The 72089-nt window shown below is 32.4% G+C and overlaps 1 protein-coding gene across 1 annotated transcript; it reads left to right on the plus strand.

Moving 5' to 3' along the window:
• The first annotated feature begins 27624 nt into the window (after nucleotides 1-27624).
• On the plus strand, nucleotides 27625-40811 carry LOC143076925 (uncharacterized). The gene is made up of 6 exons (XM_076252822.1): nucleotides 27625-27930; nucleotides 34701-34751; nucleotides 35710-35784; nucleotides 37504-39065; nucleotides 39231-40246; nucleotides 40523-40811. Exons 1-6 carry the CDS (start codon nucleotides 27630-27632, stop codon nucleotides 40809-40811), a joined length of 3294 nt encoding a protein of 1097 aa, XP_076108937.1. The 5' UTR covers nucleotides 27625-27629.
• The last annotated feature ends 31278 nt before the right edge of the window (nucleotides 40812-72089 follow it).

The following is a 72089-nucleotide window of genomic DNA, read 5'->3' on the forward strand; positions in this document are numbered from 1 at the left end:
CAAAATGAAAAACATTTGAATTTTACAATATTACCAGGTAAGTTTAAAAAAAATATAATGGTTATTAACTTTAAAGAGTCACAGTCCAACGGGTCACCATAGCTTGGGTGGCTTAGACTTGTCTTCGTGTGTGTCTTCGTCGGTACTACGTACTGTGGTAAACATCGTCTGCGGGTGTGGATTTAGAGATGAAAGATTACTGTCATGGTAATACTTGGAGAGGCATTGGATTGAAATTGAAAATAGAATTACGCGACATCGAATCATTAGGATATACTAGTATAGGATTATACGAAGACTGTATGGAAACTGTATGCTGGTCAAACAAGTTTTCCTTCATTGACCATTTGAAATTAATTCTTTCAATGTTTTAGATGGACCTTCCAATGGATTTCATCTCATTGAATTTTGTTTGTTGCTTTACATAAATTAGATCGATTAAGAAATTATTGCCTACGTCACTGTTTTTATAGCCAATTGTGGCTTCAATCGCAGTAGGTTTGACGAAAATACCTTTAGATTAATTTGGGACACCGTCACGTAGATTTATTATATCAACCTCCATATCATCCAGACCTGAATACATGGGAAGTATGTTTTCAAATTATGAAAGGATATTTGCATAGTCATACAATTTACGCAGGTAAATTGACTGAGATGGCTTTATGTGACGGTCGCTTAGATCTATATTTCGTGGATGTGGTTTACATGGTTTATAAGTGAAAACACTTGCTTAGTATATGATATATATCCTTATAATTAATTCAATTGAATTTGTTCATGGACTTATTTTATGTTAACAAGGCTAGAAGTGAGATTTGTCAAGGTTATTGTAAATTTGGTGTAAAATTTGCAAATGTATCATGAACAAAGATCAATGTCAAATGAAACCTGTCAGTCGGACATATACACTGCATAATCGATTCACATACGGAATACAGTTGAACGGTGACTTATATTAACTGGCATACGGACTTGACAAATAAAGCTTAACCTTGATCACTGAACAATGTACAGAAATCGAAATCAGTTAAACCTAATTTGATTAACATGTAGACCTTGCACAGAACATTTACACCAACTATAGTTTTCTAATTACTGATAACAATTAAGAAATTCACAAGACAAACTAATTGTACTTTTTGCTGTACATTTAAAATGAGGTCATACACAACGGACATAAAGCAGACGAAAACTTCGTTAAATAAGATATCCGCATACCAGGTATGACGCATTTAAGACTGTAACGTTTGTGGGTCATCGTAAATTCCCCTTTTTCTATTTTTAGATACTATATATAACTATAGTTGTCCGGTCACTTTTTCGCGGGGATCGTTTATCTCGTGCTTGAACTCAATGTCCAGACTTTGATATTTAAACCTCGTCAGGGCAGTATTTCTTTAGATTCGGGAAAACTTTCGTACTGGTAAGTTGTACTTTAAATTTCAATTTATTTTGTATTTCGATGTTTGACTTAAATATTTATTTCTTTACATTTGATATATTCTTTTCGGTCTCGTAGTCAAACAGTTCTAAAATGTCAAATTTACGTTTCCTTTCCAGAATAAATAGAGGGAATTGTACACTAGCTTGATATTTTATGATTTCGGGTTTATAAAGAGATTGGTTTCATTTTGATAGCGATATTTAGACCGAGGGTTAATCCGAGGGATATTTGGAGTAACGGTCGTCAATCTACGGGATTGTTCGTGCCTAATTACTCTGAAATAGAATTTTGTATCATCGCATGTTTTGGTTTTGGATCTTGAACTGGTCAATTTTACTGAAAAACGTTTTTCAGACATTGCTCTGGTTGTATTGAAAACTAAACGGGAAATGCGATGGGTTTTTTTACTGGATCGATTTTTGTTCCCTAGTCATAGAATAATGAGATTCATGTTCTAGTCTAACAAAGTCGGTGGGAACCAGTGGGTATAATTATTTTGTCTCGGAAGGTTGACGTCACAGCTTGATTGATTGGATTATAATTTAGTTAAAAACGAATAGTGTACAGCTCTCAATATTTTAAGTAAACGGACACTTCAAATTCTAGTATCATTTTATTTTATTCAATTAGATAGCACTAAGGCCAAACGCTTCTTTGAAATGGTTAACTTGTATGGGTATTTTTCACCGCATTGTTTGTCCAAAACGGGGAAGTTCGAAAGTGTATTGAAATTCTAATTGATATTTTTGCCCTGGAGATACCGCGATATGATTTATGTATTTATGTTGTCTTTGTTTATTAAATATGAAACTGGTTTATGAATTTTTGTCATTTGTTCTATGAGCAAATACATTGCTTGGCAAATCGTCATCACTGGTCATTTTTAGGTTTCTTATACCTGTCATTTATTGAATTTACTGTTTCGTTGTATTGTCAGTATGCTGTCAGAAGTCCTGGAGCGAAAGCACAGGCCGAACCCTCTCTACCAGTAACGTAAATGGCTGAGCTAGCAGGGTTTAATGTCATGAGACAGATTATGAATGAAAATACGTTTACACACGAAAATCCATTTACGTTGCATTGGCGCCCACGTAGGGACCCAGCTTTACTAGAGTCCCCCCGATTTGCTAGCTTTAGGACCTTTCATTTCATTTTCGAACTTCCGCACCTCATTACTTTGATTTTATTTTAATCTCGAGAAAATTGGTAGCGACAGTGGAAGGCTGAGCTTGTAATATAAATTTTATAGCTTGTCAGATTTTTCACCGGCTGTGTAACATAATGTTGTTATCATTCATTTCATGTTCATAAAAAGAAAATAAAAAAAAAAAAAAGTTTATTTCGTAATGTTTTGTTTTTTTTACCTTGCCGACAGTGTATGTATTTGTCGTGCCTCCTTATCTGCGAAGTATAACTATAGTCGAACGATTATATTGGTGGATTTATTTCTATGAACAATCTGTATGTTGAAAGTTTGATTCTGACTCCTGACCCAGGTCAGAACCTACGCTTGTGAATAATATTCTTGACTGCAGCAAGGATGCGTTATGCTGAAGAACTATTTTATATATGTGCGGAATAACGGAATTTGGACTATTTACAGTCATTGTGTGTCATGAACTGATACTTTGTTAAGATAGGGGGTACGAAACCTTTGTTTCTGAATGTTGGCAAATTTGAATATTTGCATAGATTGTTTTAATAAAAGGTCATATTCATTGAAAGGTTGATATATGTTGTAAACTACGTATGAGTGATTTTTTTTACAAGTCCATGCATAGACTTGTTGTGAATAAGGAATTGTTTTCTACACAGCCGGTGCCTTCATACTTGAATATACTATTATATATCATATATATTAAGGGGTTTATTATACGGTTTTTTTTTTCGGAGTTATTCTATTTATTCAGATGTTCATTTATTTATGAATTGACTTCAGATTTGCGTCTTGCGTGAATGGTCAATTTTGCCTGCGTAAGGACGTTAATCTTAGTTAAAAGTATTTATTGGGAGGAATTTGAATTTAACGAAGAGATTTGGAAAGGTGGTAACTGGATATGTTTTTTTTTTCTTTCCATGTAAAAATTATTGAAAGTTTAGTGATGAAAGTTGGCCTTCCACTGGTGCTCTTTTTTAATAATGATAATAGATTTACGGTGTCTTGTGATGGAATATGTTTATTTGTACATGGTTAAAAGATTATTGCAGTGTAGATTGCATGTGATGATGATATATAAAAAAAAAGTGTGCTGAACCCAATTTTAGAGGTGCATAAAAAAAAATACACGAATACATTATTTTTTAATCTTATTCATGTAAATCGTATACATGACAGTAAATACATGATTTTATGATTCACCCATGCACATGACCAGTTGAACATTAGTATACAGTTGAAACTGCCTGGATATAATAGACACATAGAAAGCTTTACTCTGGCCATACATCGCTACCATAAGCTTTGGTGGTGCAGTGGTTTAGGCTGAATATGGTAGATTTATGAATAATATTGATACGTGAACTAAGATTCACAGTGTGGCAGTATACATATAGATATATATAGAGTCATGGGTGGAAAAAAAATGCACTCTGAAATGAAAGAATAGCATTTGCACGTGATTGTTATCTTTCTTATGTTTTAATAGTTTGCTTACTGTACTTCTGAAGTTGGGTTTAGTACACACATCATACACACTTATTTAACTTCATTGCATTTGATATATTGATTTATAGTATATTTTATATTGGGGATACTATTTAATTTTATGATTGTTTTGTTCTGGAAGCACAATCATGTAATCGGTACTGATTTTCTCGAAAATAATTGCTTGGCCTTAGTTCATTTCAGATTACATGTATCCAAAATTACGTTAATTTAGTATTTTTACCTTCCCCAATCTCCGTGCTCTGCACGTAAAATGTTAATATATGTGGTTGTCAGTATCTCCAAAAGCATAAAGATTTTTTTAATTTTTTTTATATTTGATTTGATTCTATTTTTTGTCAGTTATTTTTTTCAGTGTTTGTGCATTGTTGGAATAAAAGAATATTAAAGACGTATATGGATTCAATTCTTAATTCGCATGGAAATATCTGTTGAACGTTTATGATGAAATTGCCTTTAACAATGGAAATGTTTGGACCTTCGTCACCATTTGAACCTTCATCACTATTTGGACCTTCGTCACCATTTGGACCTTCATCACCATTTGGACCTTCGTCACCATTTGTACCTTCATCACTATTTGGACCTTCGTCACCATTTAGACCTTCATCACTGTTTGGACCTTCTTGGACATTTATCATCATTTAGACTTATATTTTAAATTATATACAATACAATGCACATTTTCAACTGTTTAAAGACAACCGTGTCTTGTCCTTTAAATTGTCTTACTATGTTGTCAAATCGCGGACGATTTGTTTTTCTGGGTAGGGGGTATTGTAACGTTTGTGGGTCATCGTAAATTCCCCTTTTTCTATTTTTAGATACTATATATAACTATAGTTGTCCGGTCACTTTTTCGCGGGGATCGTTTATCTCGTGCTTGAACTCAATGTCCAGACTTGGATATTTAAACCTCGTCAGGGCAGTATTTCTTTAGATTGGGGAAAACTTTCGTACTGGTAAGTTGTACTTTAAATTTCAATTTATTTTGTATTTCGATGTTTGACTTAAATATTTATTTCTTTACATTTGATATATTCTTTTCGGTCTCGTAGTCAAACAGTTCTAAAATGTCAAATTTACGTTTCCTTTCCAGAATAAATAGAGGGAATTGTACACTAGCTTGATATTTTATGATTTCGGGTTTATAAAGAGATTGGTTTCATTTTGATAGCGATATTTAGACCGAGGGTTAATCCGAGGGATATTTGGAGTAACGGTCGTCAATCTACGGGATTGTTCGTGCCTAATTACTCTGAAATAGAATTTTGTATCATCGCATGTTTTGGTTTTGGATCTTGAACTGGTCAATTTTACTGAAAAACGTTTTTCAGACATTGCTCTGGTTGGATTGAAAACTAAACGGGAAATGCGATGGGTTTTTTTACTGGATCGATTTTTGTTCCCTAGTCATAGAATAATGAGATTCATGTTCTAGTCTAACAAAGTCGGTGGGAACCAGTGGGTATAATTATTTTGTCTCGGAAGGTTGACGTCACAGCTTGATTGATTGGATTATAATTTAGTTAAAAACGAATAGTGTACAGCTCTCAATATTTTAAGTAAACGGACACTTCAAATTCTAGTATCATTTTATTTTATTCAATTAGATAGCACTAAGGCCAAACGCTTCTTTGAAATGGTTAACTTGTATGGGTATTTTTCACCGCATTGTTTGTCCAAAAAGGGGAAGTTCGAAAGTGTATTGAAATTCTAAATTGATATTTTTGCCCTGGAGATACCGCGATATGATTTATGTATTTATGTTGTCTTTGTTTATTAAATATGAAACTGGTTTATGAATTTTTGTCATTTGTTCTATGAGCAAATACATTGCTTGGCAAATCGTCATCACTGGTCATTTTTAGGTTTCTTATACCTGTCATTTATTGAATTTACTGTTTCGTTGTATTGTCAGTATGCTGTCAGAAGTCCTGGAGCGAAAGCACAGGCCGAACCCTCTCTACCAGTAACGTAAATGGCTGAGCTAGCAGGGTTTAATGTCATGAGACAGATTATGAATGAAAATACGTTTACACACGAAAACCCATATACGTTGCAAGACTTCAGTCAAAAGAAGTAAAACGCTTTGTAACAAACGTTTACGCAATCGCCAGTGCCTCCGTCAACTCTATCGGATTGTTATCCTTATGTCTCCTTTTCTATATTTTTGTCGCACAAGAAATAAATAGTCCGATGTTCTGATTCAAATTTGTTGATTTTTTTTTATAGATTTAGCACAAACAGAGTGTTTACCTACATATCAATAGTTTAAAGAAATTACAGTCCCACCACCTAGATGCAAAAAGTTTGACTTTAGAGTAGTCTAGCTGTTACGAATATTTAGTAGTACAATGTATATCCTTTTTGGTCGGCTAGATCCTCACATACGTTGTTCTTACGCAACCTTGTCTATCACATGTTTGGGTTATAGCTTTCCTCATGAAGGAAATTCAGGAAAAATGCTCCAAACACTCGAAACAAGATACTGCCACGTACAAATTGAATAATTGAAATGATTTATTGGATTGATATCAAGTGACGTAGAATTGTTAATCGTTTGGAAACTTCTATATATGCAGACGCTGCTGGAATGCTTAAATGGAAATTTTACAATGGCGACAATCCAGTCATGAACAAATAAGGCAGCAAAACTTTATTTATATTTGGGAAGAGGTTCTTTCGAAAATATATACATTGTTTCAATTTCAATTATGTCATTAAACTTAAGTTATTAAAATGTTACTTTTCTAAAACATATTTAGCTTGAACATCAGAAACATACTTAATCGTGTGTGGCTAATTTTTTTTAGATGAATGCGATGTCATTATGCTATCTAATGCAGAAGATGAGAAATTCAAAGAAGTAATGGAAAATGTTGGAATGGTCAAGAAACCGTTGCATGTTCGTCAATTCAGAAACAGCCTACTTGAATGGATGAAAGATCCAGGTATAACTCTGTGTATATTTTACCATGTTTTCAGAAATAATGGCTTCAATGTGTTTTTGTGTGTGATCCAAATTTTGGACCTGAGGTACCGTATATATATGTTATTTTCATTTTTTATCATACATTATTCCACTGCTTTATTTCTTATTATGGTTTACAACCTACAATGTACAAAACTACTGGACGCGAACATCAATTGCAAACAACCTTTCTACGAACGACTTGAAAATAAGATTTGATTGTGGTTGAGTATCAAAGTAAATCCAGCCTCAACATGAACGGTACAGATTTTGATGCATCCTAAATACATTTTAACAATGAACGTTTACAGGAAGCACCAACAGTTAAGTAAAGCGATCTAAACTTAAATTGATTATCGGTGTGGCAGTTAAAACGAAAATCGCCAACTAGTCAAAGCATCATTTTTTTTTTTATTTTTTTTTTTTATTTTTTTTTATAAAGATGTCCTTTTTAAAAACTGTTATAATTTAAAACACCGTCATAATAATTGCAAAAAAAATCTGTGTTAAACACAGTCAAAAGAAGATTATATCATGAAACCTGCTTTTGGTTCGTTTTACTCTCTGTGAAAACCTACAACTCTGTTTCATATATAAATTACTTGAATAATTATGATCTTCCTTATTCTAATGTTAACCCTATAGATTCCTGGCATTGTGATCAGTACTTGGTGAATGACACATGTTTGTGTAATATAAACTGCCAGCATATTGAATAACGATATTAAGCCTTTCTTAGAAAATATCATAGTAGATTAACAAACAAATAAAACAGGACATCTTACGATGTTCGATTGATCAAAGGGAAACCACCAAAAATGTCTGTCTGATTGAAAAGCATGAGGTGACATAGAACATGTAGAAGCTTTGTTAGGAAAATTAAGTTTATTTTATTTAGACATTTAAATAAATCTGCTTTATCACTATGTTACTATTACGTATTGTCTCTAAATTTTAATGTTTCTGTACTTAAATTGTTAAAGCTCATTACTTTTTTTTTCTTTTCATCTTCACTGACCGGAATGTGACAATGTTTACTTTTATCAACAACTTTTAAACATTGATTGGTTATGGTAACCTAATTTTAAAAACAAATGTTCATTATCAGGTGGGAAAAGCTACCAACATGTTTGCATTTTTAAGCTATTTATTATATTAACATGTAGTAGAAGATACAGCCGAATCTGTTTTATAGCATTTAGTGTTTCAAATATAATCTGATTTAATCCATTAATCCTTAAAATTGCTGTACGAGTACTTTCCCAAATGTTTAGATGATATGAATAAAATAAAATGTAACTTGATAGAGAAAAATTTCATTTATTTCTTACACGTTATTTTTTGGCACTTTTTTCATGTTTGTTCAATTTGAATGATTTAATATGCCTGTATCTTTATATCTGACATATTGTGAGCTACATTTTACATATCATTTTGTTAGGAGGAAATGAGCATCTTCCTAGCTATATAAAGAAGGCTGATGATACGTCACTGTCTCCGGTTGAAGTAAGCTTGAAGTCTAATGTTGCAACTGATGATTATTCTGAGGAACCACTATTGCAAAGAGACATACATTTGAAACAAACAAAAGGAAGAAGAGCACTTACAGTTCATGTACGGCTTATGTATTGATATATATACCTGCAAATCATATATACATATGTTTAACATGTGTGGTTCCGGAAAATATATACAAATTATAATGAACAGCACATATTTGACGTTATTTGAATCAATACGTCTCAGTCTGATTATCATATGTATACCAACTAGCCATCAACAGTCATGGACATGAAGTTAACATTTTTTTTTAATTATCTTTATATAGACAAACTTAGGTAATTGAAAAAGAAACTTTACACGATAATTTAAAAAAAAAATTGACAGAATTAACTTGTTTAAGTAATGCTGCGAACTTATAAATATTTCAAAACAAATATAGTGAGTAACATTTAACACATTTAACTGCAAGTTATACATGATTTACAGTTAACATATACATGTAATGCAAATGTAATTTCTTATTTAAATACAGCTGTGTATTTTTGAAAACCACATTTTTCTTTGGAACCAAAGTTTAGAAACTCTAAACTTCAGACGATCTTGTGTTCAATAATCCAAGTTTCATTCTAGATGTCTTTTGACTATACATGATTTGAAGTAAAAGTATTCGTGATGTATAAACCTTCGTATCTTTTCAATATAATCATGTTCAATTTTTTTTTTCTTTTTTCGGTAACTTCTTATCATAACTTGAATAAGATCGTAAGTTTTCTGGCTTAAATTATTTTATCTTTGTCACTTTGGTGTTTTTTTCTTTCTGTCTATGGGATATGTGTTAAGTTCATTGTTGACGGTCGTACGGTGACTTTTAGTTGCCAATGTCAGTGTAATTTAGGCTCATGTTGAAAGTGGTCTCATTAGCAATTTATATATACCTCATTTTCTTATTCTTATATCAAACTTTATTTAAACCTGCTCTACAATATCCTGGTTTTTAACTGTTATCATATCATTAATGAATAATAGCAAATACTTTAGCTTTTAATCCTTTGGTTACTGTCGTATTGATATCTTTTTAGCATCGTTGTTTAATTCAATCCTTCATAGTACATATTATACTTTTACAAAATCTTCCATTTTTAATAATAAAAAAAAGATATTCAATCACAACTTTATAACAGAAATTATATGTTGTCTACATATATTCATGAATTCTGTTTGTAATGACCCCACATAGTATTGTATTCGTTGTTTTAGGTGTAAACAGTATTAATATGTTGATTAGTAAACAATGCTGTATTAAAATCCAAATAACTTTGAATTTCGCAATTTTGTCATGTGAAAACGATTGAATCATTCATAAAACATTTTTGACAGCTTCTAAAATAAAGGTAATAACTGGGTCAATATGTCATAAGTCATTTCAGATACGCGGTAAAATTATTGATATGCAGATATCGTAAACTTGGTTGCGTCAAAGATGAAATATTGACACAGTCAAATTTTAGAGGGTACAATGTTAGTTTTATTTATTTCTGGAATTTTTCACACACCAAAATGCTTTTGTGATACGGCCTCTTGTGGTACATGTAACTAATTTCTTTGTTCACACAATATAAGTGGTTTCTTTTCAATTCTTGTTTTATATTTAAAACAAATGTTATTCTCTCTGGTATCTTTCGTCCCTCTTTTATTGTCGTCTGTATCTCAAATATGCACCAATGGTTGAGCTCAGTCACATACATTTAACTCGTCAATTATCACTACGCAAATATTTTTTCGTCATGCACTTATTTTGAATTCAATTTAAATCATTAATTTGGTCAACTGCTTAAAGGAGTGTTAGCACTTGATTGAACATTTCTTCCAATTTGTGTGGGTTTTTTTTCATAGAGTATATACAATATAGTTTAAGTTTCAATAGTAAAAATCCATCTGTAAAAAATATCTTGAAATAATCAATATTGCAAAATCTTCAAATGATACCTTATAGCATTTCAGGTGTAATGGCCCTAAAATAAAGATTTAAGCTGTATTTGTTTGTATTTACTTGTATCTTTTTCTATTTTATTCTATAAATAAATATAGTTAACTTGTATAGAGAGATAAACTGAAAAAGAACAAACATGCAACACAACACGGTTTTTCTATCAGTCAATTCGGCTACATTTGACATCTGGTGCACCATTGTTCCAGTTGATAACTAAAATGACAAAGCATTAATTACCTATTACGAGCTTTCAGTTCGAAATAATCTGTTCAGCTTAAGATTTTTTCTGTTGTGGGAATTGAATAAATTGAATAAATTGTTAGATTTGTAAATAATTGGCATATAGATATATTGCTTTTAGGATTCAGAGAAGAAAGAATTTCAACCGCAACAAAAAGATAAGTTAAAACCACCACAACGTCTTGTCAAAGGTACTATTTTTATTGTTATAATCTCGATTTGTTTACCATGTACTTCTGACATGTCTGTTCGTTCTCATGTTGGTTTGTCAAAACATAATGATCATCATCTTTGACGCAAGTACGACTGAACATATATAGTGACGTCATATACTGTCAGCAGTTGTACAAAGACGAGTTGTAATGTGTCAGAAATTTCTTTGTATTGTTTATATAATAACATTTTCAATACTTGAACTATATGTTCATTTTTGCTGTAGGCTTCATATTTGATGAGCTTTTTTACAGTGTAAAATATGATCTGATTTAAAATCATCAAAAGGTAAAACAAAAATGATTTATAACAACGATACCAAGGTGTGTGTTAAGAAGGAAATGACCAATCATTTCCTCATTAATTATATTATTCTTTACAAAACTGGAGAATTAACTTTATACAATATGATATTCTAATATATACTGCAGCTGTGCTATTTGAGCAGTCAAATTGCATTGACCGTATATTCATATGTGATATACAGTCACTGACCGTATATCACTTTGTTTTTGACGTTGACAATCTGTTTCCGTAGAGTTTTATTTATGACGTCAATAAAACATACAGGTTCGCGGAAATTTTACGTCTTCCGTTGAAAATTAAGAATTGATGTTTTTTACCCTAAATCCTTCATTTAGAACAGTTATAAGAGTTGCAGTATATAAAGAATAACCATACATTGTCTCGAAATATCAATCTGTTAGTTGTACTCGGCTCGAAACAGAAAGAAATGCTCGGCACAGCCTCGCTTTCTACCTGTTTCTTAGCCTTGTACAAATAACATTGATATTTCGAGACAATGTATGGTTATTCTATATTTACATGAATCTGATTCATGTGATGTCTGTATAACTACAACCAGTTAAAAATGGCCTATATGTGTAATCGACTGTACTGATTTTTACTCAACTAGTCTGAATTTGTCTGAAATTTACTTGATAATACACGACTGTAGTCTGAACCATACTTAACAGTCTGAACTTGTACTTGACCAGTACTTAACAATTTTATACTTGTCTGAAGCATGCTCGACCTAGTCTGAACTTTAATCGACCTAGTCTGAACCATACTCTACTAAGTCTGAACCATACTCTACTAAGCCTGAACCATACTCGACCTAGTCTGAACCATACTCTACTAAGTCTGAACCATACTCGACCTAGTCTGAACTATACTCTACTAAGTCTGAACCATACTCGACCTAGTCTGAACCATACTCTACTAAGTCTGAATCATACTCGACCTAGTCTGAACCATACTCTACTAAGTCTGAACCATACTCGACCTAGTCTGAACCATACTCTACCATGTCTACTAAGTCTGAACCATACTCAACTTAATTTTATCAAATGGGGAAATGTTTTGTTTTTTTTAAATGAAATTTAAACAACTACTTAAAATTTAAAATGTATTCAATATAGTGTTGAAATTAACATTTTCATATAATCAATCATAATATAATTAAGTTCAACACAATATTCATCAACACTTATATTATTATATATATCAACTTTAAAATATAAATAAAAGAAGCTGAATAGATAATTTCAAAAATGAATTGTGACTAATATTTTAAATGTTATTCAAAATATTTTGAATGTTTCAAAAGTAGTTTAAGGTAACTGGACTATTTTCACCATTAACTTAATTCTAGTATAGATTGATGGTGTCAGTTGAGTTTAAAAAACAATGCAGTAATGTTTTTATTGATATACATATAAAATATGAAGCAACTTCATACATTCTAAAAAATGAGAACTTTGTTTTATTTTGTTAAACCTAAAATTGTATATAAACATGATAATAGAATTAGCATAGCAATCCTTAATAACTTTTAAAAAAAAGGAAATGTATGCCTAAGTAGCAGTAATCATTTATTTCATTTAAGTATTTTTTTGTCAAATTAAAAACATGGCATACAAAAAGCACTTTAACATTGTTTAATTACCTCAGTTTGCAGTGTATGTGTGTTTTACAGGTGAAAAGATAGCCCTTTTATTTTACACTCGTGTATCACTTTTCTAGTATATTCGAAATGCCTAATTATTTAAAAGTTAAACAGGTTATTGCAATTTTCAATTGATGTTTTTTTCGAATTTATTACCTCTAAGCAGATGTGATCTTATTAATGAGTTTAACCAAGTAGTGGTAATACGTTATACTTTACCACTAATTAGAAGAACAATTTTATTAATTGCTTTATGTTTTTCCTTTCTGATATAAATTATATATAATATAAAAAAAAAATCAGCCCAAATTATAATAATATATATTATATAAGATTAAACATTTAATTGATTGTGTTGGCTGTTGTTATATATGTCAGTTAAAAAGAAATTTATTTTAACAGTTAAAGAAAGTAGAGGTTATTTGGTCCAGTATGGTTCAGACTGGTCGAGTTTTGTTCAGATCTTTGGTTAAGTATGGTTTAAGCTAGGTTCACACTGCCGATCAAATCAACTCGATCAAACCCGATCAAGACAAATTACGTGATCCGGAGACTGGTCTGACTCAATCAACAAGCATGCTTGGGATAGTCTACCTTGCTCTTTATCGATCTGGCTTTCTACCCGAGAGTTTTTGACATGCCAAAAGCATTCAAGTAAGGATCGAGAAGCAATTAACTCGAGAGGAGATCGAGAATTCGTCGGATAACGGTCGAATTGATCGGGAAAGGATCGTGTAGAGATCAAGTTTGGTCGGAATACAAATATTTTACCGATCAGTACTCGATCATTTCGACCTTTGCTCGACTAATGTCCGTTCATTTCGACCTTTGCTCGACTAATGTCCGATCATTTCCAGATTAACCCGACCAATGCCCGATCGCTTCCATATCACTGCGACTTCTATATTTATTTTATCCCAGACCAATTCGACAAATATCCGATCCATTCGCGACCACATTCGACAACTCTTCGATCTCTACTCGGCCATACACTAGAACACATGACTGCTTAACGATTCGTTAAAGTGTGTGTAGATCTGAATAACTCTCATAACTCTGCTTCTGCAAAAATATATCGGCAACATTTTTGAACTGTACACAAATTCCTCTATCAACAGTACGAAACTTGTAACTTTTGCAAGTAGAGGTAATATTTTAAATAAAGGCAACAGTAGTATACCGCAGTTCAAAACTCATAAATTCATGGACAAAAAACAAAATCGGGGTAAAAGAGAGGCAAAAGACACCAAAGGACCAATCAAACTCAAAGGTCTAAAACAAACCGACACAGCCATAGCGAAAAACGAAAACAGACGAGAAGACAAACAGCAGTCCACATGCATAACATAGAAAACTTAAAACTTCGCAAAACGTAAACCAACAAAACCTGTGAAGAACTCAGGTGTTCCTGGAGGGAAGAAAATCCTGCAATTTTGGCACCAGCGAATTTTTCAATAATGAAAGTAATTGTACAATAAAATTTATTATTAGACTACTGGTGAGTAAGTTATCATTCAAAGTTGGTTTATTAGAACATCAGAATTATATTTTACCTGTTTTATGGACTAGTTTCTGTTTTGTCTGTCCGTATTTTCCGTTTGTCCAGAAATTGCTGTAGTATTAAAAAAAAGGAGACTAGTGTGGTACAATGACCTATGATACAGCTCGTCACCTAACACCAAATAACACAGAAATTATTAATAACAACTATAGGTCACATTGCAGTAATAAAAATAATTCATTAGGACTTTTTGACGAAATTTCACACAAAAATGCGACGAAAGCAAACTATACACTCGCTGCAAATGCATCTACAGTTTGTCATTCGTCGTATGTTAGTTGAAACGATGCATTTCTTTCTAACTTCAACATTAAATCAATTATCTAAACGTGTTCTCACTTGTAATAATTCAAAACAATGTCTAGAATTACTCAAATTTAGGTATCATCCTCCTTTCTTTCATCAAAATAACAGCTACGAAAGAAAATTGGGGTAATTTAAATTTAAAAAAAGGCTTTATCATCACTATCTTCATGCAGTCATCTGATTAAGATAAAGAACTGCCAATAAAATAAATATGCATAGAGGAGCGATGTCCTCTGTGTCTATTTATACGGAGTCTATTTCCCCGCGTAATAAGTTCAAATAACAACAAAATGTGCATGCGTGTTTGACAGTTCAAACAGGGTCAGCAAAGTCTGATTAAACGATGCATTTGTTTCTACTTCTGTAACGCGTAACAAACTCTAACAAACGGCAAACAACGTTTACCGAACTTTGGTTAGAAAGAAATGCACTCTTGATCTCTTGATAGTTATGTATAAAGTTGTAAACAGTTTCAGAAAAGGTACCACTCCAGGAGATCAAAATTCTACTTTTGGTAAAATATTGGGGAAATATGTGACATCCTTGCCCTCTCTTGCAATATTGTTTAGCAAATACATGCAGGTTGTTGCCATACGGTAAAGAGAAAATAAATATCTTTAACCCTTTAACTACTGGATATCAAATCTATAAAAAAAACACTTATCACATACTTGCGGCACAATATATGACACATATGATATTTGTAAGTTAACTAGGACAAGGGGGTGGTAAAGCTGTCTATGATAAGTACTTATCCAGAGACAAATCTCATTTTGTGGTGTCATTTCCAAAAAAAAGAGCGATAATACTACCATTACATATCTGTGTCCACTATGAGGAAGTTTTTATAAGCATTGGGTTCGCAGCTACATTAAGGACGCAATTTTGTAAATTTGACGAAAAAAGGGGGGTGGAAACGGAATTGTCAGAATCGGCTTAATGTCAAATATTTCATAGTCGTACATGGATTATAACGAAAGGCCGTCTGATTTCTCATCACTGAACATAAAATTATGACCCCATGACCCTAACACTGTCACGTGACATGCCATTTTCATATGTTAAAACTGTCGTCTGTATTTGGCTCGAGCACAACCTTTTACCCTTCACCATTCTCATCCAAATTTTAACAGTAGGTTGAGCAACTACCAGTGTCACTTAAAAGTGCTGGGGGTTTGAAAAGTTTGTTAAAAAATGTTTATTTAGAATGATTTTACGTCTTTGAAGGTCAAATTCCGTGATTTTGTCAACTTTGCTTACCTCGTATGAATCTCAGAAATAAAATTGGAGAAACCCCCAGCAAAATTCATGATCGTATTTCAATTCTTAAAATAATTTTCTTCAGTTTCTGGCATTTGTTTGAGATTAAAAGGTTGTGCTAGGCCAAAATATTGAAAATTAAACGAAAATTCTATTGTCGGCAATATTTTGAAGCGCAACAAAGATCGCGATTTTGAATCGGTACCGGGGAAAGCGAGGGTTGTTTCCGCGTTTAACGAGAGATGATATAATACGTTTTTAAGTATAAAAGCCGGTGTTTTTAACATTTATAATATTAGTTATCTTGGTGTAATCAGGGGTGTACAGAATTTTACACCGTTGTTGAAAATTCATACACCCTGAGGCGCAGCCGAACGGGTGTATGAATTTTCAACAACGGTGTAAAATTCCGTACACCCCTGATTACACCAAGATAACGAATTTATTTCTTATGAACAATTCCTTTACTCATTTTGAAACCAGGACGTAAAATTGTAAAAATGGTAATGAAAAACTTCCAGCGTAATATTATTTCAATGTCCATGTTGCTGCACATTGTCAAATACTTTTTACTTTATTTTTGGAAAAATTCTGAAAATTTTTGTGTTCTTTTGAGTTTACAAAAAAAAAAAAAATATTTTTAAAAAATTTTTTTTTTTTTAGCATTTTCTTCTTATTATTTTTTTTCTAAATTTTAATTTTTTTTCTATATTTTTTGAAAATTTAATTTTTTTATTTTTTTTGGCAAAATTTATTTTTTTTTTTAAATTTTGGCAAAATTTTATTTATCCCCGGGTGAACAAGGGTGGGGTGCTATTTACACCGGGGTAGTCAACCAATCAGATTGCAGTATTTTTGCTGCATAAGAAATAAGAATATTTACACTTTGAGTGAGTGAATAAAAGTACTCAAGATACATACGATGTGTCCGTTTTTATTTATGGGACTTTACTTAAATCATTTCATTTATTTTATATCTGCAGGACACTTAAATAATGGAAGATTAACTATAAAAGATATTGATTTACTAAAAAACGGTATAAAAGCTTTCAATCTACATGTATCTGCAATGATGTTAAATACAAGTTTATCAACATGTGACTTTTCATTTCAAAAGGACCTATAATCTTTAAATTTTTACCAAATACATTTAAGTGTACATACCATGTATACTCTGATATATCTGAAAAAAATTGCAAGCGTACTATTTCAACAGAAATTAAGGAAGAACTCTACATTTTTAATGAACTTAGACAAAGAATAAATTTTACTTTTACAAACTTATGAGTTTTCAGTCTGTGATAATACATCTTACAAATCTAACAATGCAATAACAAAATCTCCAAATTTCAGTAGTAATATAACCCTCTTTTTGCAACCCCATTTATACATGTACCAGTAATCAGTGTCAGATATGCAAGAATAAATTTACAGAAATTCTATTTGATAAATTGTGACCGCAAAATCAACAATTGACATATTTGCAACATAAAAATACTACACAAAATATAGAAATAAATATATCTTTAACATCTCCTTAATGTTATTAATTTTAATTTTATTTTTTATTAATTTTGCACCCATTAATTGTATATTTGATTATTTTAAAATCTCACATGGTCAGATTGTATTCCAAGAATTTAAACAATTAATTTATGAAATAATATTGTCACAAATTTATGCTTTAGCACAAATTTAACTATCTTTTAAATCACAATGTATCTTTGATATACTGGTATAGGGGATCAAAGCAATATGTTTTTTCAAGTTTGGATATAAAAAAAAACTATCATGGTTCTATAATTTGGTTTATCATATGTTTAGTAGTAAATACTGTAGTTTTGCATATGTGATAAATAGCCTGCTGTTTAATCCATATCGCGCAACTTTGATGCACACCCTTTATCGCATACCCTTTATCACACCTCTACCCTTTATCACACCCCTTTTTTTTTTATTTTTTTTTAACATGAAGTTAGTTTTTATTTATGTACAAGCTTAAGAAAATTTTTCCTCAAAATAGGTCATTCAGGAGTGGCGTAATTTATTGAATGATGTCATTGTTTGGTATGTGACATCACGAACGTCAAGTTTTCATAGTTTTCATATTTTTTGGCACACTAAATGCAATTATAAAATTACAATAATAAACAAAATATTTTTAAAACAACAGCACGCAAATTGTAAGGTATAAACCCAGGTGCTTCGGATAAGTTCTTTTTATGCTTTTGAAGGAAGACAAAAGTAGAACTGAAGGTAACCCAGTGCTATGGATCAGAAAATAGTTCATATAATATAATACTCTCCTGTTGAAATATATGATAAAGCGTATAAAACATGGCAAAATCCGTATCACATGCCGTATCACCCTCGACCAATATCATCCCTCGGGCCTAAAGGCCCTTGGGCTGATATTGGTGTCTCGGGATGATACGACATATGATACGGATTTTGCCATGTATTATTCTCTATTTAAATTAAAACGATATGAACTTACAAGTATCTCAATTGTAACAGTTATCATTAACATATAAAAAATTAATGTACAAATGTATTAAATTCATTATCTGTTACCCTTACTTTAAAATGCAAACAGCGTGAGTCACCTAGGGAATATTGTGTTTTGTCATATTAAATAACTGTCCTTAATTTTTTATTGTCAGCAATAAGAGTATTAAGAACAAATAATTTTCATTCCTCACATATATTTTCTTCAGTTTAATTTTAATTTTGAATGTTACTGGTCTGTAGTACAATGTATGATGCTTTCTACGATTGAATACATTTATTACAGTGCTTACAATGAATTACCATGGTTTCCAAGTGATATAAAATTAATGCGTTGTTCGGTCACTTGTTGACTATTTTTCTCTATTTAAATTTTTCCATAAGATTTTTTTTTAGCTTTTGATCATACACAACCTTCTGTCCAAGTTTCGTACAAATCCAGGATAGTTTAAGAAAGTTATTAAAATTTTAAACTTTAGCTGCCACAGAGAAAATGAAATATTTACTAAGAATAAAAACCCTATTTATAAGTAAAATAGTACAAAACTTTAACCGCAGAGTGAATATTTGTGGAAGCCACTGCCAATGCAATGTAGAATCGTGATGTCTCCCTTCTATGACAAAAGTCGGAGACTCAACAAAAATGAGATGTGGTATGATTGCCACACATGATCAGACACAAAATGAAGTGGCGATAAGCAATGATATGACTTCATACATTCTTAAATAAGTTAGTGCTAATAATATAAGTAAAACAGCATATTCCAGATAATAAAACTTACAAGTAAATGGTCAGTATGGACTTCTTTTACATCAACAATTGAAATAGGCAATGACCCAAGGAACTCATCATTTCGGTTTCATTTTTTCATGCCTCGTCTTCTTTATCGCTGCCATGTTCTTAATGCTGAGATATTTTAACCTACCCAGCAACTGTAAAGTGCTACAATTTCAATGTAAATAGCACATAAACAGTTACCAGCCAGGTAATATGGCATAATGCCAAGAGGTACCCTGCCTGATCTTCTAGGAAGCTATATATAAAAGTAAAAATAGCATGTGCATGTTGAATAAAAAAGTTTACATCAGCAAATACCATTAAATTACTAAATAACATAATGAATATAAACAAAAGTGGAAAAACTATATAATGCCTATGTACCAGACCGTATGAGTAATTGGACCGTACACGTTTCAGTCCGTACTTTTTTTAAAATACTCATATGGTCGACCGTACGCGAACGATCTGTCAGACTCATATTAAGAAGTTAGTCAAGTTTATTGGATACAAATGCATATAACAGATCGACATAACTTTACTCTCAAATTAATATAAAAAATTCAATTGTAATTGAAATAAGAAGTTTATATTCAAACTATTTAAAAAAAGTCATGCTTATTAAATCTGTTAATCTCTTATATTTAGCATGTCCATCAGTAATTCATTACTTGAATTATGGCCACTGAAATTGAAGTTATTTAAAGTAAATATAATGTGGGAGGGCAATTGTTTTATAATATTAAGCAACTTTACAAAAAGTGCAAATGCTTAGGATCATGCATGAACTGCAACATGTTAATATAAAAAAAATATTACGTTACTTGTGGTAGCAAGTGTTACCTTGGGCGAGATAACCAAAATAGCATTCAGATTTAAAATTAATAAAATATTTAATTTCAATTGTTCGCTTGTTCACTTTATCCATTTAATTGTTATAATTTCAACTTTTAAAACTTAAAATAAAGACTTTGATAAATCTTTATTTCAATTTAACTCAAATGCGGGGTAAAGCAACTAACAATCAATCAATCAATCAATCAATTTAACCCATATGATTCAAATACATGTATAGTCAGGTCCATATACTCATGTGGTCTGGAACACTGATATGGTTTTATAGCTGACTATGAGGTAAAGGCTTTGTTCATTGTTGAAGGCAGTAAAATGACCTATATAGATAGCTGTTAATTTCTGTTACATTTGGTCTCTTGTGGAGTGTTGTCCCAATGACAATCATATCACAGCTTCTTTTTTTGTATATAAAATCTTGCTTAAATAACTAGATCATTTTAGTAAGTTGGTAGTCATCCAGAACCCGCTTCAAATATATTATATTCAAGATGTACATGTATAATGTAGGTTTCATGTTGGTACAAATGTACGTACATGTACAATGAATTTATTTAACTCAAAGCTGACATGTCAACAAAGCTGGCTAACTTAGCATACATTTGAATTTTAATATTCATTTCTCACTTGCCTTCCTTTCTGGCATGCAATTTCTCGATATATATAGTAAAATTGTACCCAGTTATAGTGAAAGGACTGAAGCATTCATGGAGTCACTCTAATAGTGACATCATGACATGACAATCAGAGATCTATTGAAGTTTTTTAACATAGATGACGGGAAATGTTTATGTATATACAGTGTAGCTGGCACAGGACTTCTTTTCTGACATATATGTGCCTATGTATAGTATATTGATTTTTTTTGTCCTGTATGAAAATGAAACGCATTAAAAAATGATGATATGAAAAGCAAAATGTCCATAGGGTTTTATGTGATAATTATTACTCAAACTTACTATATAGATATAGAGATCAATACATGATCTTTTCCATATCAGCCTGGGTATCATCTCGAGACCCCCATATCATGTGAATAAACTGGAAGTGTACTGCAGTCACGTTACGATATTGAAGATCTAAACACACTGCAGACACATCGGTATGGTTCGAGACCTTGTTATCACTGCACGCAGTTGCAAAGAATGCTAGTTTAATTGTCACTTACAAGCAAAAGATGTAAATGAAAAGATTCGTGCACAACCAAGACATGCAAATGCAAAAAAGCTATGATATAAACGTGTGGAAGTAAATGCCATCATAAACATACATGCAAAAATAAAATTAGAGATGAAAACTTAGATCAGCTGACTGTGGTATCTATGTTCAATGTATATGTGTAGCCTTTGATTTATAAAAATAATACATTTAAAATGTAACAAAGTTTATTGTATTATTGAAATGTTTCTAATGCATATTTAAAAAAAATACCTGTACTAAATGGTCAAAATACTCATATGGTCCGGCCCGTTCATACCCAAACGAGTATATATACTCATACAATGTATGGTCCAGAACATATTTTATATATATATAGAATGTGTTTACCAATCTGTCTAGTATAATATTTGAACCATGGTAACAGTATTACATGTCAACAAGGCTGAGCACAAGCATAGTGTGTTCACAAATCAGTCGTAGGAAAGTGTCATCTTATTACATGTATGTAAAAATAACATCATTCATGTATCTCAAATATCAGTATTATTATTATTTGGAGTACTGTACAGCTTAACTAAGCTGACAAGGTCATGTTTACAATTAGTTGAAGATAAAGTCCACGTAAAATATTACACATAACTACGGTACATGTATATGTCACGTGTTACATTTTTAAAACAACGCTGATCAAAGAGTGTTTACAAATCAGTTGAAGAAATGTATCAAACAGACATGACAGACAAAAGTGAAAATAACATGTACATGTATCTCAAATATCATTATCGTTAGAAACTACTGACTCAATACTGTACAGGTTTTAAATATATGCCTCAGTAACTAAACTAATTCATGTAATTATTGAGTCTATTCCATACGGTCATAAGAAAGTGCAAATAACTTATTTTAACCGAGAGAATGCATAAATTAGGCTTGTTAGACACCCAACTCTGTCGGAGGCACAAAATCGCAAGTCAGAGGCCTGATATTTGCAGACTACTCCGTTTAAACGTACCGTTTCCATTTTTTGTGATGTTGTTGGGTTAATTCTTACTAAATATCTATCTAGATTAACACAAATTCCACATTTCTGTCCAGATTTCCTCTTTTTCGTCACATTACAGGTGCTCGAGAAAAATGTTGATGCAAGCTTCTAAATGAAGCCGGTATTTTTTGATTGGCTAAATATTCGTAGAAGGCGGGGCTTAATACTCGACAGAAAATCGCCTAAATCATATAATTTATCCATGACTTTTTATAATTTTTCAATAATTACCCTGACTTGGACCATTCCTCATCCTAAGGCAACGATTGCTGCAACGTTGTTCCATCAAAAACTGGTGAACTGGACATTTTTGTCTCCATCATGGCGTCGCATGTACAACGACGCATGAATATTTAATGAGATTGAACGGAGTTATCTGCCCTTGTCGAAAGTAGTGGAATGGTCCAAGTCAGGGTAATTATTGAAAAATTATAAAAAGTCTACTGTCCTTTATCTGTTTGTGATACCCGTATGTTACAAAGGAGAGGACCAGTCTACTCTTTGTTGAGTTAGTGCAAGTCTCGCATACTGCCCACACATGCAGCAGTCATCGTGTCAGCCACTGCCTCACCTAGATTTCTCGTCTCCCGTTGCTGTCTACACCATCTTCTATGCCCTCTTCAATCTCCGTCTTTACTATTTACCTGTCTCTCTGAGATCTTACCACCTTGCCCACAAATCCAACTGCTTTATTTCTATGTAGATATTTTAAATGTATGATTTTACTCGGACCTTCTACTGAATATAACCAAATTAACGGATAATGTGTCCAGCTAGCATATATATCATTATAAAGGGTCATTACGCAAGAACGGCCACCCAAATTCGCATTTGATCTGTGTTTTATGGTAATAGGCATGTTGTATACGGCGTTTCATAAAATTTTGTTGAAGCAAAATAAAATTAGAGAACGAAAACTAATATTGTTGGGATTTACGTGCGGAGAAGGGTTACACTTAATGCCCACTCCGAAGGGGAGGGAAAAAAATATACTAAAATTGTGCATACCCGACCAATTCCCGATTATCTCTACGACCAATATACGATCTGTCGATCTGGTCTGGTCGAGATCAGGCTGAGATCGTGAATAGTTGATTGGGACTAGATAGTCGAGTAAAGATCGTGTAACGATCGTGAATTGATCGAAATTATCGAATAAGTATTCATTTTGTTGTCGGGTAGAAGTCGTAATGTAGTCATTAAGGAGTCGTGAATGGTCGAGTTAAAGTCGTGTAAAGTCGAATGGCGGTCGGGTAGAAGTCGTAAACAAGCCCGATCAAGAATTTGGTTGAGCTTGGTCATGGAAATTTTGACAATCGGGATCATCGAGTTGATCTGATCGGCAGTATGAACCTAGCTTTAGAATGGAAAAATAAGTCGACTAGAGGTTGCGAATGGGTTGAGACTGTTTCAGACTGGTCTAGTAATAGTTCAGACTATTTTCAATGGCAAATATAAAGTTCAAGTACGATTCAGTTCAGTAGAGTATAGTTCAGACTGGGGCCGAGTAATGTCAAGTGAAATTCAGACAAATTTAGCAGGTCGAGTACAAATCAGTACAGCCGAGTACAGATATAGGCTATTTCAGACTTTTACTGCTTTGTATAATTCTAAAATGCTACTTTTTATCATTTCAGATCAGAAACAGCATGGACTCTGTCCTTACTATGATGAATTAATAAATCAAACAGTACTTGACAAAATGGTTCTAGATAACTTAATTTCCAGGTGTGTTTTGATGATAGAGGATAGAGAGGAAATAATCAAACCAACAACACAACGAGAGCGTAACAAAGTTTTACTTGATATTTTGACTGACCGACCATATGGTACCTTCCAGGTGTTTAAGGATGTTTTAAAAGAATCAGACCCTCATAATAGTGATGTGCAAGAACTTATAAGCAGAATGCAATGTACTGTTAACGGTGATGACAATGTGAGTTGTCATGAAATTAGTAAGTAGTTTGGTCTAAAAACGTTAACTATAAAATTACATGCATCGCAAATCACTTCGTATGTTTTAATTTAATCATTTAACTCAAAAAAATCAAAGATTGCAGAGGAGCTATATAATACAGTGATTACTTTGAGACATGCATTTTTGTAAATGTTGCCTTTTATGAGTTTTTTACGCTTGACACCATTTTTGTTTTGACTAGAAAAGGTATAATTTCCTATAAAAATCTCTGTCTCAATCATTTTCCAGTGTTTCCAATCCCAAAAACAAAGAATGTTAATTGTGATTATCAATTCTCCGAATAACTGCAAAAATCTTTAAACAGAAAGCTTTCATACTGGATAGGATTAGCTGTCCTCTAAGTGTTACTCTTAAATTGTGCTGTATATTTATCTACGGAGTAAATTTTTACGAAAGTGTTTTTAATATTGTAACAATGGCATCTTGTGAATGCAACCCCTTGGTAAGTTTTACACCAAGTTATCAAACTTTGTAAAAGAGAGGGGTGAAAGATACCAGAGGGACAGTCAAACTCATTATCATACTTTGTAAGATATAAGTTGGCTTTAGGCCATCATGTATTTTAAACTATATGTATCATGGCCTGAGTATTGTAATTGTTTTACCCATGTATATACATTTCATCTGAAACAATTCGACAGTAACCTGTAATACTTTGAAATAGGGTTTGCAATCGTGAATACTTGACTATAGCATACCTTAATAAGTCGAAAATGTTTTTGAATACACAACTCAACTTCCCATCTATATAGATGGCAATACTTTGCGTTACATGACTATGATTGAAACAGACTTGCTATGGTAATAAGGGTTTTGTTTTTTTTTAATTTGCAGGATATAGAAACTAATTCATTTAAAGCATCACTGTATTGAATAAGAGGATGTGCAGACGTAAATCGGAGATTTATCTGTCACAAATTGACTTTATCTGGCAAGCTTATCTGTATGCTAATGCACAACATATACATTTCTCAAAATTAGTTATTATTTAGATATAAAATTTTCTTTTTTACGTAAATCCCGCGATATGGTGCAATCGTCTTAGGCACCTAGGCTTAATAACGTCATAGGTATGCTTTGGAAGTCAAACGTAAACCGGGTGTTTATCTGGTTTCTTGTCTATCTGATAATGTAATAAAACGATTTAAAAAGAAATTTCTAGTTGCGGTATGTTAAGGCTTTAGGGGCGATCTATTGGAAAACACATTCCGGAATTCAATGTATCGACTTCCATTTGTTACAGACATGTCAATACAGAGTTCTACGATGGTTGTCATCCAATCAGAAACATAGATACAAAATACTTACATTTTAATTTACGTGACCCTGAGAAAAAATCAAGATATACTGTGAAGGTACTTTTATTCGATTTTTGTGGTTTTTCAAAAGTTCGTGGGTTTTTGAGGTCGTGGATATTATGAGAGCATCTTAGTTTAAATAAAAGTTTTACAATTCTTTCGAAGTTTGAATTCGTGGTTGAACACAAAACACAAAAACCACGAAGATTAGTACCCCGATAACAAAGTATGTTCACAGTATACGGTAAATATGTAATTAAGTTGACTTATCATGGAATCGGTGCTGGTGCTTTTATATCGGTGTCCGTCTGTTTGTCCATCTATATGTCCGTCGGTTCGCCCGTCCGTCTGTTCGTTCGTCTGTCCGTAATCAACAATTCGAATAAAACTCAAAAACGATTTCGCCAATTTGCATGAAACTTTGGTGAATTGTTTATATCTATTGTCGAGAGTTACATTTCGAATAAAAAAAAATATATGCTTGGAAGTATTTTGATTCTACAGTTGTTCGATAACAACTCTTAAACGCTAGAGTATTGCACATGACACAGTGGTGACTTACTGTATAAACATTAATTTTCGTGGGGTTAAAATTTCGTGGTTTTGTAATCAAAAATAAGTCCGTGGGGATTAATTTTCGTTGTTTTTAAGTTTAGAAAAAAATTATATAAATGTCACTTTATAATTGACAATACTCAATAAAACTGATCTGAAATTTCGCCGATGGGAAAAATCAATAATTGCATCTCATAGTAACAGTGAGCACTAATCAAGGGATGTAACCTACACACGCTAATTGGCTTTTACACACCTTTGATGTTATATCCAAGGACAATGATCATGATGATTGTGTAATAAATGTATTACGACTTGAGGGCATTACAGCCGCATTAGACTATTAAAGGACATTGATTGACAGTTCTTCATGATTATTAATTACTGTCCAAACAAAGGATTAAAATTATCATCTGACTTTAAGAAAACCTTTGAATATCGATGTCTAATCAATTAACCTATTTATTTCTTTGTCTGCATTTTTGTTCATCAACTATATAATGTCAATAGGATTTAGTCACATCATAAAATAATGTAAATCTACAGTTAAATTTTCGTTGGGGTTTTAATTTCGTGGATAGTTCTTATCCACGAAATAAACGAAATTAAACTCCTCACGAAAATTTCTGCTTTTACAGTATTCAAATTTATAAAAATATGCTTCGTTTTTTTCCCCATAAATTTCTAATACTTTATTTGTTGAAAATAGTTAATTTCTCTAACGAAGTACAGTTATAGAATTTTACTTCTTTCAAAACTCGCAAACACAAACTTGAACTTGCAATAGCCTTTGTAGTGCCGAATAATTCGTGCTTTGTTTCAATGAGTACCAATGTGTGTATATGATTTGTTTCTTTTTGTCATTTTTTTAGGGGGAAGGGGGACAGTGCTCGCATTACTTCTAGTTGATCATAAATATTCATATACAGCCTGAAACGAGCTGAAAGATTGACAGATGAATCATGCGCTTATGGTGCAACTCTTCATTCATGTCCAGCTGAGATCAATGGTCATTGTTAAATTAGGGGCCTCGGTGGCCGAGTGGTCTAAGTAGTCACTACTGTAATCACTCGACTCCAACCTTAGTTGACTAGGATTTTCAGCTTTTTCTATTAGATGTTGGTGGTTTTCTTTAGTCACTCCCGTTTCCGCCACCAAAAATAAACTGGCCGCCACGGAATAATCTCAATGTGGTGCTTGAAAGTGGCGTTAAAACATCAAAAATCAAAAATCAAATCAAGGTTAAAGTTGTATCTATTTCCAATTGCTCTGTATTTGCCAAAGTTTTTTGGTTCCTATATGGTTATATTCAGTTCTTTTTTACTTTTTTGTGTAGATGTGAATGATATGACAATACGAATACAGAAGAATTACACACTATTAGTCCATAATATAGTCTCAACAACTGCTGTAACTGACTACTTAATTGGAGAGGATATAATGCAGCACGAGGAACGAGAGGAAGTTTGTGCCTCTGGACTTACAACAAATGAAAGCAATAGACGTCTCTTAGATAAATTATTGTACAAAGACAGACAAATATACCACCAGCTATTGAAAGCTCTTAGGCATGCAGAGTACTTAGAAATTGCTAATGAAGTTTCAAATACTGAAGTGACTGAATTGGATCAAAAACTGTATCGTATAGGTAAACAATTTTTACATAATTGCGTATCTACAAATACTTAAAGTGGGTTGGTTAGTTAACATTGTTTCCATTGGTTAACACTTTGGTAGACCATGTTGCCGTGACAGATTTATTGAACTAAGGGGTTCATGCAAAATGATATTAAAAATAAACTAATACCCATCTGTTATTTTCATTGTCATGTATAGTAATAAGAATTACAAACCTGCTCGTGCATTTTTCATTGTTATTCAACGCAAATTTCTTTTCTAAGATACCTGGGACGATCTTATTTCACAAAGGATTTCTATTGTCTACTTATTGTACCTCGAACTTATTTACCCGATGTAGGTCTTTAAGTTGAGATTCAATTCAATTAAAGTTAATCGGGCATGACTAATTAGATACGCCCTCTTAAAATCAGGGGGTCCGAAATAGGATTGGGAAAAAACACCCAGCAAAATACCTTAATTTACAATTTCATGAATTTGTTTGATTTAAAATACTTTTGTTTGCTTTAGCCTCGGTCACACCTTACCGGATAGCTCGAACGGACGCCTAACGGAATTTTTTTTTTCAATCCGTTCATGTCCGTTAGACGTCCGTTCTTATCCGTTAGACTTCCGTCCATATCCGTTGCATGTCCGTTAAGCGTACATTTTATCCGTCGACGTCCGTTCTGTCCGGTGGAAGAGTTTGAGCTTGTTCAAAACTTTGAACGGACGTCCAACGGATAAACATTTTGAATATTTGCGCGATTTACATATATTGTTATTGTCGCTTTTGATCTTTCCGTATATCTTGTTCATCCGTTTTATCCGGTACGCTTCCGTTAGGTGTCCGTTTTATGCGGTACTCGTCCGTTGGATGTACGTTCGACATCCGTTCTGTCCGGTACGTGTCCGTTTCTCGTACGTTGCATATCCGGTGTGTGTCCGTTATGCATTCGTTACACGTCCGTTTTATTCGGTCAGTACATCAACGGACTCCCAACGGATAACAATTTTGTCAACGGACAACTTTTATTTTCATCCGTTAGGCGTCCGTTCGTGCTATCCGGTAAGGTGTGACCGAGGCTCTAAATATCTTCGTTCAATAATCAATAATTTGTGGAAATAAATAACCTGTCCCGAACCGGGAGATGTTGGCTGCAATAGGAATAAATTTATAAAAAGTCCATATCTCATTTACTTATAGTGGCGGTTATTGATTGTAAATTCATGACGTTTTGTATATGGCATTCGTCTATCGTGGAGAAAAAAGAAGGAAGGAGGGCTTAACTTACGAGTTCGATCATTATGGTTCAAATCTATTCTATTACGGCATACGTTTTACCTCTAGCGAATGCTCTGCCTTATTGTAAAAAGTGCCACTCTAAATTTGAAAACATTTGCTTCAAATTGATCCACTTTGAATCTAGTCGTGAATATGCATGACATATTTGCCACTGGACACAATGGAGTAATAAATTAATCAGCTTCATTTAGTGATTTATAATCATTTGTCCTCAGTTGATTATAGTTTCAAAGTTTTTCAATCTTTATATATTTCATTTTTATTTACATTTGAATTTTTATGCGTAAATCTTCGCATTTCTTCCATCATTTTTCTCTTTGCATTTAATCTTTTTTTTTAATATTAAAAAAAACGTTGTCGTAGGACACATCAGAGTTACATTTCGTCCGTTTCGTTTCCGTTTTGTATCCGTTACGTGTCCGTTATACATCCGTTGGAGGTCTGGAAGATAAATTAACCAACGGACTTCTACCGGACGTTTTACGGATAAAACGGATGTTGAACGGATAAGAAACGGACTTCTACCGGACGTATAATGGATAAAACGGATGATGAACGGATCTGAAACGGGTAAATGCCAATTGAAAATTTATCGTCAGAAATGCCAATTATTGGTATGTCAGATTTCTTAAGGTTCGTGTATTCTTATTATTCATAATCGATCTTAGAGTATAGACACGTCTTCACAATCAAGTAGTTCTTATTCAGGCCAGACACTGTCCTTTAGTGGAATTTTGAAGAACAAACCAAAACCAGTTACACAGAAACATTTTGAATATTTGCGCGATTTTCATATATTGTTATTGTCGCTTTTGATTTTTCCGTATATCTTGTTCATCCGTTTTATCCGGTACGCTTCCGTTAGGTGTCCGTTTTATGCGGTACTCGTCCGTTGGATGTACGTTCGACATCCGTTCTGTCCGGTACGTGTCCGTTTCTCGTACGTTGCATATCCGGTGTGTGTCCGTTATTCATCCGTTACACGTCCGTTTTATTCGGTCAGTACATCAACGGACTCCCAACGGATAACAATTTTGTCAACGGACAACTTTTATTTTCATCCGTTAGGCGTCCGTTCGTGCTATCCGGTAAGGTGTGACCAAGGCTTTAAATATCTTCGATCAATAATCAGGCGGTATTTTGTGGAAATAAATAACCTGTCCCGAACGGGAGATGTTGGCTGCAATAGGAATTAATTTATAAAAAGTCCATATCTCATTTACTTATAGTGGCGGTTATTGATTGTAAATTCATGACGTTTTGTATATGGGTTTCGTCTATCGTGGAGAAAAAAGAGGGAAGGAGGGCTTAACTTACGAGTTCGATCATTATGGTTTAAATCTATTCTATTACGGCATATGTTTTACTTCTAGCAAACACTCTGCCTTATTGTAAAAAGTGCCACTCTAAATTTGAAAACATTTGCTTCAAATTGATCCACTTTGAATCTAGTCGTGAATATGCATGACATATTTGCCACTGGACACAATGGAGTAATAAATTAATCAGCTTCATTTAGTGATTTATAATCATTTGTCCTCAGTTGATTATAGTTTCAAAGTTTTCCAATTTTTATATATTTCATTTTTATTTACATTTGAATTTTTATGCGTAAATCTTCGCATTTCTTCCATCATTTTTCTCTTTGCATTTAATCTTTTTTTTTAATATTAAAAAAAAAACTAATAGGGGAGGGACTAGAACAGAAAAACAATCTTCATTGAGTTGGAATAACTCATATATTGAAGCGTACAATGACGGCTCTCTCGTCTAGGTGACAACATTTGCTGTTTCAAGTTTATTTATTTATATCTCAGACTGGTATGATAGTTGTCATAAAAGCAACAAAAAAAAAGAATGATGAAAAAAGGTTGACAACAATTTTTAAAAAAAATTCAACTTATTTTGAGCGTTTCATTTTTAAGCTCACCTGGCCGAAAGGCCAAGTGAGCTTTTCTCATCACTTGGCGTCCGGCGTCCGTCGTCGTCCGTCGTCGGCGTCCGTCGTCGTCTTCCTGCGTTAACTTTTACAAAAATCTTCTCCTCTGAAACTACTGGGTCAAATTTAATAAACTTGGCCATAATCATCATTGGGGTATCTAGTTTAAAAAATGTGTCCGGAGACCCGGCCAACCAACCAAGATGGCCGCCATGGCTAAAAATTGAACATAGGGATAAAATGCAGTTTTTGGCTTATAACTCAAAAACCAAAGCATTTAGAGCAAATCTGCAGGGGGGTAAAATTATTCATCAGGTCAAGATCTATATGCCCTGAAATTTTCAGATGAATCGGACATTCCGTTGTTGAGTTGCTGCCCCTGAAATGGTAATTTTAAGGAAATTTTGCAGTTTTTAGTTATTATCTTGAATATTATTATAGATAGAGATAAACTGTTTACAGCAATAATGTTCAACAAAGTAAGATCTACAAATAAGTTAACATGACAAAAATGGTCAGTTGACCACTTTAGGAGTTATTGCCCTTTATAGTCAATTTTTAACCATTTTTCGTAAATCTTAGTAATCTTTTAGAAAAATTTTCTCCTCTGAAACTACTGGGCCAAATTTAACCAAACTTAGCCATAATCATCATTGGGGTATCTAGTTTAAAAAATGTGTCCGGTAACTCGGCCAACAAACCAAGATGGCCGCCATGGCTAAAAATAGATCATTGGGGGTAAAATGCAGTTTTTGGATTATAACTCAAAAACCAAAGCATTAAGAGCAAATCTGACAGGAAGTAAAATTGTTGATCAGGTCACGATCTATCTGCCCTGGAATTTCCAGATGAATTGGATAATCGGTTGTTAGGTTGCTGCCCCTGAATTGGTAATTTTGAGGAAATTTTGCTGTTTTTTTGTTATTATCTTGAATATTATTATAGATAGAGATAAACTGTAAACAGCAATAATGTACAGCAAAGTAAGAACTAAAAATAAGTCAGTATGACCAAAATAGTCAATTGAACTTGCGAATATATCTCACCCAAAACGTTTTGATCGGGGCAGTGAAACATAGTTTAATACGGTTTTATTCATTGAAGTTTGCATGCATCGTTCACATCTAAAATAAAACATAATAAAGCAAGACCTATTAATTGATTGGACTGAATAGAAAAAACTATTTATTTTGCATTCGCATGTATCTTAATGTAGGAAAATTACCAAATCAGAAACAAAAGGAACATTTACCGGATGAGTATTGTGAAGGACCTTATGCATCTAGGACTGTCCGATTAGAAGTTCTTTAACCAGCTGTTTAAAAAGCTAATTGTTGGAAGAGTTTACTTACTGTTTTCTAAGGTCTGATCTTAATGATTTTATTTCATGATTACGGACAGATCAAAAACATCAAGTATATATAGCATGAAGTTGTTGGGCATAATATTCATTGGTCAGTTATAAATGAGGTCTGTATGAGGGTTTTGATTGCCTGATTTATTAAATAAGAAATCGTTATTTTGAAAAGTTGGCTAATCAAATATAAATTTAACTCCTAATTTTGTAAAACTATCATTTGGTGTTATTTCGATGCTTATTTTTTTTTTAGCATAAATAAATTATTATATGATGTAATTCCATTAAATCGGTCCGTTTTCATGCCAATTTGGTAACTGTTAATTGTGCACTTCAGTCTGAGTACTGTTTAACTATCATTTCAGTTTAACATGTTTAGACTCATCCAGCTCAGGGTAATAAGTTTCTGCAAGTGCTTTTTATGTACTTTTCTTAAATTTTTGACGGTTTGTAAGTCAGTAAAATTTCAATGATTAAGTTAATATTGGCATTAAAAGACCTCCTCACAAAAAGGGCTCTTCAAATCCCCTTGCCCTTCGGGCTCGGGGATCTGAACACCCCTTTTTGTTCGGAGGTCTTTTAATATCAATATTAACTTATCATTGAACTTTTACTATTACATAACGCATTAAAGCTTAAAAAATGTTTAATTTTTAAAAACTCAACAAAATTGCTTTAAAGAGCATTGCACATTAAGGTCATGGAATTAATGATGTCATACGAATTAAAACTCTCAATATGAAGAATATTCCGTTTCTTGTACGCTTCAAATTTGAATGATATATAATTTCAATTTTTTTTATGAGTAATGAGTATCAGATTAAATTGCATTAATCGAAAAATCAATCGTTTTCAGACAGTAAACAGGGCTGCTAGCTCATTTGTTACAAAATTGTGCCTTTGAACATGTTGAATGTAACTAGTTAACAATTAACAAACTATGTAAATCAACGGACTATATTAGTTGTTAAGTTAATCGCCCCAGTTAATACATTGATAACCTCTTGAAAACAAATATTTAATCCTACAATATTGTGTTAAGTTAATGGTTACTTTGTGTATCTACATAGTTTACTCTTATAATAAGATTTTGCATCATCACCAGGTCAGTTTAATGTTAAAGCTTAGAGCAATCAAGTTTTGTATCTCAAAACTTTGAGATTGTGCTCATCTACATTGCATGTGGCTAACCAGACCCTTTCCAGACCAGAATACAGGTCACTTTCAAATTTTACGAGATCACACTATTCTAGTTTTTATGATGTTTTAATAGGAATTTCGTTTAATTTTAGTGTTCAAAAGGGATGTTTATAAATAATGTCTACTTTACTCAATTTTTTTTATTGTAAGAGACTTAGATGTATGCCTATTAGTCAATTAGCAAAGTAGAGAAAATGTTCTGGTGATGGCCAATATGTTTTAGTACATATCCTGTTTACACGCTTACTTAAGTTCGTATTTCTGCTTTATAGAACTTTCCAGATCATCTTATCTTGTTTTAGCAAAAAACGAATAAACACCGATATACATTTCTAGATCATTTCTTTTTAAGTTAGTTGTATTATTCAGTATCAATAATTTAGACATAGGAAATTTATTTTAAAATGTAATGAATGCCAGAAGAGAAAAAAATTGAAGTGTTGGATATTTGCATGTGTACGTATGTGGTTTATTGATGTACGAAATGCATGTACTACCGTTACGTCTAAATATCTGATGTTTTCTTCATTGTGTTATAATTTGATTTTGCATGTAACGCGTCTTCTGATTGGCTGACGTTATGTTGTTATCAGCCCATAGACACAATTTAGTCATATGATCGAGACGTCATCAACGTTTTTTCATGGTTTTCTGCGGTTTAAAATGGAATTTAGAATTAAATTATAAGAAATCACTGTAATATGTTTTCTGTCTATTCGAAATAACATAAAAGATGTGGTGCACACTGTTAAATAACCCGCTACGCGCGTTATTCAGTGTGCACCAATTTTTTTATGTTATTTCTTCATAAACAGAACAAATATTACAGTCATTCCTTAAATAGACCTAGTACATGAACCATTTCTTTTCAGATGTAAACATTGGCATACATAACTTTATTATATTTGAAGCTGTTAGTAATATACATACAACTTTGAATTTTTTTAAATGCAGTTTTTGTAAAATGTTATCAACTACAATTGGGCAGCCTTATTGTAGGGTTAACAAAGTTCAGAGACAGACAGGACACTAAAGGAGAAAATTTTGATGGTAAACAATTACTCTATGTATATATTTTTGTCAGCTTTCAACATACAAATACTTGTTGTTGTAAACTATTTTAACTATGCGGTGATATACACATTACTTAGATGTCTTTAATATTTTATTAAAAACATGATATGATGTGTTTCATTTTGTTAAACATGTTAAAGAATAGACAAATATATTGGCAGACGTATGTTAAAAATCAAAATAATAGTGAGTTATGTGGTTCCTTCCATATTTTACTGTGTTGATTGTCTTAATTACATGTATACACAATGGTAGAAATCTTCACTTTTGTATTGCTAAAGGATGTTTTCATTTGAGTTAAAAACACAACTTATTGTTGCAGATGTTGACATGGGTCACATGTTTAATTCCCGGTTGTCAATCCAAGGAAAGTTAAAGTGTCAGTATGCGATAGATTATAAAAGTTTCTGCCAGTTTTAGTAGTTTATGTTGATAATTTGTTGCTATCCGCCTTTGTGACAGCAATTTATATTACACCTTTTGAAAAAAAGCTCAAACGCTTAGAAGTATTTGCTTTTATTTAAAATTCACAAAAATGTAACATCATTTTCATTAGACAATTAACATGATTAAGAAGTCATTAAACATTCAAATTTCAGTTATTGTTACTCATTGACACTATGCTACACCCAATGTAACTACTCATTTATACAGCGCGGAGCATATTTTACAACAGAGTAGCAGTCATATTGCTTTGTTTTGGCTTTCCTACTCAACTAAAACCCTTTCACTAATGCATTTCAAATTTCAATGTTTTATATGTTTAAACAACATATTTCGGGTTCTTTATTACCGACCTGCTCTTTTGCCGTTTAGTATTATACATGTGGATTGTACTGAAAACAGTCTTTTAAAATTAGAATTACCATAATAGTACAAAACATGATGAATATGTTAATATTGAGAAAAACAAATGATTAGCTTCTTTTTCTAGATTTTCAGTTCATTCGTTCAACAATAGAGAAACTAGCAAGTACACAAGATGATGTTATTCCTAAAAATATTCTTGGTAAGTTTTTTTAAAGTAAAAAAACATGCTACTATATTCAGGATATTAAAGAAAGTAAAATCACAAAATTACTGAACTCAAACGGAAAGTTACTAATCACAAATTTCAAAAATAGGGTCACATCAGTCATTGTGTTATCATCTTAATCACTATAAAAACAATCCAATGTAACAAGGAAGCACAAAAATGCTTACATCAAATTAAATCTCTTTATTTTGCTTTTTTTTGTAGTATAAGATTTTATTTATCTAAATTTAATCCTCATAAACAATAACACAATGGCGGGATGTATAAGTAAAGAGCCACGTCATGAGTATTTATTTAAAAAATACAAAAAATCGCAGAGACAAAGCACATTGCCAAAAGTTTAGTTAATTGCAATCATCCATACGAATAATTCAAAATTAGGTAAATGCCAATAGAACAGCAACCCAAAGAACAAAACAAGCTTAAAACTTAGTTGATTAGATTGTCAAAGGTGTGTTCGGAATACAAAATACTCAAAATGAAAGCAACATTACAAAACATGATGCGGTTTCTGACGTGTATATATATTTACGTTAACACTTTTGCCTGTAAACAGTTAATTCACAAGAAAAAATCTTTTAAGCCAATACATCTAACTTTAAACTCATACAGATACGAGTTAACAAGACAACAGATATATGAAGTGTGGTATTAGTGCCAATGAGACAACTCTCCATCCAAAAAACAATCTATAAAAGTAAACCATTATAGGTCATGTACGGCCTTTAACACGGAGTCTTGGCTCACACCGAACAACAAGCTATAAAGGGCCCAAAAATTACCAGTGTAAAACCATTCAAACTGGAAAACCAGCGGTCTAATCTATATTAGACCATTGGTTTATCTATCTTATTATATGAATATCTTCAACTTACTAAATAGTTTTTTTCGATTGTGTTGGGTTACGATCAGTCAATTATTTTTGTTAAAAATATAATCATCAGTCCTGTAAGTATGTGTCACAGACCCAACTTACCTGGAATATCGAAAACTGTTGATCAGTTTCAAAGTTAATATAAATATTTGAGTTATTAGCTGTTCAATGTTTAGTTGCACATATGTTTCTATATTTAATAAGAAATGAGAGATATTTCTGAATTACCGTTTAACAAAATGCCAGAATGTTGTTTTGTCTCTGGCAACGGCTGAATATTGAGAGTTAAATGTAGAGAGTTCTATTCGATAACAGCTTTAACTATTTATATAAATATGGATTTATTAGAAGATCACACTTCATATATTTTATTCCGTATGTAACGACGTTTCAGCCTGTATCAACACCATTGTCTTATATACTTTTAATTCTAAATCAATCATGGTCGGTGAAAAACAAATAACATGGATTTAAACAACTAAAGGTCACGGTACACATTCAACAATGATTGATGGCAAACAATATAATTGAAACAAAAAAAGCAAACAGCCTAATTTAAATACTCAAAGATAAACGAAAAGAAATTCGATAGAAATACTAACGACAACCAGGCTATGAACTTGGGACAGGTAGTACATAATATTGCATGGTTAAAACGTGTTAGCTAGCGCTGTTTCCACATCTTAAACTTGTACAATTATTTTACATGACAAGATAAGAATGGTCAAACTTATTTTTTTTTTTATATACTGGTGATCACAAAAGATACTTAAGAACGAATAATCGATTAAATTTTCTTGTATTTTTTATGTGTGCAGACCAGTTTGAAAGACGTTTGGAACAGTGGAAAGAAGATGATCACACGTTTGTCAGCATAGAAGCAGAAAAAGAAGTAATGGAAACTATTTTAACAGAAAGTTGTACGATAATCATAGGAAATTCAGGCACTGGGAAAAGTTTTCTTTCGCGTCATGTTGCACTGAAGATGATGAAACAAGGTTATATTGTTATTCCATGTGATAACCCTGGAGATATAAGACAATGGTTTAAACCTGGAAGGAAAACTTTATTTGTATTTGATGACGTATGTGGGCGATATACTCTTAATCAACAGATTTTCACTGACTGGAAACAAAGGCATGATCACATTAAATCCCTTCTCAAAGACAAATGTTGTAAAATAATGGCTACATGTAGGCTAGAAGTTTATAAAGAAGAACAATTTAACAGTCTATCAATTTTCAAAACCTGTACTGTTGATTTAAGTTCACAAGCGTTAAAACTGAATGCTGCTGAAAAATTTGCTTTAGCCGAAGTATACTTTAAGAATAATGCTGATCAGGTTAAAGAATTGTCAGATGAGTATGATTTTTTTCCGCTTTTATGTAGTTTATATTACAAACAGAAACTCCAGGAACATGTAAATATAAACAATTTTTTCAGCAATCCGTTTGATATTTTTGCAAACGAACTGACGGACATGTATAGAGAAGGGGATGCTGGTAAAATGAAGTATTGTAGTTTAGTCCTTTGTGTGATGTTTAACAACACATTGAAAGATGAGTATTTTACATCAAAAGATAAAAAATCAGGGTTAGTAATTGAAGATTTACTGGATAAATGTGAACTAAATAAAGGAACATCCATTGAACGTTTGAGGAAATCCCTTGAAACACTCAAAGGTACATATGTGGTCAAGGAAGAGAGAACATACAAAATAATCCATGATAAGTTGTTCGATTTCTTGGCGAAGTACTTTGGGAAAAAAATGTTACATCTCTTCATTGAGCATGCTACATCTGACTTCATTCGTGAACGATTTATTTGGAAGACATCATATAACATAAACACAAATATAGAGTTTGCGATAAAAATACCTGATGACCATATAGACATATATATAGCAAGATTGCTAAATGATTGGGAGAACGGTTATGTGAACAATGTGAATGAAAATAGGAACATGCATTCCAGTATCTTTACAGAAAAGTTTATAAACAATTTAAATAAATTTGATCAGTCAAAGCAGAAACAACTCGCCTGTACACAAGATTTTGACAACAAAGATATAGCACTTACAGGTAGTTGTTTTATGGGTACTATTAACCTAGTAAAATGGTTGATTGGTAAAAATTGTGACATTAATTATTACTCAAATGATGGTTGGTTCCCTTTGTATGTAGCAAGTCAGGAAGGACGTGTTGATGTTGTCAAAGAACTCATACAACATTCCGCAGAAGTTAATAAGTGTGACAATGAAGGTACATCACCTCTGTATATAGCAAGTCAAGAAGGACATGTTGATGTTGTCAAAGAACTGATACAACATTTCGCAGAAGTTAATAAGTGTAGGAATGACGGTACATCACCTCTGTATATAGCAAGTCACGAAGGACATGTTGATGTTGTTAAAGAACTGATACAACATTCCGCAGAAGTTAATAAGTGTAGGAATGACGGTGTATCACCTCTGTGTATAGCATCTCAAGCAGGACATGTTGATGTTGTCAAAGAACTAATACAACATTCCGCTGATGTCAATAAGTGTAAAAAGAATGATGCATCACCTCTGTATATAGCAAGTCAAGAGGGACATTTTGATGTTGTAAAAGAACTCATACAACATTCCGCAGAAGTTAATAAGTGTAGGAATGACGGTGTATCACCTCTGTGTATAGCATCTCAAGCAGGACATGTTGATGTTGTCAAAGAACTAATACAACATTCCGCTGATGTCAATAAGTGTAACAAGAATGATGCATCACCTCTGTATATAGCAAGTCAAGAGGGACATTTTGATGTTGTAAGAGAACTGATACAACATTCAGCAGAAGTCAATCAGTGTGACAATGATAAAATATCACCTCTGTATAGATCATGTCAGAATGGAAATATTAATGTTGTTAAAGAACTGTTACATTATTCAGCGGAAATAAACCTTAGTGACAATAATGGTTTGTCACCTCTCTATATAGCAAGTTGTGAAGGACATGTTGATGTTGTTAAAGAACTCATACAACATTCCGCAGAAGTTAATAAGTGTGCCAATGAAGGTACATCACCTCTGTATGTAGCAAGTTACCAAGGACATGTTGATGTTGTCAAAGAACTGATACAACATTCCGTAGAAGTTAATAAGTGTAACAATGAAGGTACATCACCTTTGTGTATAGCAAGTCAAGAAGGACATGTTGATGTTGTCAAAGAACTAATACAACATTCCGCAGAAGTTAATAAGTGTAACAATGACGGTACATCACCTCTGTATATAGCAAGTCATGAAGGACATGTTAATGTTGTTAAAGAACTGTTACAACATTCAGCTGATGTCAATAAGTGTACCAATAAGGATGATTCACCTCTGTATATAGCAAGTCAGAAAGGACATGTTAATGTTGTTAAAGAACTGATACAACATTCCGCAGATGTAAATAAGTGTATCATTGACGGTGCATCACCTCTGTATATATCAAGCCATGGAGGACATTTTGATGTTGTAAAAGAACTAATACAACATTCCGCAGAAGTTAATAAGTGTAACAATGACGGTACATCACCTCTGTATGTAGCAAGTCAAGAAGGACATTTTGATATTGTTAAAGAACTGATACAACATTTCGCAGATGTAAATCAGTGTAAAAATAACGATTTATCACCTCTGTATGTAGCAATTCAGAACGGACATGTTGATATTGTTAAAGAACTCATAAAACATACCGCAGAAGTTAATAAGTGTGACAATGATGGTGTATCACCTCTGTATATAGCAAGTCAAAACGGTCATGTTGATGTTGTTAAAGAACTATAATAACATTCAGCAGATGTCAATAAACGTAGGAGTAAAAGCACAACACCGCTACTGATCGCTTGTTACAAGAACAGAATTAAGGTTGTACGTGTACTTCTACGTTGTGATGATGTTGATATTGAGCTCTCGGATAAAAATGGATGTTCTCCCATTCATATAGCAAGCCAACAAGGACATGTTGATGTTGTTCAAGAACTGTTACAATATTCAGCCAATGTAAATGCATGTAATTTTGAAGGTGTAACTCCTCTGAAAGTAGCACAGGATCTTGGACACTTGGAAGTAGCTGCATTGTTAATAGCTGAAAGTGCAAATTAACACTAAAGTCATGCATATTCATTTTTGTTTTAATGAACATATCACTACGTTACATCTTGGATTAAATTATTCATTACACTCAGAAAGCTTATGCTTGTCAATAGTGTAACTAACGGTATACGTACTGCCAAATTTGGGTCCCTTGTCTTAACCTCCAAATGCTGTTTTTTTCTGGTTCAATTTAACATTGTTTAATGCTTTGTGACATATAACCCCATAGCATTCTGTTATTCATATTTACATTTTGTTTTGATAAACAATGTAAAGTGATTTTAAAACATATAGATGAAAATCAACTGAACATTTATTTTAAAATTGATGAGTTTGACTGTCCCTTTGGTATCTTTTGTCCTTCTTTTAAGATGATGTGTATCCGTGCACTGTTGACAAATTAAATAATTACTTTACATGAAATCTGATTGTATGTGAATGTGTGTACATTTACAAATTAGTGATTAGTCTATAAACTAGTTCATTTCATTTGAAAAAGTGAGACGTTACTACTTGCATGACTAGGTAGCTTTTACATTATCTGCAATTGCTGATTAATTTTGAACGATTGTACAAACCTTGAAATATATCTTGTGGATTTTATTCTTTTTCGATCAAGAAATGCAAATTAACAGTTTGAAGAGGCAACATTTTTATATAGATATTAGAGATAAAGTATAGACAATGACATTCGAACTTACCTACAATGTAGATACATTCGTTTGTTAATGTGTTGTTGAGATTAAAGCCAGAGTCAACAGTATTAGCTTTCATCAGTTCTTAAAATGTCTTTTACGTGAAAGTATTTTTTTCTGATACGATGGTCTTTCTTTCAGTCATTTAATAACACCAAATTAGTTTGAAATATTAAATAAAAAATGAAAGGTATACAAATAAAGGCAACAGTAGTATACCGCTGTTCAAAACTCGTAAATCTATGGACAAAAAACAAAACTATATAAATTTGATATGTTTTACTTAAGGATGTACTTAGATGAGGTTTTGGAATTTGTGTCAAATGTTCGGACTCCTTGGTGTTTTTCCATAAAAAATTAAAATACTTTGCCCCATAACACCAATTTTTTTTTTCATATAAGACTTAAAACATCACGAAAGGTCATTTACCAAAATTTTAGAAGATTCTTTCTTTTGTTTTGAGACCCAAATAATACCAATGGAAATATAAGGTAAAAGTCTAAGTCAGTCTTGTCCCACCATATTTCAAAGTTCAAATATCTCGAAAAGGAGGTCAATGACCTATCAATATGTTTAGCTTATCTTTATCCTTAATTGATGCTCTATCAGCTTAATTATAGTATCAATTTTAATTTTCAATTTATTATTTTTTACCTAACCTCACCTAAGTACATCCTTAAGTGCAAACTTTTGTTTTGTTCATTCTACCTGTAATTGTATAGCTCCAAAAAGGTTCAGTGAATTGCGATCAAGAGTACTGTTGCTAATATGGGGACGAAGTCCCCTATTACAGTAGAAAATTCAATAAAAAAAATAAAAAAAAAAAAAAAATCGGGAAAATTTCCCGAATTTTTCATTGTACTAATGAACTCAAAATCGTTCAATTTTTTTTTGTCGCTTTTTTGAATTTCCGGATCGGCGCAGAAATCTACTTTCGTTTCCGGTTTTGTTTACATGAGACTTTGAATAAAATGTATATTTATCAGTCTAAGAAATGAACTAATACTAATTCATTTAAAAAAAAATGTTTGTTATTAAAAAAACGTTACCTGATGACAGCGTTTCTTTGTTTACATTGAATATGACGTCATAACTTAAATAACGTCACAACTAAAATCCCTAACAACAGAACCAAAATCGGAAACGTTACGGTATTTCCGTTTCTCTTTTTAACATTGTTGATTTTTTTTTTTAAATCATAGACTTCGTCCCCATTCACAGGTAATTCCTGCCTCATATTAGAGAAAACAATCATGTTATATACAATATAGAATGGTAACAAATTTGCGTCTTTTCACTTTTATTTGTTTATCTTGATCATGTTGATTAAGAAATAATTCATGGAAGCCATAGTTTGTTGGAAATTTACACATGGCCTGGGCCGTGATATTCGAATTTTATCCTGAGCGTTAGCCAGGGATAAAATTAACGAATATCACGGCACAGGCCATGTGTAAATTTCCAACAATCTATGGCTTCCATTAATTATTTCGATTCTAATAGGACAAATACGGTCATTAAAAAAGTGAAGCGAGGGTGGGTATGATGTGTGTGTGGCTGTTCTTTATTACTCCCTGTTAGATAAGGCTCAAATATCTTTATAAATATGTAGCTTGCGTATGTTATTTAATGAATAACCGTCAGAAAAAAAGCTTTTTAATTCTTTGAATTCTTAAACCTAACATTTGCCATTTTTAATTTACAAGCTTTTCTCGTTAGCTTCCGTCAAATCCAAAGTTGACATTTTGTAACTAAGGAGCCGCCATGTTGACTTGCTGAAATGAGTAAATATGCGAATAATGCAATAGAATAGAAAACAAAACAAAACAAAACAAAATATACCTCAAAAATCAGTTTTAATACAATATCATGCAAATTCCGACGGTTCACTGAACAGAAAACTTTCAACTTAAGCGGTTTCGTTTGTATGACGTCATGTTTTGAAATGACTTTAATGCACAAAAAGATTAATAGACTTTGGCGGAATTTTATTTCATTTTTATTTTGTTGATTTCTCCGAGCTCTTGTGCATGTCTTCTTTTTTATGCATACGAATAAGAATAAAAATTATTTTGTCTTTTTTTAATTGCACTTTTTACAACAATAAAATCGACAAATGGTCTGCAAATAGTTTCCAATACATGTAGATTTACGTGGGAAGTATACTGTAACAGCCATTATTATGTATATCTCCAAGTCTGCGCTAAGTATATCTAATCGAGAATTTTATCACAGTGTTGTTTACAAAGCTAAAGAAGCACGTCATATTAGAATTGACGGTAAACATATCACACATTTTTATAGGACTGTACAGTGATCTGTAGTTGTTAACATCCCTGTGTTGTTGTCTCACCATCAGTATGCTAAATCTAAGTACCTTGATGGACTTTTCTATATATATAATTATATGATTTTATGTAATTTTTATGTGCAAATATACATTCAAGATTATTTGACTTCGTCACTGATTATTTTTATCGTTGATATCTATATATTAATATTTACAGATACATATAAACAAGTCCTAACTGAAAAGAACGTTCATCTGTATATTGAATTTGAATTTGTGAAAAAAGAAAAAACAATTATTATTCTGATTTACATTTAAGTTATTTGATTTTATAAACTGTAACGATAATGTTAGATATCGTACCAGTTTTATCGTTAGTCTTTGGGGATATGTGAGATTGTCCTTGATGAAAATTTTTACATATACCAATCAATATTTATTATTGAGGATCATTGAAACAAGTGCGGCGACACTGTGTTTTCTTTACTTTTGTTAATTTTCTGATATAGTTTAATTAACACTATCCTAAAATTTATTTTATTTTATTTTTTATTTATTTGCTACTGTCAGTGTTTGTCTAAATATTTGCGCAGTATTTAATTTGAATAATATTAGAAGCCTGATTGCAAACCTTGAATATCAAACGTTATTGTAAGAGTTGTATGGAGTATTCCAGCAATGTTTGCATTCTACTCCCTTTACTTCATGATGTCAATATTGAAACTATGCATGTTACACATGTAGAGAGTCTTTACTACTCTATGTGTTGTTGAGAATGAAACATTTGTATATACAGAGTTCATCATTGTTGTTTAGGTTTTAAATGTGCATCATTATGAATCACCTCTGCAAGAGATCACATTAACTACAGCTAAATAGTCATCTACTCTTAGATCATTTCATAAGGTACATCTACGGTACATTGGATTGTTTCGCACGAATACAGTCATTTTTACACGATCAAAGGTTTAAGTTAATATTTTCTCCCAGATAAATATTTCTTTTTTTTTATAACAGACTATATATTGCTTGCGATAACTTTGTCGACGTTTTTTTATTGTTAATTAGCAAAGGATGATTGTATGGGCAGATTGATGTTTGATTAAATAAAAGTGAAATCATTTCTAATCTTATTTTATTTCTTCAAATGGCATCGTAAAGCTTTCTATGAATGTTGAATTCACACATCGTTGTTTTTTCCATCTTTTGTCTGTCAACAATCTAGCATATAATTTTAAGCATAACAAAAAAAAACTGTGTGCTCAAAATTGAGGTTACTTTTTTGTAAAAGCATGTTTCAAACTACATTTTGGCATTGTTTTAAGAATGTTTTTTTTAATTACGAAACCTCATCTACCTTATGTTATATTTTTTTAAGTGATATCTTTTTGAGGTGTGTGCATTTAGAACTTTCTGTTTGACTTTTGTATTAACCTATGCACATTTTGAAGTTAGAATCAAGATGAAGTGCCATGGAGTTATAGATTAGATTGTGGAATTATTTTTTTCAGAAATAACACATTTGTGTAAAGAAAACCAATAAAAAGATAAAGAATATACATGAATGTGTTTACAATTAATATATTAACATCAATAATAACTCTAATAAATCAGATAACTACAATACACATAAAATATTTATCATAAGTAAGCAAACATTGTATTGTATATATATACTTCATGTATTTTTAGTTCTTTTATTAAAAATTAAGGCTGCCAATATTTCTGTTAAGAAGAAACGACTTAATCATGTTTGTAGGATACAAATGAATGATGTTGTTGTGTATCATATTTTTGTATATGTATTACTGTTATATGGTTGCATTGTGCTTAGCTGTAAAATTAATAATAAGATATCATGGTGGTGACTTAGAGAATCAGCGTCGAGTAATAAGTCGATGAGAAAAATACAAATCCGGATTACAAACTAAAACTGAGGGAAACACATCAAGTATGAAAGTAGAACAACGACACAACAAAAACACAACACTAAAATACAACATTCCTCTTGATGTCATGATTCCTCAAAAAGTAGAATTAAGTATAATAATTATTATATTACGAATCAAAAGATAATGAGAACCTTAATTTTGCACGATTAAAGATACATCAAAAGCTGTGTTATTTACACCACTGGGTCGATGCCACTGCTGGTGGACGTTTCGTCCCCGAGGATATCATCAGCCCAGTAGTCAACACTTCGGTATTGACACGAATATCAATAATGTGGTAATTTTTATAAATTTCCTGCTTACAAAACTTTGAATTTTTCTAAAAACTAAGGATTTTCTTATCCCAGACATAAAATACCTTATCCATATTTGGCACTACTTTTTGGAATTTTGGATCATCAATGCTCTTCAACTTTATACTTGTTTGGCTTTATAAATATTTTGATATGAGCGTCACTGATGAGTCTTATGTAGACGAAACGCGCGTCTGGCGTACTAAATTATAATCCTGGTACCTTTGTTAACTATTGGCCTTAACCTTTTATATAAACACCACTATATGGTATGCTTGCCATGGACCAAGTGCACCTAGATATACAACGCCACCTTCATTACTATGTTCACTGTGAGGTTGACAGATTAACACATGTACGATTTGACTCGTCTTTCAATATTTTCCCAAGCTTGCTTTTTTTAGACAGAGGAGGGAACATCCTAAATACAAATGAACATGACTTTTTGTGATAGACAAACTACACATTGTAAAGTAATAAAAAAATAATTAACAAGTATCATATAAAGCTCTGTAGAAATTTTAACAAATCAATATAACTTCTTTTACATAATTTCTCCAACTTTAAAATCCTAAATCTAAGACATAAATCAAATAATATTATTTTTTAAATACTTCAGTTTAACTAATGGAACAAGTACTGTTTTATGACAGCAAAGTCTGAAAACTTAAGTATTTTGACTAGTCATGGTTTTTTTTTGTAAGATGATCGATCGGAATTCTTATTTGAATTGAATGTCATTAAGTATTTTCCACGCTAACACTCATTTTACGTTTCGTAAATCTTTAACATATAAACATCATATCAACTCAGTGTTGTTTTCTTATAAACAACAAAAAACAGGAAAAACAAAAGATTTTTTACAGTAGATATATATAACTCAGACAGAAGTATTTGAAAGAATAGCATTCGACATCAAACAGGGCCTCTTTAAGTTCTGACTTGGAAGTACTTCTGTTCAATTTACAAGTCCCACACGTGTCTTCTATGATGTAACGTTGCACATTTGTAACTTTACCCTGGAACCATTTCTCGTTTAGTTAATTATTAAAGAGAACTAATAAAGCTAAAATGCATATTTCATAGTTCCCTTCATCACTATACCTACATCCAGGAAAACAAAACGTAAAACATTTGCTGCAATAGTTTTGTCTCATTTTTTCTGCCTGCTTTCAGTGATTATTTGTTTGTAATAGTCTACACCTATGTATTTTTTTCAGACCAAATACAAATTCAAATAAAAGACTGGGAAAAAAATGATGAGATGTTTGTGAGTGCAAGAACTAGTGTTTACGTATTGGAATATTTGTACTTATATTGCATGCCTTTTTCAATAAAGATGGCATTTTTCTATAAAAAAAAAAAAGGGAAATAGAAACCGAATAAAGAAAAAAAACGAATAAGGAAATAAAGGTCGAATAAGGAAAAAGAAACAGAATAAGGAAATGAAAATCGAATAGGAAATAGAAACCGAATAAGGAAAAAAGAAAAAGAAACTGAATAAGGAAATTGAAATTGAAAAAGGAATTGAAAATCGAATAAGGAAATAGAAACCTAATAAGGAAAAAGAAACGGAATAAGGAAATGAAAATCGAATAAGGAAATGAAAATCGAATAAGGAAAAAGAAACCGAATAAGGAAACGAAAATCGAATAAGGAAATAGAAATCAAATAAGGAAAAAGAAACCGAATATGTAAATAGAAAACGAATAAAGAAACGGAAAAAATGAACAAGAAACTGAATATGGAAATATAAAAAGAATAAAGAAACGAAAAAAAAATGAGGAAAACAAAATTTGAGGAAATAAAAATGAGGAAAAAAAATTTGAGGAAAAAAAATTTGAGGAAAAAAAAAATTGTGAGAAAAAAAATTTTAGGAAAAAAAAATTTGAGGAAAAGAAATTTTAAAATCTAATTTGTGAAAAATAATATTGAGGAAAAAAGAAAATCAGTTTGGACTTCAAATTTGAATATTGAAAAAGGAAAAAGGAAACAACTTGTGTCTGGTTAGAAACAGTCTTAAACCTAAATCTTTGGTTTACAATCGAAGATTTCTGTAATCAAAACCATGAAAAATGAAAATACTTGAACAGAGTAAGTTAAAAGGAACAAAAATGATTCCATTCCCGCTTAAAATATTAATTTGAATTGGATATGCAACTATATTTATTTCGTTGTCAGTTGTATCAATAATCATTTAATGACTGTTATAGAATGCAACTTGTCACTAGATTTCTAGTTATGGTGAGATAAACTACAATGCTAATAAATCATAAATGGTTAGCTATTGACCCACTTCGGGGAATGAAATTCCATGGGGTAAGGCAGATAGTTGAATTTCGTGCAAGGACTTTTCCAGCCAAAATTTGTTTTAATAGAAACAATGATTGAGGGTTGCTGCTCACAAGGAAGCTATTAAACCAAGAGTTCCATATGATGAAATTGAAACCTTTTTTCATTAATGTTAGGGACGCCATCAGAAGTTGGCTGACCGTTATTGAATATCTTTTTCACAGATAAAGATGGACATGTTTCAAATCTCTTAACTAAAATCTGATTCCCCTCCTCTGAATGTATCCTACCATATTAGTCATATTACCGCGTTTGCACTTAAGCAGGAAGTGATTAAGTCATTGACTTGTTTTGAGAAAAGCCAAACAGATCAACATAGGATTACACATTTATAATGTTAACCATGTTTACCGTTAATTTATATTCTACTTTATCCTGACTCAACAAGTATTATATACCTCTGATGTTCGGTGGTATGGGATCTTTTAAAATTTCTTCGGCCTGTATTTTTTTCATATTTTCAGTTACTTTTGAGTGTTTTGTCTGTAAAATACTGTGGGAAGTTTTGAACTCTCTCAGATTTTTTGTTACTTTTGAATGTTCTTTATCGAATTTGTCCATGTTTTTTTCTCAATGCTTTTATTTCTTTTATTGAATGTTTGATTTCCAATATAATATCCTGATTTGATTGATCTAAGATTTTTACCTTTAACCGTTGACACGTATGATACATTGTTTCATATATATATATTATATATATATATCCCAATCGACCGACAGCCTTGAAATAAATAGTTCAATTTGTATATATCTATGTGTTATGATGTTCCTAACTTTTTAAAAAAAAAATTAAAAAATATCTTATAACAGTAATCATTTTTAATTCATTTAAATAAGATCTGATTGGAAATCAAGCACGTTTTTATCCCTTTTTTTCAATTACAAACCACGAAGTTAACAAACTTGTCATATATTTCAGAACAATAAACACAGAATAAACTTGGATCATGTCTAATTTTACAGTGACTTAGTACTTGAAATATAATCATCGAGCTGTAAATTTGTCATTTCAGATCTGTTATCTCAAAAATGAATTGTTTGACAATATCTACAAATTTATAGTAGATGGACTGGAACCTGCTACTTTTTTGTCATGTCAGTTTTGCATGAACTATTTTTTTTTTAGGAAGATATAAGCTAAAACCTGCATAATATCCATGTATTTAGATAAACCAAATGACCGGGTACGATCTATAAATTAAATACCATCATAATATCTAGGTAAAGTTTGTAAGCAATTGGTCAGTGGTTTGAGAGCAAAAGATTTTTAAAAAGTTGACGACAATGGACCTAGTGCTGATTTCGTGTCCAACAGATCCATTATTAAAGAACAGTCAGATTTCTGAAAAAATTGAACTGGTTTGCTTTGTATGGAAAATGTCATTGATTACTTTCCTGAAATATTTATTTAGCTGTGCTTTACATATCCATGTGACCATTATCTAACATGTCCAATTAAACTTTTTTTTAAAGAAGTAAACAAGAAAAACATCAATGTAAAGACACACTTACGTCAGATATATCGTTCCAAGCTGTATTGAAATAAGAAGTGTCTGTTGTATTACTATCATGATGAGCAAGTTCATTCCTATAAAATTTTATCCTGGCTAGATCAAATCCTGGAGATGTCTCCACTGGTAATGGTAGACTGTCAAATCCATTGATTTGTAAAATAATAGATGTCAGGTTTCTGATTAAACAGACCATCAACGTTACATCGAATGTTTTTGAATCAGGTGCTCCTGTTGCAACAAAAGAAATTGAAAATTGTCACTTATATTCCTAAATCAGTGTTAAAATATCTTATGCTGGAGTAATTCACTCACCAGTTTCAAAACATATTCAGTATACCTGTCTTTACTGACGAATTTTATATTATTAATACGTTCTCAAATCGTTAAGTAAAAATATTTCGATAATAACAGGTGCACTATTTCAATCTGTGTGCATAATTCCTGCGACGTGTACTTGAAGCTTGAGTTGTTTATATCCAAATCGTTGACACTGGATTTTCGAATAGAACAGTTAAAACGCAGTTAGCGCAAAGAACACCAAAACAATTTTCCTGTAACGTAGTTATATGGACAGTCAGACGAGTTTCTGGCGTGAAAGTATCTAACAGAAGCACGTTCACATTTCATGCTTGCAATATTCGTATGGCAAGATTCAGCTTTCTATTGCCTAGTCTCGGCAATATAGAGTTGTGACATTATTTTATTGGTTTAAGTGATTACATGAATTGTCGAATAGATAGAAAAAAGACAAAAATAGACAAACTATCAATAAATTCATTTATAGTTTTAAATGTCGCCTCAAGAAATTCGCCGATTTCAACATGTTTAATAATCTCGTATGGTCTATTAACTCAGTTAAGTCAGGTAATGGATTGTTTATACAGAATAATCGTATGGTAAGCATATATAGAAATTATATTAGGCATGTTAAAACAAAATCATGATGTGTTAAAAAAAATATCATCAAAATGTGTATTGCGATTTTATAGTCGGTCAGTACACTATTTGCAAAAGTATTATATATTATATAAGTAATATCAAAATATAATTATGAAAGATTACAAGATACAAATAAAAAATGTTTTTGTTTAACCATTACCAATATTTTTTTTAAACACTAGATTCACAAATTGTGGCAATCAAATAAAGACATACCATTTTTTGGAATCAAAAGATCCCACTGAGCCTAATTTATGATTCTCTTTGATTTCAAGTCAAATAGAGTATTGAAGTTTGTATTCAGTGTTGAAAGTAAAGAGGTGGGTAGAAATGTCCTGTCAAAATAAGTGCGGACTGCCCTAGGTGTCACTCCTTTCAATAACAACGCTAATCGGACATAGTTCTCCTCCTCTTCGGAAAAGGATGCCATGATTTCAGATAGGTCTCCAATAGAAAGCTACAGTATTGTTGGCATATGCATGGCGTATTTCTAAATTAAAAAAGATGTCACAATACATTTTAAAGATATATATTCTGATAGTACCTCTAGATTACAAGGACATGAAGGATGTTGATATAAATTTACATAAAAATTAAGATTAAAACTAGAGGCTTCGATGAACCGTTACCCTTTGTGTGGTATTTTTGAATGAAATTTATACAATCTAATAAAAATATAGTAGTACTAACATACATGTATACATAAATGCAAAAAAAATAGTTAACGGCCAAAACTCATATAAAGAGTTTACTAAAGATTTGAATCTTAGAAATTTGACAATCATGTTCAACTATCACATGTCTATGTTTTATACAAAAAGGCACACATATTAGAATATTCGTTCAAAGGCAATACATTCAATACGGTATCTACTTATAATTCCAGTCATTTTATCTGATTTGTTGATCTTGATGTTAAGTTACAGTGACAGTTCGTGTCTATCATTTATAGTTTATGACAACTACAAAGCAGAGGATAACTAGAGTGCATATGCTGAAAGATATTCCCTGCTTTAATAGCCATTGATTTCATGGTGAAAGGTATAAAGATCAAGGTTTTACTACAAGTATCACACAAACTGAACATTTTTAAAGATACCTGGCAGTAAGATCAAGGTCAAACAGTCATGTACACTTTCAAATTATTCCCAAATATAGTTGACCTATTGATTATGGCAATTGACAAGAAAACAGACCAATACACTGGAACTTAACATTCATTTGACAAATAAACCACGAAAAAGAGTTCAAGGTAAGATGCTACCTGCTAGACGGACATATACACCTGGCAATTATTACAATCGCGAGTTAATGCTCACACATTATTAAGTATATGAAGAATAGACCAAAAAATAAAAAAAAATAGCATTGACCAATAGACCGTGACAATGAGGTCAGGGTCCGATGATACTGGCTAGACCAACATGTACATCTTACAATCATTCGATACCCAAAAAAAAGTTGACATATTGCGTATAGTTTTTCCAAAAACAGACCAAAACACAAAACCTTAATATGGACCAATGAACCATAAAATTAGATCAAGATGAGATGATACCTGCTAGGCCGAATGTATCCCCTTCAATCATGTCATATACTAAATGCAGTTGACCTATTGCTTATATTCTGTTATTTCATTATATATAGTAATAAAAACAAACAGACCAGAGAACAAAACTTAACATTTATCAATAAACAAGACAAATAAGGTTAATTTTTTATGAAATTTTAAACTGCCAGACTGACATGCACCTCTTACAATTATTCAATAAACCACATATGTGACCTTCTGTTCATAGTAGCCGAAAAAAAAGACATATATAATCACGTAACTTGAATCAATGAAATGAGGTTGAGGTCAGGTTAGTTCTGTCAGCTGCAAAAAGAGAGTGTCATCCATACAAATTTATGATCGACATATAGATTTATACTAGTAATACAAAATTACGCGTGAAAGCACAGCTGTGAAATGTAAGCATCCATAAGCTTTATAAACACCATCCCTGATATCAAACTAGGCTGTATAAAAAATGTAACTAGTTGAGTTTCAAAGGTTAAAACATCGGATATTGATTCATAAAAGTACTCTTTAAATTGTCTTTTATAGACTTTTCATGAATTAAAACTTATCAACATTTTGGTGTTAATTGGGAAAAATTCAAACTTACCGTCGTGCAGGTCAGAAAGCTTGTATATTAAATGACAAGATAAATATGATGCGTTGTTCTTATCACAATTGTATTTGTTGTCATAAAGATATATTTAGTTGTATTGAATTTTAACACAACAACTGTATCAATGAATATACATACTAAGGGTGATATTAGGGGTCGTTCTATTCGCGTTAAAATAGCCGTAATTAACAAAAAGGAACATCGACTCCCTTCGTGGTACCCTGCAATAGTAAGTTCATTTTCACGTATGGATTTGTTTGTTTGGGGCATTTTATATGTTGATATCAGAGATAAATTAATTAGATACATGAGGTGACTTAAAGGGAGCCATTCTATTTACCTACTTAAAGTTTCAAGGTAATTGGTCAGATTTTTTATTTTAATTTAAAACAAATTGGAAAAAATCTAATACCTGATGATATTATTTTAATAAGTTTTCCACTTAGTTATTCTAAACAATTTCTTAAATTTCTTTTCGTTGAGACTTCGGTTTTCCCCTGTGGTATAGTTATACTATTTATAAGTTCAAGACTGGTTAGTGAAGGTAATTGCATAACGAGTTCTGGTTTTGGTTATAAATATAGATGGGTAAAATATGCACGTGAAATACTTTGACGGTTTAAAAGGTGGGGTCCCGTTATATTATATAAAGAAAATTTGTGGTGTCATTTATCGAAAGTGCTCACAGTAACTACGACAGTTTGCAGTTTATTCCTGACTACGTTATGTCAAACTCTGATCCAGATCTAGATGTGAGAGATCCGACAGAATCCAGTGGAGTTAATACTGATTTGTCGAAAGACGGTGCTGTTTCACTCTTCTCAACCGTTAGGCAACGCGTTAGAGCAACAAAAGAACATTATTCAACATTTTGAGAGTCGTTTTGCTAACGAGAAGTCGGAGAAAGCTACCGGAGTAGATGCAACAGATTTTCCATTCAAGAGCGAAGGTAACCGCATGCAGCACAGTTTTAATCTTGAACGTTCAGATAAATTGTCCAAAATTGACAGTTTTGTTAAGTTTAATTCTTTGGACGCCGCATCACGCCTTATTTCAGAAGAGAAAGAGACATTAAGAAAACGCAATAAAATTCTAAAAATTGCCGATAAGCATGGGTGGGATACTGTTCAAGAGTATTTGGATAGTCCTTTGCATTTGGCTGATAATAAGGACGATGCCGTCAATTTACGGTCCGCGATCACCAGAGCTCATTCAAGGAGAAGGAATTACAAACCGTATGATCGTCCGGTGGAAAAATCAACAAATGGTAATGGCCGTTCAGACAACAATGGAACAAAATTCAACACAATTTTTCGTGGCGTTAGCCAATTCAACGCCAATGACGGGAACCGTGGTAAATCAAACAGCAATTTCCAATCAGTAGTGTGCTTTTACTGCAACCCACCTGGTCACTTCGCAAGAGTCTTTCCATTCAAAGGAGTTCCATCTGAAACTGTCAGCTCACCAAAAGAACAGATGCCAAAATCAACATGAGGTGAATTCTTCACAGTCATCAGTCATTAATGAAGTTGAGTGTAGTTTCAATTTTATTAACAATTATGAGACAGAAACGGAAAAAACACTTATTAACGTCAAAGGCAATTTAAGAAGAAATGTTGAGTTCTGGAAAAATGTTTTATGTGCAAATGATTTTATTATGAATACTATAAAATTAGGATATAGAATACCATTTGTTAGTGAACCAAATTTGGCATTTTTACGAAATAATATGTCTGCTATTAAATATTCAGATTTTGTCAAAAAATCTATATACGAGTTATTTGACAGACATTGTATTTAAGAAGTCACATATCCACCTTTTGTTGTGAATCCTTTAACGGTATCTGTACAAAGTTCAGGTAAAATGAGATTAGTACTCGATTTACGTCATGTTAATCAATATGTTGACAAACAAAAGGTGAAATTTGAGGGTGTTAGTGAAGCTTTAAATCATGCAGTTAACGCTGAATATGGGTATACATTTGATTTTCGGTCGGGATATTACCATATTGCTGTACATGACGATCACCAAAAATATTTAGGCTTTTCATGGAAATTTGGCAACAAAATCAGATATTATACTTTTTTTCTGTTTTACCGTTCAGCCTATCATCAGCTGGTCATATTTTCACTAAGACACTTAGAGTTTTATTAAAACATTGGAGATCTATGGATTATTCTATCATAGTTTATATTAGACTATGGTTTCGGTTTAGCTGTTGATTTTGATACATGTACTAAAATTGCTAATCAGATTCGTGCTGATTTGAAAAAATCTGGTTTTGTTGCTAATGAAATTAAAAGCGTGTGGACACCACAACAGAGTATTGAATGGTTGGGATTTATTTGGATTTTATCTAATAGTACATTAGAAATACCAAATAAAAAATTTCAGGGTTTGAAATTGTGCATTTCTGCATTATTAGAAGGTACGATTAGACCAACTTGTAAAAATCTAGCTAAAGTATGTGGTAAAATTATATCCATGAAACCAGCATTGGGTTCTATTAGTCAAATTATGGCTAGACATTTGCATATGATGATTAACATTAGGATATATTGGGATTCTTTTGTACATTTGAATGACGACATTTTACAAGAGCTCAGATTTTGGTATTTTCAGTGTGAAAACTTACATTTTAAATGTATAACTCCGATGTTTAAATTACCTGAACGAATTAAATATTCAGACGCTAGTGAATATGTTGGCGCAGGTTTTACTGTAGGTGATAATCATATTGTACATTTTATGTGGGATAAAGAAGACAGAAATAAGAGTTCTACTTGGAGAGAATTAAAAGCTGTCAAAAATATATTAGAATCATTACAATTAATGTTAAGCGGTAAACTTGTTAAACTTTATACAGACAATCAGAATGTTGTTAAAATTGTACAGAAAGGTAGCATGAAATTAGATTTGCAAGTTATATCATTAGATATTTTTCACATATGTTTAAACAATAATATAATATTAGAGGTAGAATGGATACCTAGGAATGAAAATACCTGCGCAGATGCGCTTAGTAAAATTTTGTATTTCGATGACTGGGGTGTTTCACAAAATATTTTCAATTTTTTAAATTCTTTATGGGGTCCAATTACTTGTGATACTTTTGCAGATGACAGAAATAAGAGATTATCTGTATTCTTTTCAATTTTTTTTACTCCAGGTACATCAGGTGTAGACGCATTTGCATATGATTGGTCAAAATTTAATAATTGAGCAGTTCCTCCTGTTAATTTAGTTACTCGGGCAATTAATCATATGCAGATGTGCAAAGCCAAAGGTGTTTTAGTAGTACCAAAATGGAAGTCTGCCATAATTTTGCCTAGGATTGTAGATCGTTTTACTGACACTTTGACTGATTTTAGAGAATATAAAAATCAGAAAAACTTTTTTATGGCTGGATCACATGACATCAGTATTTTTGCAAAACAGCCTTTTAACAGTCACGTGTTGGTACTGTTAGTTGATTTTAGTTAATGTTTATTTTATATGAAATATATTAATCTTCTCGCAGGAGATGATTTTGTCACGCAGAGTGATATGAGTTACAGATGAGTTTGAAATGTTATGTATGAACATTATTTTATTAGATCGCTGGGAGCGATGTTTTTGGTCGCGCATTGCGACAATAATTCACTCAGGGTGAATTGAGTAACAGTTGAGTTTAACTGTTGTAATGTATGGACATTATTCATTAGGTCGCTGAGAGCGATGTGATTGGTTGCACAGTGCACCATGGGATGTTGTACAGTTAAATATGTATACAGATATCATTCGAAAATTTTGATTTTCATTTATTCTAAAGCCAAGTCTACTAATAATAAATATCGTATTTATTTTGAAAAATTTCGGAAATGGTGTGTTTCGTTCGGATACAGTATTCACCAGCTACATCTACTACTATTTCGTTTTATATTGGTGGACTTATTCAACAAGGAATTAGTGTGTCAGTTTTGGAGTCTAAGTTTTATTCTATTAAATGGCATCATGATAAGAACTTTAAGGACAATCCTTGTTCAGATGAATTTCTTTCCTTGATTCTCGAGGGTGGTAAAAGAATTTTGAGTAAGCCTATAAATAAAAAAAGAACCGGTCACACCAGAGATTTTACAAATGATTATTTCTAAATATGGCATAGAGAATGTTTTGTCTAGTTTGAGAATATGTGTGTCATGTTTATTAGGTTTTTCAGGTTTCCTAAGATACAGTGAATTAGCTGCTATCAAGGCAAAACGCATTACTGTTTTTGTTAGTTATATGTCTATTCTTTTAGAAAAGAGTAAAACCGATATTAATATGCGAGGTAGTACAGTTAGTATTTCTAAAACCGGAGGAAATCTTTGTCCCGTTAAGTGGTTGTTAAAATATTTGCATATAGCTAACATTGAGTTAGATTCTGATCAGTATATTTTCCGCGCATTCTGTTTTTTTTTTAAAACTCGAGGCATTCATAAGTTGTGCAGTAAAAATTCTCCACTTTCATATACTAGGACACGAGAGATTTTGCTTGTGGCATTTATATCTGTAGGATTAGATAAGAGCAAATTTGGTTTGCATAGTTTAAGAAGAGGTGGGGCTTCTACTGCAGCTAATTTTTTGGTATTTCAGAGAGATTACTGAAAGCTCACGGTCGTTGGTCATCCGATAGATCTAACGATGGTTACATTAGAGATAACATTAAATCACAAATGGCAGTTTCTTTGAATCTTGACATTTAATTCATATTTCATTTATTCCTTTGATATGTCGAAGTTACTGCGAGCAACTAAACCTATATCTAGAGTTTTGTTTTATTTATTATACCAAGGATTTATTAAAGAAATGTTTTAAATTCGGACGAGCATGGCGAGGGATAATTTAATTAAATTTGTTTTCGTTGAGACTTGGGTTTTCCCCTGTGGTATAGTTATACTATTTATAAGTTCAAGACTGGTTAGTTAGAGTAGTTGTATTACGAGTTCTTGTTTTGGTTATAGATATAGATGAGTAAAATATGCACGTGAAAGACTTTGGCGGTTTAAAAGTTGGGGTCCCGTTATACTATATAAAGAAAATTTATGGGTGTCATTTATCGAAAGTGCTCACAGTAACTACGACAGTTTGCAGTTTATTGTGTCATAAGAATGTATATGATTATACTTTGTTTTATTTCAGTCCATTTAAATGTATTCGACAAATGTGTTTGTACTTATAATATGTTGGTTTATAATGTTATAAAACATTGCTTACTAGAAAAGAAAAAGTTACTGCGAGCAACTAAACCTATATCTAGAGTTTTGTTTTATTTATTATACCAAGGATTTAGTAAAAAAATGTTTTAAATTCGGACGAGCATGGCGAGGGAGAATTTAAAGTACTATTTCACCCACAGACAAAACACGTATTGATTTAATCAAATACAGTATCAGTAAATCTACAATCTAGACATGTGATATGTATAAAAGTCATGTATTTGTGATATAAGTCTTAAATCAGGTGCAGCTTCCTTGATTAACCAAGTCTGACTATTTGATGTATTCATAAGTTTGAGTTTTGGTTTGAAATCCTTCTAAATCATCATCAAATACTTTATCGTGTAATAAGTTAGATGACCAATTTCGTTAGATTTGTTTAAGGATTTGGATTTACTTTTCTTTGTAGAGTTATAAAACTTTGCAGAACCTGCCTTTTCAATATAACAGCTTCGACAAAAGTTTCCTCAAAATGTTTTCTTTATGTCATAGGGTGGTTTTGGTAACATATATATAACGCGAATAGTTGTGTGCTTTTATGTTTTACAGATACGTATATCAATGTTAATTATTTTCAATTTGAAGTAGTATATAGGGGGGTAATAGCTTCGAGATATAAAAAAAAATCTGTTTTGTTCAATCATTAATGAAAGTGAGATATATATACAACTCGTCTAAACATCAACCCAACAATGTTAGATCTGTAAATTTGCTTTCGCAAATTTTTGGTTCTTCCCTCGCCGGGATTCGAACCCATGCTACTCTAATTTATTGACCCCAAATCGCCTGCACTGCAGCCGTCCCGCTAGACCACACAACCACCTGGGCTCTCAAAAAAAGAGCTTTCGCTGGCCGTGTGTTACCTTTCCTCGTCAGTTTTAATCTAGCGGCGTACTACAGTACATGATATATAAGGCATGGAGATGTTATTGTTACAGATCAGCTAAATTATCTATAGTAAAGGATCCTACAAATTAATGTAATATACAGTCACAGAAAATAATTATATTTATAAGTACGTCTGAGTCAGTGACAACTCTACAACAGATGTATCCATCGGATCGCCATCAATGATGGTGATAAATGGCTGTGTACATAATGTATATACAACTCGTCTAAAAATCAACCCAACAATGTTAGATCTGTAAATTTGCTTTCGCAAATTTTTGGTTCTTCCCTCGCCGGGATTCGAACCCATGCTACTGTGATATCGTGACACCAAATCGCCTGCACTGCAGCCGTCCCGCTAGACCACACGACCACCTGGGCTCTCAAAAAAAGAGCTTTCGCTGGCCGTGTGTTACCTTTCCTCGTCAGTTTTAATCTAGCGGCGTACTACAGTACATGATGTATAAGGCATGAAGATGTTATTGTTACAGATCAGCTAAATTATCTATAGTAAAGGATCCTACAAATTAATGTAATATACAGTCACAGAAAATAATTATATTTATAAGTACGTCTGAGTCAGTGACAACTTTACAACAGATGTATCCATCGGATCACCAGCAATGATGGTGATACTTGGCTGTGTACATAATGTATATACAACTCGTCTAAACATCAACCCGACAATGTTAGATCTGTAAATTTGCTTTTGCAAATTTTTGGTTCTTCCCTCGCCGGGATTCGAACCCATACTACTGTGATATCGTGATATATATATATATTCTGTTTAGTATTAAATTTATATTAAGATCCATTTTGTTACATCTTGTGATCAATTTTATTTGGCAATCGCCAATGGCAGTCAGCAGGGTTAAAGAACATCAGTTGTTCGATCTGTTAGTCAAATGCGTTTTGTTTAAATATACTTTTTCACTTTTTTGGTCTTTTTGGAAAATATTGTTTGTGCTGTATTTAGACCCTTCTACAACGAAATTTGTTTTACATGCACACGTATAAAAATTGCGGTTTTTATCCAACGCAATCGTAGGTTTGAACGTAGTTTTCAATTTAGACTTGTTTATATATATATATATATTCTGTTTAGTATTTAATTTATATTAAGATCCATTTTGTTACATCTTGTGATCAATTTTATTTGGCAATCGCCAATGGCAGTCAGCAGGGTTAAAGAACATCAGTTGTTCGATCTGTTAGTCAAATGCGTTTTGTTTAAATATACTTTTTCACTTTTTTGGTCTTTTTGGAAAATGTTGTTTGTGCTGTATTTAGACCCTTCTACAACGAAATTTGTTTTACATGCACACGTATAAAAATTGCGGTTTTTATCCAACGCAATCGTAGGTTTGAACGTAGTTTTCAATTTAGACTTGTTTATATATATATATATTCTGTTTAGTATTTAATTTATATTAAGATCCATTTTGTTACATCTTGTGATCAATTTTATTTGGCAATCGCCAATGGCAGTCAGCAGGGTTAAAGAACATCAGTTGTTCGATCTGTTAGTCAAATGCGTTTTGTTTAAATATACTTTTTCACTTTTTTGGTCTTTTTGGAAAATGTTGTTTGTGCTGTATTTAGACCCTTCTACAACGAAATTTGTTTTACATGCACACGTATAAAAATTGCGGTTTTTATCCAACGCAATCATAGGTTTGAACGTAATTTTCAATTTAGACTTGTTTATATATATATATATTCTGTTTAGTATTTAATTTATATTAAGATCCATTTTGTTACATCTTGTGATCAATTTTATTTGGCAATCGCCAATGGCAGTCAGCAGGGTTAAAGAACATCAGTTGTTCGATCTGTTAGTCAAATGCGTTTTGTTTAAATATACTTTTTCACTTTTTTGGTCTTTTTGGAAAATGCTGTTTGTGCTGTATTTAGACCCTTCTACAACGAAATTTGTTTTACATGCACACGTATAAAAATTGCGGTTTTTATCCAACGCAATCATAGGTTAGAACGTAGTTTTCAATTTAGACTTGTTTATATTTTCCCTCCGGTTTATATGATCCGTTCATCCTATATTGACTCTTAAAATTCAATGGTCTAGTATCTAAAATGAGGGTACATTTTATATGGCCTTCCAAATACCGTTTCGATCCCTAACATCACTGAAGAGACATTTATTGTCGAAATCCGGTTCTGGTGTACTAAAAAAATATTGACACCTTATGTTTGTGGCATAACATCGTGGTCATAACTTAATTGATTTCTGTTTAGTATTAAATTTATATTAAGATCCATTTTGTTACATCTTGTGATCAATTTTATTTGGCAATCGCCAATGGCAGTCAGCAGGGTTAAAGAACATCAGTTGTTCCACCTGTTAGTCAAATGCGTTTTGTTTAAATTTTTTCACTTTTTTGATCTTTTGGAAAATGTTGTTTGTGCTGTATTTAGAGCCTTCTACAACGAAATTTGTTTTACATGCACACGTATAAAAATTGCGGTTTTTATCCAGCGCAATCATAGGTTTGGACGTAGTTTTCAATTTAGACTTGTTTATATATATATATCCTTTACTATAGATAATTGAGCTGATCTGTAACAATAACATCTCCATGCCTTATATATCATGTACTGTAGTACGACGCTAGATTAAAACTGACGAGGAAAGGTAACACACGGCCACCGAAAGCTTTATTTTTGTGAAGCCCAGGTGGTCGTGTGGTCTAGCGGGACGGCTACGTATACAGTGCAGGCGATTTGGTGTCATGATATCTCAGTGGCATGGGTTCGAATCCCGGCGAGGGAAGAACAAAAAATTTGCGAAAGCAAATTTACAGATCTAACATTGTTGGGTTGATGTTTAGACGAGTTGTATATACACAATGTACACAGCCATGTATCACATCATTGCTGGTGATCCGATGGATAAACCTGTTGTAGAGTTGTCACTGACTCAGACGTACTTAAAAATATAATTATTTTTTGTGACTGTATCTTACATTAATTTGTAGGTTCCTTTACTATAGATAATTGAGCTGATCTGTAACAATAACATCTCTATAAAATTGAGAAAGGAAATGGGGAATGTGTCAAAGCGACAACAACCCGACCATAGAGCAGACAACAGCCGAAGGCCACCAATGGGTCTTCAATGTAGGAAGAATTCCCGCAGCCGTAGGTGTCCTTCAGCTGGCCCCTAAAATATGTATACTAGTACAGTGATAATGGACGTCATACTAAACTCCGAATTATACACAAGAAACTAAAATTAAAAATCATACAAGACGAACAAAGGCCAGAGGCTCCTGACTTGGGACAGGCGCAAAATTGCGGTGGGGTTAAACATGTTTATGAGATCTCAACCCTCCCCCTATACCTCTAGCCAATGTAGAAAAGTAAACGCATAGCAATACGCACATTAAAATTCAGTTCAAGAGAATTCCGAGTCCGATGTCAGAAGATGTAACAAAAGAAAATAAATAAAATGACATTAATACATAAATAACAACAGACTACTAGCAGTTAACTGACATGCCAGCTCCAGACCTCAATTAAACTGATTGAAAGATTATGTCTTCATCATATGAATATCAGGCACAATCCCTCCCGTTAGGGGTTTAGTATCATACTGTCATAAGATATATGAGAAGAACATAACCCGTCTCAAGCCAATATTTTTTTTTAAATGAATGTGTTAAGTTCCGATGCAAAGACCCTATAAGTGAATCAATATTAAAGCCAAAATATGCAATCTTTAATGACCTGACAACAGTATCGTAACTATATCCCTTCTTAATAAGTCTGTTTAAAGGTTTTATAAGCCTTTGAGGTGAATACTGACATTTGTGTGCTTTGTAAAGAATATTACCATAAAAGATTGGATGTGAAATACCTGAACGTATAAGATGTCTGCATGTTGAGTTATATTTACGAATTATTTCCTTATACCGGTGATAAAATTTAGTAAATGTTTTGACCAGTTTGTGATATCGAAAACCCTGGAGTAATAATTTTTCAGTAATACATAAATTTATCTCGCTAAAATCTAATACGTTGTTACATACACGAGCGAATCGTACAAGTCGAGATATATAAACACCATAAGATGGTGACAAGGGAACGTCACCATCTTATGGTGTCTTATATATCATGTACTGTAGTACGACGCTAGATTAAAACTGACGATGAAAGGTAACACACGGCCACCAAAAGCTTTATTTTTGTGAAGCCCAGGTGGTCGTGTGGTCTAGCGGGACGGCTACAGTGCATGCGATTTGGTGTCACGATATCTCAGTAGCATGGGTTCGAATCCCGGCGAAGGAAGAACAAAAAATTTGCGAAGGCAAATTTACAGATCTAACATTGTTGGGTTGATGTTTAGACGAGTTGTATATACACAATGTACACAGCCATGTATCACCATCAGTGCTGGTGATCCGATGGATAAATCTGTTGTAGAGTTGTTACTGACTCAGACGTACTTATAAATATAATTATTTTCTGTGACTTATCTTACATTAATTTGTAGGATCCTTTACTATAGATATTTGAGCTGATCTGTAACAATAACATCTCCATGCCTTATATCATGTACTGTAGTACGACGCTAGATTAAAACTGACGAGGAAAGGTAACACACGGCCACCGAAAGCTTTATTTTTGTGAAGCCCAGGTTGTCGTGTGGTGTAGCGGGACGGCTACAGTGCAGGCGATTTGGTGTCACGATATCTCAGTAGCATGGGTTCGAATCCCGGCGAGGGAAGAACAAAAAATTTGCGAAAGCAAATTTACAGATCTAACATTGTTGGGTTGATGTTTAGACATGTTGTATATACACAATGTACACAGGCATGTATCACCATCATTGCTGGTGATCCGATAGATAAATTTGTTGTAGAGTTATCACTGACTCAGACGTACTTATAAATATAATTATTTTCTGTGACTGTATCTTACATTAATTTGTAGGATCCTTTACTATAGATAATTGAGCTGATCTGTAACAATAACATCTCCATGACTTATATATCATGTACTGTAGTACGACGTTAGATTAAAACTGACGAGGAAAGGTAACACCCGAAAGCTTTATTATCGTAATATTTATGGAAATGCATATGTATGCATTTGAGTTTTGAAAAAGTGGCAGGAGTCATTCTCAAATGACATAATATACCTGTATTAAAAATGAAAAATGAAAAATCTCAAATGTGTATTGAGTATAAAGCTAGGTAATAATTTCATTATAGAATTTAACTTAATCTTAAAAACATGATCATGATGGTGCAGTACATCAGTTACAAATTCAAACTGATAATAGCTTAAGTTTTTGAATCACACACACATGTATTTATAGTTGCTTACTTAGTTATTTATGATGATAACATTAATCATTTTATTAAAACATTCAGCTCTATGAATCATTTGTACTTACACAATTACATACTGATTATCCCATATTATTGAACCAAAATGCCTCCTTGATCTCTCAGTGCTCCAGCTAGAATTCAAAAGGGGCAAGGCACTTTTTTATGATAGAAGGCACTGCTCATTTCGTTTGTCTACGTCCCTGCGTGTATCACAATTTCACATATTTTTTACTGTATATATATTGTTAATAAAGATGCATAAGTTGTTGTTTTGATTATTTATTCTATAAAATTTGCATAAGAAAAGTCATTCATACTACATGTTCATACAACATGGCAATTCACATTCATACTATTAACCAAAAAAGGAAAAATAAACTTACTATTCTCCCCCAACCCCTCTCCTTCCCAAAAAAAGAACATAAACTAAACATCTCATAGTTTACAACACGTGTACATGACAGAGTAGTTGTATTTCAAAGTTTTCATCTGAAGCTTGGCCTCAATACCTGTTTTCTTTGTTTGTGTTTAGGACTATATGTAGCTTCATCCACTTGATTTGTGATGAGAGTTTAACTGTACACTTCCATTTATGTAAGTTGATAGCTTGACACCAATCAAATAAATTACATGGCTGCATATTTCTTTCTTGAGAATGTATACAACATGGATTGTCAAAAGTATGATTATCAAACATAAATTGCAATATATTTTTTTTGTATGTTCAAAGACAGTTAATATCCTTAATTAAGGTAACATTCTTATATAATTTGTATTCAATTGGATATTTTTTCCTATTTTTAGTGCTAGATAATATTTTAGGAGCACAAATTTGTAATAAGCTTTTTCAGGGGAAGTAACTCCAAAATTAATTTCCAATATGTTTACGTCTGCTTGTCGCTCACAAGTTCTGATGGGCGTCGTTTCTGTGAAGGCTTATCTTTATTTTGATTACTTCAATTCAATTATAAATTCATGAAAGTCTTCATTCATACACTCTTCCGTTGTGACTTGGAGATCGAAAATGCCGACACATTCATCAAATTTATGACAAAAAGGTACATTGTCTTAATCAAATTACCTAGTAATTAACACCTTTGAAGTCTTATCCACAATAATTGATTATAATGATATAATCAACCTCGTTACCTGTGGTCAATCACCAGGTGTCATATATGTAATTTAACTTCTGATAAGAAATCGATAAAACAAAAGGCAATTTTACCAAAACGGCACAACCGGGCTGAAGTACGTTCACAATTCACTATTCACTTTTCACTATTCAAAATTCATGAACTGTGTTTTTTTGCACTATTCACTATTCAAGTTTATGAAATTGAATACATTAAGTATCAACTTGTATATGTAAAAATGAGGGGAAAAACAGATATGGTATGCTTGCCAATGAGACAACTCTCTACAAGAGACCAAATGACCGGCACAGCCATTTAAAACAGCTACTCACCGTACGGCCTTCAACAATGCACAAAGTCCCTACCGCACAGTCAGCTTTTAAAGGCCCCGAAATGACAATGTAAAACAATTCAAACGAGAAAACTAACGGCATTATTATTTTATCAAAAGAATGAACAAGAAACAAGTATGTAACACACCAAGAAACGACATTCACTTGGGACAGGCACATACACACGTAATGTGGCGGAGTAAAACATGTTAGCGGATTCAAACCCTCCCCTAACCTAGGATAGTGGTATAACAGTACACCATAAGAACCAACTATAATAAAAGTACTGAATTACTAAACATCGGTCACAATCACCTGTCTCACATCTCTACGCATGAAAGTAAGGTTAATGTACAAATAAATATTCATGTACAAATAAATATTCATATTTTTACGATAAGTTCGTGCGTGAATGATGAATAAACCACCACACCGTAATAACTATTATATTGTAGCAGAGACTTCTAAATATCTTTTATATATATTTCTCTGATTGTAGTGATACAAATCAGTACACTCTGCTCAGACGATAAGCACGGCCGACACTCGGCTAACCGAGAGATTGGTCGGTTAATCTATATTGAGTATGCGGCTACATCGGCGGTTGGTCTGTTAATCGGGTTTGCTAAAGTGTTATAGAGAAAATCATTGAAAGTGCAGCACGTTTCATTGTATAACTTTCTAAATATATTTTCATCATAAAAAGTATTCATGTCTAACAAAACAATTCAATGTACTGAATTCAGTGGTGTAATTATTATTTTCTAGCTTCGATGTACGATCTATAAAATGAAAATGCGGGTTACTCATCAATAAATTTATACACATTTTACACACATAAAATGTACACAAAATGACACATTAGTTAAATTTACTTGCATTTAATATTTTGAACATCGAAAAAAGAAAGGCATTATGTTTGTTAACCATATTGATATCATTGTGTGAAAAATCTACACAAAAATCTGTATTTTGGTGACATAAATCAATCTTTATTTAAAACCTGGTCTGTTAATGGGTTGGATGTATAAAACCCGGTCTGTTAATTGGTCTGTTAAGAGTTATGAATGGCAATAAAAGTATAATTTTATTGCTATATGGGGTGTTATCGGATCAAATGAGTAGGCTCAAGACGAGCAGCTAAAATATACAAAAACAACACATGAGCAATGAAACATATAACATATACGGAAACAACACATGAAATTGAAAATTGATAAAAATGATTTCAAAAAGTGTAATATTAAAGTAATATTAATTTCATCCAAGAATGATCGCATATATCATGTTGATTCTGTTTAATTGTCATGAATGACACAAATTTGTCATCTACATTGGTAACCAGTATATAAATCAGATATAAACGTCGTGATGAAACTAAACATCAGTAAGTAAAATATATTGGGATGACAAAATATGAAAAATAAAGAAAGAATAATGAGTAAGATAAATAAAATGTAGAAAAAAATGACATAACAATTTAAAGAATACAGAAATAAACAATACCCCGAATCCGGACCCTCATGCTATACACGAGAATCTTGATGGAAATGCAGAATATAGAATAATATATAAGGACAGTAGACAGTGATACATTGCTAAAAACGAGAGAAAAATGATACTTGTTTAAGAATACACACATGAAACACCGATGGCTGTTGAAACAGTAACGGATTGCGATGTACTTATATTGGTGACAAATTCTAGAAGTTTACATGCGGACAACTATGTTGGCAGGTTAATGCCATTTTGCGCTTTAGCGTTTTTGCCTTACATATTCTATATGGCGAAATCGCGAAATTACGAAGTCGAAAACGTGAAAACGCGAAACAGATTTTTTCGACTTCGCGTTTTCGCGTTTTCGACTTCGCGAATTCGCCTTTTCGCGATTTCGCGTTTTCGCCCTATAGAATATGAAAGGCGAAATCGCGAAAACGCGAAATGAACTTCACCGGCCACCATAGACAACTGTAGTTCTCCTCTGCACTTATGTAGAAAGGAACTAAACGGAATAAAATGAATTGAAACTTAAAATAACCAAATGTAGCTGCATTCGCTCCTTTGTGATTTGTAAACAACATATGATTAAGTAATAGAAGAAAAGAACCAATTTGATGATGCTGACGAATTAGGGTTTAACGTCCAGTGACAGATATCATGTTCATATGTGTACGAGAACACGTTATATGTACCCTGTGTTGTATTAGAAAGACACTTTCAGTCGGAATTGAGAACGTGCTACTTCGAACAGACACAAAAAGTGTTGATTGAAAACGTCAATAAAAAATGCATGCATATTCCAGAGGCAAATCCATATCACGCTATATTGAAGTGACACACCCTTCAATAAAATGCAAAGAAAGTCAAAATAAAAATGCTCTTTCTAGGATACTGTGGCACCGTATTGTCATTTTTGTTTACTCAGGAACATCTCATTCTTAAATTTTTCAAGGGGAAAATATAAAGGTAGCAAAATTATTGTCGTGGCTAAATAACTCTTAACTGACACAATTTCAATTGTCCAACCCATTAACAGACTTTATTACAATAATTTTCACTAAAACGTGGTATTATTCACGTTATTTTACAATTATGAAATATTTACTAATGTCAATTTATTTTTTAAAACCACAGTACTATTTTTTGTCCTTTAAATGATATCTTTATTTGTTTGTTTCGCCTTTTATTAAAAAAAAATGCTATGCGTATAAGCATAAATACTACATACTTGCAGGACGCTTTTTAGTTTTACTGAAAACTGCGCAGACTAAGAAATGTTTTTTACAAGTGCAAAATGTTCTATGATAGATATCATTTTGTGAGACACTTTTCTTTTTTTGATTTGGTTCTTATAACATGCCAAAAATCTGTATATTTAATAGAGTTTAACAGTAAATTAAGCGTTTTACTCTTAACAGACGTATAACCAATCGCCCATATAGCCGCATACTCAATATAGATTAACCGACCAATCTCTCGGTTAGCCGAGTGTCGGCCGTGATAAGGAATGTTATGTTGCACTCGATAATGTCCCCGAATTTATAGATTGGTTACCAGTCAAAAACAAAAGTTACGTACTAGGTAGAATTCCTGCTGTAGCAAAGCATCGGAATGCCATCATGGTTATCGCGATGTAAAATTCAGTTGTAAAAGGCTTCACTCATCAGATAGATATAAGGAGAAATACATACAAAAAAAACACTAAGTGAACGTGGCCGGGTACTTGTACATCCCAACAACAAAAATACACTCAATGCAGATCTCAGTGTGTTCTCAATTACTGACAGCTAGTTCAAAACAAATAACAACTAATAAAAAATGCATCTCAGACTAAATTATCAATCATTGCATATCCAACATATAGTTAAGAACAGAGAGAAAAAAACATGACGCATTTAGGCGAGTGTAATATTTGAAAAAGACGTCTAGTTAAGGATTTTAATGCACCCACCTAACACACGGCTAATTTCTTTTTTAAATGAAAGAATAATACTTTAACTTTGATTTTTGCCCGGTCGTCACAAAATCGTACGGTGCAGTTTATGTAAAATTGACGTTTATTTCAGAAATTAGTTGAAAATTATAAAATTACGACATGTTTTTCAAGCAAAGGAAATTAATCGTATTTCTTCTTTTAGGCAGAATAATTAAGTGAATTAGATTTTTAAAATAATGAAAAACAATATTTACAACTGTAAGTCCGCATGCTTTTGCATTCCTTCTAAATATTTGACATTTTGTACGAAAATTTTCATAATCCTGACCTTTTCGGATCTACAATTAATTTTTTATTAATTACTTTTGCACTATATCCGTTTTAGAACACACCAAATTACTCATCAGTAATCTTTTTTTCATTCAAGATCAAGACTTTATCTCAACATTTCTTAAAATCACGAATTTCTCTAATTTTATGATGTTGGGTAAAATCACTATAGTATCTAATTCGTTATCGTTTTTTTTACTGAATATATTAGTCGATTTCCGTGTACTTAATAGTACTATTAGAGTACGATAAATCATATGTAATAGTTCTATTTCTGTCTTTAACTTCAGTGTAGCTTAAATAGATATAAAATCGTCCGAAATTGAGATAAAATCAAAGTAAAACATGATAGTTTTTGAGTTCTGTAGAATTCACCCCTTTCTAAATAAGTAATCGTATCGGAAAATTGTAGAAAATCTTCCGAGTGCACCCTAGTGCCAACAGGTATGGTAAATGACTCTTGGTAAAAAATCCCGATAAAATGTAAAAAACACAACTTCAAACACATTTTAGTTAAACTCTAGGAAAACACTTTAGTGCACGAACTATGAATTTTGTGTCTAAATGAACCTACTTATGGACAATTTTTCTACGAGACCACACCAAAACAACGACAGCCATTAATACGTGGATGAACTTTTATCTAACATTTTGAATTTGGCTTTGAAGACTTTGGTGATGCAAGTACGTCTAACAACTGGTCTGTAACTTACTAACTACAAACTGAAAACCAAAATATTTATATTGTACATTTATATATATTTATATATATAGTGATTGTTTCATAACTAAGTAGATGAAGGGAGGCGACTCCGACGAAACATACTCTACAACCCCATTAAACATTAAAAAACGTCGACGCCGAAAATCTTCAAGGCCATCACCGTCGTCGCAAGTTGAGGACAAGAGACAACGTACAAATAGTGAAATAAGTTCCGAGTCGGACACTGTCAGCGAGTCAGAACAATCAGATTGTAATTCTAGAGGAAAAGTCGAAATGAGTAATCCATCAGACTTGCTTCCTAAAGTATCTTTGACTGAAATTGATATAGTTAGGATAGCCGAAACTGTTAAACAGCTACTGAAAGACGATATTGACAAGACCGTCGAGAGGGTTGTAAACGAAAAACAAAAACACTTAATTGACAGGATAAACGACATAGAAGAAAAACAATGCAAAATGGAATCAACCCTTAAAATAAAAACAAACCAACTAAATGAGCTGCATGTAAAAAACACTAAACTACAAGAAAAAGTTGACGATCTCGAACAGCACAGTAGAAAAGGTCTACTCCGTCTAAGTGGTGTGCCTTTTTCAAGAGGTGAAAATACTACTGAAAAGGTGATTGACATAGTAAAAAGGATAGGAGTGAACATAAAAGTTGATGACATTAGCGTAAGCCATCGTACAGGAAAATTCAAGGAAAATAAAACTCGCCAAATCATTGCAAGGTTCCCAAAGCATGATTTAAAAGTCGAAATTTTAAAATCGGCCAAGAAACTTAGAGAAATACCAGGTCTTCATGATATTTGTATAAACCAAGACTTAACAAAGACGCGAGATGAAATAGCATTCAAAGCTAGAGCATATGTGCGCAACCATAGACTTAAGGCAACTTGGGTGGTTGATGGAAAGATCATGATTATTGGGAACGACAACAAAAAACACGCCGTCACACGTATGTATGATCTGAATGACTATGTTTTCCAATCCGATAACTTTACTGAAATAAACGAGATTGAAGACAATCAAGAAACAGAAATGCAGTACGCGTCGAATGGTCATGACAGGGTCAGCGAACTACCAGCTAGTGACGTTCCTGTTCAACTTTATACGAGTGCTCTAGGTACTAATAAATGATCAACCAATTAAAAACGATGTAAAAATATCACATTTACAATTTTCCTATACAGCGAAAATTTTAGATTAATCAAGCGTACACCTGTACTCATTTGACTATTAGTACTTATGAAAATGTATACATATTGTTACTTTGATACATGTAAAAATAATTTGCCAAAAATAGTTATGTTCTACTACATGTAATTCAAAGTGTCATTGTATTCTACCCCTTATATCGAAATAAGTTGTATTCCCGTTTCCCTTTGGCTTTTTACTTAATTCCCCCCCCTTTTTTTTCCTCTGGTTATGTTTACAATTTTCCTATACAGCGAAAATTTTAGATTAATCAAGCGTACACCTGTACTCATTTGACTATTACTACTTATGAAAATGTATACATATTGTTACTTTGATACATGTAAAAAAAAAATTGCCAAAAATAGTTATGTTCTACTACATGTAATTCAAAGTGTCATTGTATTCTACCCCTTATATCGAAATAAGTTGTATTCCCGTTTCCCTTTGG

The sequence above is a fragment of the Mytilus galloprovincialis genome, chromosome 5, assembly GCF_965363235.1.
Source record: "Mytilus galloprovincialis chromosome 5, xbMytGall1.hap1.1, whole genome shotgun sequence".
Classification (NCBI taxonomy): domain Eukaryota; kingdom Metazoa; phylum Mollusca; class Bivalvia; order Mytilida; family Mytilidae; genus Mytilus; species Mytilus galloprovincialis.

Coding starts and splice junctions, on each gene's coding strand:
- LOC143076925 (XM_076252822.1), top strand. CDS start 27,630: ATGACAATACGAATACAGAAGAATTACACACTATTAGTCCATAATATA. Junction 39,066..39,230: donor GTACATCACCTCTGTATATA/GCAAGTCACGAA, acceptor GATGTCAATAAG/TGTAAAAAGAATGATGCATC. Junction 40,247..40,522: donor AATGACGGTACATCACCTCT/GTATGTAGCAAG, acceptor CAATAAACGTAG/GAGTAAAAGCACAACACCGC.